Genomic DNA, 72089 nt, shown 5'->3' with positions numbered 1-72089 from the left:
AGACCTAATGGAAGATGATGGCTGCAAGCCTTCAGTCTGGAGAGTAAAGTCATTCCTTGGTATGATATTTTACTATCAACACTTTATACCAAACTGTTCCTCAATCGCAAAACCTTTGTTTGCCCTCACAGCAGGTCAAAAGCGGAGAGGGAGGGTTGGAAAATCCAATCAGAAGCCAGGGGTCTTTAGAAAACTCAAACCTACAGACTGGACTGTTGACTGTGATTCCTCCGTTCTCAGCCTCAAGGAGAAGCTTTTGAAATGCGCGGTCCTCACTCACCCGGACTTCTCCAAACCGCTGATCTTGTCCGTCGACGCTTCTCTCGACGGCCTCGGGGCAGTTTTGTCTCAGCTCTCAGAGGGTGAAGCCAAGGCTCGTCCAATCGCCTTTGCAAGTAAGACTCTCACTGGCTCACAAAAGAGGTATCCCGCTCATCGTTTGGAGTTTTTAGCGCTCAAGTGGCGTGTTTGCGAAAAATTTTGTCATTGGTTAAAGGGTCAGTCTTTTACAGTATGGACTGATAATAATCCATTGACTTACATAATGACCAAGCCAAAACTTGACGCATGCGAACAGCGATGGGTTGCAAAACTATCTCCATACACATTTGACATCAAACACATCCCTGGAACAAAAAACATTGTGGCGGATGCCTTGAGTAGGGACCCCTTCACCAGGTCAGTGAGTCAAAGGTTGATGAGTGAGCCGTACAAGGATCTTTTGGCAGAGGCTGAGGGGACAAAGGAGGAAGGAGTACAGGGTGTTTTTCGGTGCAAGGTTCAATGTCTTCAGATAAATGAGCCAGGCTCTGTGACCATACATGCTCCTGGTTGTAATCGAGCTGGAGGTCAGGGTTCCTCTGCTGTTAAATCCATCTGTGAAGCTCATACTGAGTGGGAAGTGGCTGCAGAGTCTCGAGCGGTACAGTTTCTCAAAGTTCTTCCTCAGATGGTGCCCTCACAACAAGACACACTCCCAGCCTTGTCTCTTGAGGAGCTTCGGCATAGTCAGAAGTTAGACTCAGACATCCAGGACGTCCTACTATTGGTGGAACGGGGAAATCTGCCATCTAGGAGGGAGAGAAACAGATTAGCCTCTAGAGCACGAGCCCTCTGTAAACAGTGGTATCGTCTGAAAGTTCAAGATGGAGTCCTCTATAGAACATTTAAAGAGCCCTCTACTAGACATACAAGGTACCAGTTTGTCTTACCGGCTGCCTTGAAAGTCAAAGCCCTCTCTGGTGTGCATGACCTCGCAGGACATCAGGGGCAGGCCAGGACCCTGCACCTTGCCAGGCAGCGGTTTTTCTGGCCGCAGATGGAAAGAGACATTAAAGACTATGTGAAATGCTGCCAACGATGTATCCTGGCAAAAAGCCCTGAACCAGCTGCTCGGGCTTCCCTGGAGAGCATCTGCACCACTGCACCCATGGAGTTGGTGTGTATCGATTTTTGGAGTGCTGAAGATAACAAACAGAGGTCAGTGGATGTTTTGGTCATAACAGACCATTTTACAAAGCTGGCTCATGCTTTCCCCTGTGTAAACCAGACGGCGAAACAAGTTGCGAAGAAGCTGTGGGACAATGTATTTTGCATATATGGTTTTCCAGAATGGATACATTCAGATCAGGGAGCCAATTTCGAAAGCAAACTCATCTCAGAACTCCTCAGTCTCACAGGGGTAGCAAAGTCACACACAACTGCATACCATCCAATGGGAAACAGGCAGACTGAAAGATTCAATAGGACGCTTGGCAGTATGTTGCGCTCCTTACCCCTGGCAGCTAAACAACACTGGGCACAACAGATACAGACACTGACTTTTGCCTACAATGCTACCGTGCATGAAACGACTGGATACGCCACATTCTACTTGATGTTCGGTCGAGTCCCTAGACTCCCGGTGAACATGGTTTTCAAGCAGGTCTTGAAGGATACCAGTGCGGTTGACCACAACACCTACGCCGGCAAACTGATGACAAGCCTTCATGTAGCTGCTAATATCGCTCAACAACATGCAAGGAAAGAACAGCAACATCAAGCCGATGGCTACAACAAAAAGATTCGAGGCACCTGTCTGAATGTTGGGGACAGAGTTCTGCTCGCCAACAAAGCAGAGAAAGGAAAAAGGAAGTTGGTGGACAAGTGGGAACCCTCAATCTATACAGTTATAAATCGTAATCCCCAAACCCATGTCTACAAAGTTCAAGATGAGAGTGGGAAGACCAAGGTGGTACATCGGAACCTGATTTTGGATGTGAGCTTTTTACCAATCCCTGAACAAACCAGTGCAGAACCAGAGCCAGGCACCTCAGATGAGATCAGTGAGGTTCGGCTCAGTCACTTGATGCCTCGAGTGATCTCGCGGAGGAAAATCCAGAGGACCAGACCTGCCCATGGGTATGCATGTCACCTGATGCTGACTGTGAGTCATCAGGAGAGGACAGGGAGTCAGAAGAGGAGGATGAGACAACGTGTTCCCCAATCAGAGACTCTGATCGGATGTCACTTGGAAGTTCTGAAGCTGACCCTGCAGGCAGTGGAAGCATAGGACAAAGAGAGGAGATCTTACCTCCAATGGTCTCGCCTGGTTCCAGTGTGATTCCCAAGTCCCCTTTAACCAATGAGCAGAATGACCCTTTAACCAGTCTTCCTGACATAAGTGACACACGACCTTGTGACATCATGCCCACAAGAGTGAATGATAGTCAGGCACCTACACAAGATTCAGGGCCCGAGAGACATGTTGTCAGAACACGTACAGGCAGGGTCGTTAAGGCAGTTAATAGACTGATAGAGAATATGGTGCAGAAACCACTACCAAAGGGTATACAGGGATTCAGAAGAAAGTCCCAGTCTTTGATGACTTTGTTTTAAAGTGGAACAATAGAGGCATAGCCTGTTTTTTTTTGTAGTATTTTTCAGTAAAAGTATTCTTTTGGTATGATGTGGGAAATGTTCTCATTGGTTGAATTGTGTACCAAGATTTTATGTTATGTACAAGGCATCATATTGACTAGGAGAGGCAATAGCCTGATCAACTATTGTTCTCTCTGAACTTATTATATAAGTAGCTTTATATGCTGGTTTAAGGACTTAGATTCCAGGGGACATCTTGGTTTGGGTGAATTTTGAACATTGTATCCCTTTCATCATTTTCGATTACTGAATTTCTCTCCATATGTTCGGGATTTTGGAGAAATTAAGGAGGGGTGAATGTAACCGATACAAAAAGGAAACAGCATATTCTGGTATTTTTTATTTATTTCATATTGTTGTTATTAATTTCACCAAAATCCATTACATGATGTGTTTGTTTCTTTTTACTTTAAATATGGATTTTCAGTAATATAATCCAAGTTTTTGTGGATTTAATTTTGTATTTCCTTTATTCTTACAAATCTGAGCTTTTATTTTGAAAGTTTGAGGATATGACGTTGCGTAGCTGCCGTTCCCGCCAGTCTGCGCTGTTCCTCACTGCGAGAGGTATGTTGTTTTGCTATGGGAATAACAAATCATATTTCTTGAGTTTAAATGCAAAATTAACGGAAGAATGTTGGTGTGCAAATGTTCGAGATGTGTTTAAGGAGGTCTTTGTTTAGTGGCGTGTTTTAAATAGCCATTTTGAGCGAGACAAGGAAAGTTTGTTGGCCGAGACTTTTACCTGTATGTGCGTGAATGAATGAGCGAGCGCGAGCGTGCGTGCGTGCGTGCGTGCGTGTGTGTGTGTGTGGGTCCTCCATTTTGTAGCCTATATGCTCAATGTGTTTTATATTTTTTTGTGTGTGTTAGGAGTTATGTGGAGAGGAGATGACCATTGCACTCATATTGTGTCTCATGTCACTGTCATACAGGTATGTGTGTGTTTGGCTGCCATGTTAAAAATGTTTGTTTACTTTACTGTATGATAAATGTAATAGTGAGTAGGCAGTCTGCGCTGTTCCTCACTGCGAGAGGAGTTATGTGGAGAGGAGATGACCATTGCACTCATATTGTGTCTCATGTCACTGTCATACAGGAATAAAGTGAATGTCAGAAGTTGAACCAGCCCCGTGTCCCATGTCATTGAATGAACGCAGAGTACTACACACAAACAGCGTAGTCGGGACACGGCAGGCCCGCCCCGGCTACATATGGACTTTATGTATGTACGTATATATGTATGTACGCATGTGTATATGTATGTATGTATGTACAGTATGCATATATGTACATACTGTTGCGATCTGCTGCTCAGCACTTCACGTTTTTTTTTCCATCTTTGTTTCATTCTCAGTCTGACCCGTTTATTTCCTGTTTTTGTCCATCACTATGGTTACGCATCAGTCCACCTGTTAGTCTCGCCCCGCACACCTGCTACTAATTTTCACCCTCCTATTTAAGCTCACCTTTTCTGTTTACTCATTCTCGGATCCTAGTTTGCCTACGTGCAACCGTGACGACTCATCATTCTCCTGTATGTATTTTCTCGATAGCTCTCACGCTAAGCCACTTTATATTCCAGCTTTCATGCTGAATGTTTTTGTTTACTGTTTTGTGTCCTCGTGCCAAGTTTTAGTTTTCCTTGTGTTTTATCCTAGCTTTCACGCTAGCGTTTTTTGTTTACCTTTTCTCTTTACACCAGTGTTTTTGTTCATAGCCTTTTATTATTAAATAAATACCCTTTAACTTACCTTGTTGTGTTCATCGCTTCGACGCATCCTTGGGAAAACAACGCCATGCCGAAGAAGAGTCATCACAGTAGGATCCGAGCATCAAAATGTTTTCCCGCGTCGAAACCACGGGAGGAACCCTTCGACTTAGGGCTGTGGTTGGAGCTCATGGCTTGGGAGCAGGAAAGACTCGGCTGTGGGCCTGAAGTCTCCTCCGAAGCCGTTCGCGCTGCTTCGAAGAGGCGGGGGGTCCAGTGGAGTGGTCCCCCGCGCGGCGGTAATGTTCCAGCACCACTTATTCCTCCCCATGGACACAGCAAGTTTCACCCCGTCCAGGATTCACCCGTCATTACCGGTAATCCTGCTTGTTTTTTTTCAAATAATTCCTTCAGCCGCCATGACACTTTTTCAGACATTAGTGATGACGACATTTGGGGAACGCCCACGGGTGACGCAACACCGCCCCCTGTCGTTGACATTTTTTCTGAAGATTTTCATATTGTGGACAGTAATTCTCATTCTCAACCTTTTTCGAATACCAATAACATTTATGACAAGATACAGAATTATCAGGATATGTTTTCTTTTTATTCTAATCAGCCTCGTCCACCTGTTTTTTCAACTCCACCTTCTAAGTCCCTTTTCCCGCCCAAGTCCAAGGGTTTTTCTCCTTTTTCAAAAGGACTTTTTGGTAATTCTAGAGGGGAGGAATCTACCCACCGCCTAACCTCCCTCCGCCCACCGTTAGATACCTTTTCAGACCATAAAAAAAGCGTCTGGCATCCGCTTTTGGAAGGAGGCGCTCATGCTGGCAGCTATGCTACGGAGGTAGCACAGCTGCGTTCAACCAAGCCTCTGCCTCCACAGCGTCCTCCTCCACCGGTATTCCGGTTAGCACCTCCATGTAGGCCAACGTTACCAGTGCTCCAAATTGTCAAACCGCGTCCTCCTATGAGGCCTCCTCTACCAGTTTTTTGTCCCACTAAGCCGCAACTTCCTGCGCGTATTCCTCCACCAGTATTTCGATTGGCACCTCCATGTAGGCCACCTTTACCGGTTTTTAAACCTGTAAAAACATTAGTTCCTTGCAGACCTCCTCCACCTGTGTTTCCCCCGGCCAAGTCTCAACAGCCTTGTAGACCTCCACCACCGGTGTTTGGAATTTCTCCCAGTCTGGTTCTCACACCAGCGCATGACTCTGACCTGGTTTTCACGCCAGAATTGGACTCTCGACTGGTTCTCGCACCAGTTTTAGACTCAAACCTGGTTCTCACACCACCCCTTAACTCTAGTCTGGTTCTCGCACCAGAAACAGCTCCAAAGCTGGAGTTAATTCCAGTACCAGCTCCAGAGCTGGAGCCCACTCCAGTACCAGCTCCAGAGATGGAGCCTACTCCAGCACCAGCGTCGACGGCGGGGCTGGAGCCCACACCAGCGTCGACGACGGGGCTGGAGCCTACACCTGTGTCGACAGGGCTGGAGCCCACTCCAGTGCCAGCTCCTCGACAAGTGCCGGTTCCAGCTACTTGACAGGTACCGGTACCAGCTCCACGCCGCCAAGCACCGGTACCAGCTCCACGCCGCCAGGCACTGGTACAAGCTCCACGACGCCATGCACTGCCGACGAAGGGGGCTGGAGCCCACACCGGCGCCGACGACGAGGCTGGAGCTCACACCAGTCACGCCGCCCACGACGACTGCGGTTTCCACGCCGCCCACGACGACTGCGGTTTCCACGCCACCAACGACGCCTTCTTCAGCTGCAGAAACCGCACCTGTCTCCACGGTGACGAGGACGCCGTCTGCTGCGGCTGCAGCAACTGCATCATCCTCGCCTGCTGCACTCGGGCCTGCTTGGGCTGCAGTCCCCGCACCCTCGTCTGCTGCTTCCAAGCCTGCTAGAACTTCGGTGCTGAAGCGTCGGCCACGGATGTCGCCGTGCAAGGGTCGTCCGCCTCGCCGGGCACCTCATTCTACAAGGCGGCCACTAATGTGGCCTTTTCGAGGTCGCCCGCCAAAACTTTTTCGGCAGCGGCGTTCCACCCGCCGTCGCCACATGATGTGTCCTCGGTGGATTCGGGGACACGCAACCTGGCGGCCCTCCACCATGGCCTCCCTCCGCCCTCCCTTCGTCTGTGGACTTTTTTTTTTTCTTGTTGTGGGGAGGGGGTTCTAGTTCTTCTTTGCATTTTTTTTTTGTTTTTGAGACATCTGGTATCTGTCTTTTGTTGGGGGGGAATACTGTTGCGATCTGCTGCTCAGATCTTCACATGTTTGTTTTTTTCCATCTTTGTTTCATTCTCAGTCTGACCCGTTTACTTCCTGTTTTTGTCTATCACTATGATTACGCATCAGTCCACCTGTTAGTCTCGCCCCGCACACCTGCTACTAATTTTCACCCTCCTATTTAAGCTCACCTTTTCTGTTTACTCATTCTCGGATCCTAATTTGCCAACATGCAACCGTGACGACTCATCATTCTCCTGTATGTATTTTCTCGCTAGCTCTCACGTTAAGCCACTTTATATTCCAGCTTTCATGCTGAATGTTTTTGTTTACTCTTTTGTGTCCTCGTACCATGTTTTAGTTTTCCTTGTGTTTTATCCTAGCTTTCACGCTAGCGTCTATTGTTTACCTTTTCTCTTTAGACCAGTGTTTTTGTTCATAGCCTTTTATTATTAAATAAATACCCTTTAACTTACCTTGTTCTGTTCATCGCTTCGACGCATGTTTGGGAAAACAACACCGGCATTACCATGCCGAAGAAGAGTCATCACACATACGTCTATATGTATGTACGTACGTATATATGTGTGTATGTACGCATGTACCTCATTGTAAGAGTAACCAGTTACTCAGCAAAGCAGCTGAGACGGTTTTATTCATTTTGTTATTTTATGCACACAGTATTGTAGAACATTTGAACTCATATGATTGCAGAGCAACTGATATACAAATGTATTTAAAAAAATACCATAAATAATAGAAACTTGGGTAAAAAGACAGAAAAGAGTATTTAGCCTTTAAGTAATACAAGTAAAATAAAATATCTTTCATCCACATTTTATTAACCATCACAACATTTATCTTAACTTGATGGCCCGAATCTTAAATTTCTTCCACTCTATTTTGATGCTAGGCTTCTGGCTAACTAGGTAAGTGTGTGTGTTGTAAATGCACATCATTTTAATTTGTAAATGCCACGAGGACTCGCCTGCTGATATCATCATATAGCGTCAAGTTTAGGAAGTGTCCTCTTCACTTTACCTCAGGTGTTCACATATTACGATGTGGAACACGTTTAATCCACACGTGTTTGTTTTCATCTTTGTTTTTGGTCATATTTGACGTTATTAAAGAACTGTGATTGAATCTACTTTGAACTTGTCCCGCCCATATACTGGACGGAATTAAAATACGATTGGATCGGACAACATTTTTGTCTCTTTTTAATTCGTGAGGGAAGATGACGCCAGGGAATAGCGATAATTTATTAATAATTGTGTCAACTTGTAATGCATACATATTGTAAGTGTATTAAAAATGTACCTTCTCAAGTTCCAAAGAATTGATTTGAGGGGTCAAAACTACAGATGTCCGATATTCCGATATTGTCCAACTCGTAATTACCGATTCTGATATCAACCGGTACCGATATATACAGTTGTGAAATTAACACATTATTATGCCTAATTTTGTTGGGATGCTCCGCTGGATGCATTACACAATGTAACAAGTTTTTCCAAAATAATAAAACAACTTCAACTCAAGTTATGGAAAAAACTGCCAATATTTATTATTGTAGTCACAAAGTACATTATTTTTTTTAACATGCCTCAAAACAGCAGCTTGGAATTTGGGACATGCTCTCACTGAGATAGTCCTGATACCCACTACAACTAGGGGAAGTACTATACTTTGACTTTCACAAAGTGCATTATTTTTCAATTTTTTTTAAACATGGCTCAAAACAACAGTTACAACAACAATGAAGGCACACAGCTTCAGTCCAGAGTATACTAAAGTAATAGAGTAAACAATAACATAGTCGTCCTTTAATAGACTGCCTGGTATACTGTATAACAGGAAATTATAAAATGGGCTCAATCCGCCCTGCTCTAACGTATTTGTATGAGAAACACAAATGTGCTGCAAGCTAGTGGTGAGTGCTTGAATTGGCCTAGCAGTCAGCCAGAGCTTCTGAAATGCGTTGAGACAGGGCACCTCCGTTCACTGCAAGCCACACCTAACTCCACCGTAGCTTTTGCCATATTGCGTGCATTGTCCCTGACCACAACGTGGGCTTTCGCCCTGGGGTGGTTTTTGTTGTATTTTTGCTTTTTCTCGGCGTAGTCTTTATGCGACAACTCTGTGGTACTACTTTTTTTCGGTGTTTGCTTTTCATCCATCTTCCGCTTGTATTCATCGTGCATCTCCTTATAATTCTTGAAGAGGTGGGAGATCAAACTGCTCGTATTAAAGGAAGACGTCTTGGCTCCTCCTCACATAACCACGTTTTTGCAGTCATTGCAAATTGCCAGTTTTTTAGCCGTCAGACACACTTTAAAATAATCCCAAACCATAGACATGGTGTTGTTAGACAGTCACCGAGGGAGCTTGCTTGTTAGCCACGCCTACAGCACCAGCAACAACACATTCTTGTTGTTGTCATGCTACGCTCGCGTCGGTTTGATGAGGTCATAAAAGTCATTAATTTTACTTTTTGAAACCGATACCAATAATTTCCTATCTTACTTTTTAATGCATTTATCTGCCGATATTATCGGCCATCTCTAGTCAAAACATTTATTTGAGGGGGCTCTGCCTAGAGCCGACCTGTTTAGACTGGAAAAAAAGTTCAAAGTGAAACTAAAAATCAGGCAAGATGGAACAAAGACAGTTAACCATAAAGTAATAAACTCCAACTGAAAAAGAAAACAACAGGCGGAATTGAGTCAAAAATCCAAAATGAGGTCTTCTTGGAATGGATGTTGACTTTCTATGAAATGAAACCGCTCAAACATGGTGGCCGTGTGAAACAGGATGCTGTTAAAACACTGCGACTAAGTAGGAAAAATTACTTTTATTTATCATTTTCTGAGAACAAACGTTGTCCTCCCTTTCATGATTACAGCACAAGTCCAATTCCCCGTCCACGTCAAAGGAACAGGGCCAATGTTCCTGTCCTGAGCAAACAGGATACAGACTGCAAAAGATGCTGAGCACTGGCGGCTGTCATCACTTCATAAGATGACCAGGGGTGTCATAAAGGAAAGGTGTGATGATAGCCATAGAATGGGGACATAGGAAAGGGCCTGACTCCTCAGTACAATATGAGCAATAACACAAAACACTAAGACCCAAATTACAAGTGCTAAATAGTTTGGGCAAACTATAAAATTATGTGTACCATTAATGAGTGCGTGATCTACAAACCCCGTTTCCATATGAGTTGGGAAATTGTGTTAGATGTAAATATAAAGGCAATACAATGATTTGCAAATTATTTTCAACCCATATTCAGTTGAATATACTACAAAGACAACGTATTTGATGTTCAAACTGAAAAACATTTTTTGTTTGCAAATAATCATTTACTTTAGAATTTGATGCCAGCAACACGTGACAAAGAAGTTGGGAAAGGTGGCAATAAATACTGATAAAGTTTAGGAATGCTCATCAAACACTTATTTGGTGTGCAGGCTAATTGGGAACAGGTGGGTGCCATAATTGGGTATGAAAACAGCTTCCATGAAATGCTAATTAATTCACAAACAAGGATGGAACAAGGGTCACCACTTTGTAAGCAAATTGTCGAACAGTTTTAGAACAACATTTCTCAACGAGCTATTGCAAGGAATTTAGGGATTTTACCATCTACGGTCCGTAAAATCATCAAAAGGTTCAGAGAATCTGGAGAAATCACTGCACGTAAGCGATGATATTACGGACCTTTGATCCCTCAGGTGGTACTGCATCAAAAACCGACATCAGTGTGGAAAGGATATCACCACATGGGCTCAGGAACACTTCATAAAACCACTGTCATTAACTACAGTTGGTCGCTCCATCTGTAAGTGCAATTTAAAACTCTACTATGCAAAGCAAAACCCATTTATCAACAACACTCGGAAACACCGCCGGCTTCGCTGGGCCCGAGCTCATCTGTGATGGACTGATGCAAAGTGAAAAAGTGTTCTGTGGTCTGATGATTCCATATTTCAAATTAAATTTGGAAACTATAGACGTGGTAACCTCCGGAAAAAAGAGGAAAAAAAACATCCGGATTGTTATAGGCGAAAAGTTCAAAAGCCAGCATCTGTGATGGTATGGGGGTGCATTAGTGCCCAAGGCATGGGTAACTTACACATCTGTGAAGGCACCATTAATGCTGAATGGTCCATACAGGTTTTGGAGCAACATATGTCGTCATCCAAGCAACGTTATCATGGAGGCCCCTGCTTATTTCAGCAAGAGAATGCCAAGCCACGTGTTACAACAGCGCGGCTTTGTAGTAAAAGAGTGCGGGTACTTTCCTGGCCCGCCTGCAATCCAAACCTGTCTCCCATCGAAAATGTGTGGCGCATTATGAAGCGTAAAATACGACTGAAGCTCTACATAAAACAAGAATGGGAAAGACTTCCACTTTCAAAGCTTCAAAAATTAGTTTCCACAGTTCCCAAACGTTTATTGAGTGTTGTTAAAAGAAAAGGTGATGTAACACAGTGGTGAACATGCCCTTTCCCAACTATTTTGGCGCGTGTTGCAGCCATGAAATTCTAAGTTAATTATTATTTGCAAAAGAACATAAAGTTAATGAGTTTGAACATCAAATATCTTGTCTTTGTAGCACATTCAACTGAATATGGGTTGAAAAGAATTTGCAAATCAATGTTTATTTATATAGCCCCAAATCACAAATGTCTCAAAGGACTGCACAAATCATTACGACTTCAACATCCTCGGAAGAACCCACAAATCATTGTATTCCGTTTATATTTACATCTAACACAATTTCCCAACTCATATGGAAACGGGGTTTGTACTAAGACTGTGTTTGCAGTGGATACAAACTGATTTACATCACGTTTTTGTCACTATGGAGACACTCATTTCCCGCTACGTCTTTGCCGTTTTTGTCATGGTGTTGACACGCAACAGGCAAGTATAATATTTACCGCCTTTTCTAGGCTATATTGAAGTGTGATCTCATCAACAGAACCTACTTTTACGCACTCTGGTAGGCACGATTTTGTTGAGGATAATTTTATCTAAGTTATCACAAAAACTTTGTGTTTCAATGACTTCCCAGCGAGAAGCAAAAACATGTTTTTGAATCTACCAAGAAGAAGGCTTGTAAAACTCCACTGTGTAGGATGGACAGCAAAAATTAAGGTGTTCTGTTTTTTTTATATATTGTAATCAACAGAAAGATATTGTCGTGACCCAAGAACTACAAAGCAGGGCCTTGCACCTCTCCAGGCCCTTTTTGGGGGACAGCGTAGCGAAGTTGGTAGAGTGGCTGTGCCAGTAATCTGAGGGTTATTGGTTCAATCCCCACCTTCTACCATCCTAGTCACGTCCGTTGTGTCCTTGGGCAAGACACTTCACCCTTGCTCCTGATAGGTCCTGGTGAGCGCCTTGCATTTCAGCTCCCGCCATCAGTGTGTGAATGTGTGTGTGAATGGGCAAATGTGGAAATACTGTCAAAGCGCTTTGGGCTCCTTAAAAAGGGGTAGAAAAGCACTATACAAGTACAACCCATGTACCATTTTTGAATTTATTTTGTGACCTCTTTTTTTAACTCTTTTACGACCTCATTTTTGAATGGAGCTTTTCTTTTGAACTGTTTTTTAATCAAAGGCGGTGGCTGTTAACGACCCCAACCTTTTGGAAGCAGCTGTTGCCATGTGGTCAGGGAAGGTCCAAATAAAAGAACCTTTTGGCAGAGGGTGATGACACTGTACAAGAGTACAGATGTACACGTTTCTCCTCATTGAGCCAAATTGAATTCTGTCTATGTTTCATTGTTTGCTTCTTGTCCTGTTTAATAGATGTCATCGGTGTTTGAACCCGACACATATATGTTTTATATATATATATATATATATATATATATATATATATATATGTGTGTGTGTGTATATATGTATATATATAAAAAAAGGGAGGCCCACTCCAAGGCAAAGGCACTTGTCCAAAGTAGAGTACGAGAGTTGAAGAACCAGTGGTGGTTGGAGAAGGCCCTGGAAATCCAGAGACTTGCAGACTCGGGAGACACCAGGGGTTTCTTTAACGCCACCAAGGCCGTGTATGGGCCCTGCTATCGAGGCCTAAACCCTCTCCGCTCCAAAGATGGACAAACCTTGCTGAAGGACAATGTTGGTATCAGTTCCAGATGGCAAGAACACTTCAAAGAACTCCTGAACCGAAAGACCACAGTCGAGCTCGAAACCATCAACCAGATCCCTCAGTGTCCCATCATGGAGCAGTTGGGTCAACCCCCAACCGAAAATGAGGTCCTGGATGCCGTGAGGAAACTGAGCAACAACAAGGCCTCTGGACCAGATGGGATTCCAGCAGAAATCCTCAAGCAAGGAGGACCAAAACTCCTGTGTCACATCCATAGCCTGCTGGGCAAAATCTGGGATGAAGAGGAAATACCGGCTGAGCTCAGGGATGCCCTGGTTGTTACCATCTTCAAAAATGGAGACAAGGCCGACTGTGGCAACTACAGGGGTATCTCCCTCCTGTCGACAACGGGCAAAGTGCTGGCTCGTATATTGGCCAACCGGCTACTGCCTCTGTCAGAGAACACCCTACCAGAATCGCAGTGTGGCTTTCGTCCTGCCAGGGGGACTTCCGACATGATTTTTACAGCTCGTCAACTGCAGGAAAAATGTCGGGAGCAACATCTACCTTTGTACATGGCGTTCATTGACCTCACAAAGGCCTTTGACTCCATAAACAGAACTGCCCTCTGGTGTGTTCTCTCCAAGATTGGATGCCCAGACAAGTATATAAAGATCTTGCGACTACTCCATGATGACATGACGGCAACCGTAGTCGGCAATGGTGGATTGGAGACACCTCCTTTCAAAGTAGACACTGGTGTTAAGCAGGGCTGCATCATCGCACCAACCCTGTTCGCCATCTTCATTTCCACCATCCTCCACATCACCAGCCAGAACCTACCTGAGGGAGTCAAGCTCATATACAGGACTGAGGGAGGGCTATTTAACATCAACAGATTCAGGGCAAAAAGCAAGGTGTTCACATCCTCCATCATGGAGCTCCAGTATGCGGATGACAATGCCCTAGTTGCACACTCCGATGCGGACCTCCAGGACATCTTAAACGCCTTTGCCAGAGCCTACAGACTCCTGGGACTTGACATAAACATAAAAAAGACCCAAATCCTATACCAACCAGCTCCTGACACACTCCCACAACCCCCCACAATTCATGTGGGAGACAACATCCTCGATAATGTGGATCAATTCGCCTACCTTGGCAGCCTTCTCTCTACAAGAGCTGTCATTGACGCAGAGATTCATCACCGCATCGGGTGTGCCAGTGCAGCCTTTGCCAGGCTGCGGAAGAGGGTTTTTGTATATATATATGTATATATATATATATATATATATATATATATATATACATATGCATATATATACATATATATATATATATATATATATATATATATATATATATATATATATATATATATATATATATATATATATATATGCCCTTTGAAACACTTGTGATTAAGGGCTATACAAAAATGCACTTTGGTTGGTTGACTTTTTTCATGAAATAGTGAAACGATTCGTTTTAACAACGATTCGATTTAGAGTTTGTGGTTGCCGAAACGATTCAAAAACTCTATTAAATATTTAGTGATTCAGGGAATTGAAATTGATTCAGTAGCTTTTTTTTTGGCAAATAAATCAAGCAGTGAAATACATACTGGATAGTGGAGTTTCCTATTTTGTGGTTATTTCTTGTCAGGGAAGTATGTACTATCATTTATTCAAACAAACAGGGAAACAACAAACAATGAATATTTGAATAAAGTGCAACCAAAAATTTAATTTTCAATTTTAATATTCAAAAACATCTTCAATAAAAGTTCAAACAAACATTTTAACAGTTGATGCTTTTATTTTTCAACATAAAATAATACAGCAATAATATGAAAAGTAAAGTGCAACCAACATCTCTTCAGGTTGGATTAACAGTAGATTTACGTTTACTGTTTTTTAGCTGAAGTGTGTGTTACCAAGTGTTGATTAGAGTGAAGGAATGAGGCAGTCCATGGGGCAGGCAGGTGATCCGGGGCGAGAGAGAGGCGTCAAAGTCCAGGGGCGAGCGAGGAGGAACGAGGGAGGCAGTTGAGTTCCAGGGCAACGGAAGGAAAACACTGCGGAAACACTAGAGAAGACAAGGAACAAATCAAGCCACAGAGAGTTGAGTTGAGTTGAGTTGAGTTTGAGTTTATTTCGAACATGTAAGCATAGAAATGATACATCACAATTTCCACTTTCTCTTTTCAACATGTTCGAAAAGGAGTAGGAAGAAGCAGAGCTTATTAAATCCTACCCCTTTTCTTTTACAACACAGTTGCTAAAACTTTCGTTCTCAATGTATTCACAATATACTGCATAAATATCACAATAAAAATAAATAAATAACTGGTGAAGTAAGTTATATTCCATACGATGAGATAAGTAAGATTATTTTGAGAATGAAAGAATGGATGGATGAATAAATTCAGAATGTTTATCATGATTCTTCTTTTTTGTATTTTGTAAACACTTCAAGTTTGATGAGTTTCTTGATGTGGATCATATTAGTATATTGTTTGATTTGCTTTGCTTAATCCATTCCATAATTTAATTCCACATACTGATATACTGAAGGTCTTAAGTGTTGTACGTGCGTACAAATGTTTTAAATTACATTTTTCTCTAAGATTATATGTGTCCTTTTTTGTTGAGAAGAATTGTTGTTTATTCTTGGGTAGCAGGTTATAGTTTGCTTTGTGTATAATTTTAACTGTTTGCAATTTCACTATTTCATGGAATTTCAGTATCTTTGATTCAATAAATAAAGGATTTGTATGTTCTCTATATCCAATATTATGTATTATTCTAACTGATCTTTTTTGTAACACTGTTAGTGAATGAAGTGTATTTTTGTAATTATGTCCCCATATTTCTACACAGTAACTCAGATATGGTAACACTAGTGAGCAGTAGAGAATATGAAGTGATTTTTGGTCTAGAACATCCATCCATCCATCCATTTTCTACCGCTTATTCCCTTTTGGGGTCGCGGGGGGCGCTGGCGCCTATCTCAGCTACAATCGGGCGAAAGGCGGGGTACACCCTGGACAAGTCGCCACCTCATCGCAGGGCCAACACAGATAGACAGACAACATTCACACTCACATTCACACACTAGGGCCAATTTAGTGTTGCCAATCAACCTATCCCCAGGTGCATGTCTTTGGAGGTGGGAGGAAGTCGGAGTACCCGGAGGGAACCCACGCATTCACGGGGAGAACAAGCAAACTCCACACAGAAATATCCCGAGCCTGGGATTGAACCCAGGACTGCAGGACCTTCGTATTGTGAAGCAGACGCACTAACTCCTCTGCCACCGTGAAGCCGGGTCTAGAACATATTCAGCATTATTCATTATTGACGTGTTTCTTGCTACTTTATGTAGTATATTTTTTATATGAGACTTCCAGTTCAATTTATCATCAATCATTATACCTAGAAATTTGGTTTCATTAAAGTTTTTGAGAGGAAACAAAGATAGAGCATAAAGCTTGTTGCTTACAGTACACTATTTGAGAACTAAGTTCCTGCAAGGATCCCTGGGTCCACTGGTCCTTTAAGCAGCTCGCCCTCATGAACATCAGGTGTGCAGATTGCTGATTGTCTGCAGGCTTCAGGGTAAATCAGCCGAGACCTGCCGCTACTCTCATTTTCCAAAAGTCACAACAAATGCAAACGCCCCAACACAACCACTTAAATGCTAAACACGACAATTAAAAGACGGAAGGGAAGTGACAGCGGACAAGTTTTGGCGACTCACCGAGTTGAGGCAATATAAATCGATATATGTCGATTAATGGTTACACCCCTAATTTGTACGCGTGCAGTCGTCATGTTCCTTCTCAAACCCTCAATAGCACGCACTACTGTGTGTATTTGTTTGTGTTTAAAAAGATTAGACTTCAAAAAGAGTGTAACCTTGTGGGTTCTTGGCTGACGCCAAGTGAGAACTCCTTCCTGGTGGAGCCTACAGTAAGGGCCCGACTCACTAAAGGTGTGTGTGCAAATTGCCAAATAGAGAGCACAGTCCAGTTAGCCAGTCTGTCTTCATGTATTTGAAGAATACATGCAAAATATCAGAACGCCCACAAAACTGAGAGGAGAAGATGCACTCGCAATGTGATTCATCAAGGCTGATGTTATGTTTAGCCCATCTAGAAAGTCTAGAAAGTATGTGTTATGTATGTATATACATACATACATACACACATACATACATAGATACATGTATGTGTGTGTACAGTATGTATGTATGTATGTATGTACGTATGTATGTACATTTCCATCCCGTATGAAGAAAGCAGAAAGAGGAGGTGCTTGAGAAACAACGGTACCAGACCCCCCCGGCCCATGTACTTGAAACATGATATATCTATTAGGGGTGTGGGGAAAAAATGATTCGAATATGAATCGCAATTCTCACGTTGTGCGATTCAGAATCAATTCTCTTTTTTTTTAATCGATTTTTTTAATTTTTTTTAATCAATCCAACAAAACAATACACAGCAATACCATAACAATGCAATCCATTTCCAAAACCAAACCTGACCCAGCAACACTCAGAACTGCAATAAACAGAGCAATTGAAAGGAGACACAAACACGACACAGAACAAACCAAAAGTAGTGAAACAAAAATTAATATTATCAACAACAGTATCAATATTAGTTATAATTTCAGCATAGCAGTGATTAAAACTCCCTCATTGAAATTATCATTAGACATTTATAAAAATTACAAAAAGGAACAATAGTGTCACAGTGGCTTACACTTGCATCGCATCTCAAAAGCTTGACAACACACTGTGTCCAATGTTTTCACAAAGATGAATTAAGTCGTATTTTTGGTTCGTTTAATAGTTGAAACAAATTTACATTATTGCAATCAGTTGATAAAACATTATCCTTTAGAATTATAAAAGCTTTTTTAAACAATCTACTACTCTGCTAGCATGTCAGCAGACTGGGGTAGATCCTGATGAAATCTTATGTATAAAATGAATACAGAATCGTTTTGAATCGGAAAAATATCGTTTTTGAATCGAGAATCGCGTTGAATCGAAAAAATCAAATCGCTACCCCAAGAATCGATATTGAATCGAATCGTGGGACACCCGAAGATTCGTAGCCCTAATATATGTATATATATATATATATATATATATATATATATATATATATATATATATGTATATATATATATATATATATATATATATATATATATATATATATAGTTAAGAAAATAAATATTGGAACACCTTGTTATTTTTGCAAGTTCTCCCACTTGGAAATCATTGAGGGGTCTGAAATTTTCACGGTAGGTGCATGTCCACTGTATGAGAGATAACCTAAAAAGAAAAATCCAGAAATAACAATCTATGATTTTTTAAAACAATTTATTCGTGTGATACAGCTGGAAATATGTATTTGAACACCTGTCTATCAGCTAGAATTCTGATCCTCAAAGATCTGTTTCGTCCGCCTTTAAAAGTCTTTCTCCACTCCACATCCTAAATCAGATGCACCTGAGTGAGGTCGTTAGCTGCATAAAGACAATTAGTAAGACCCAAACATTCAGCATGGCTAAGAGCAAAGAGCTGTCCAAATACACCAGAGACAAAATTGTACAACTCCACAAGGATGGAAAGGGCTACGGAGAATTTGCCAAGCAGCTTGGTGAAAAAAGGTACACTGTTGGAGCAATCATTAGAAAATGGAAGGAACTAAACATGATGGTCAATCTCAATCGGAGTGGAGCCCCATGCAAGATATCACCTCGTGGGGTCTCAATGATGCTAAGAAAGATGAATCCGTTTGAAAAATCTCAATGGGACTTTCCTGGTTAAACTAAGGTTTTGAAAAAGGGGTGGGTGTTGCTTATTTGTTGCTGTCCAACAGTGTCATGTCCCTTTTTTTTCCCCTGTCTGTTCTCCCTTCCAAGTGAGCGAGACTCATCGCCTGATGTTGTGTTTGTTGGAGCAGGACCAGGAAGGAAAACACCACCGCCAGGACTTTATGCTCTCGGCTGCTGTTTTGCAGCCCGGCAACGTGCTTATTAGTGGGACGCTTTTAATTGCAGCTCTCAGTCGTCACGTCAGACTGCTTGGAAACAGATGAGAGCCAGCTCATGTTGAAGGGCTTTCCTTTTTGGGTGGAGTTCTGCTAACAACAACTTTGGCAGCGTGAAATGTTCTGTTAGCGATGACGTTGTCTTCCTGTGATGGATTGAAGGGCGAAATGCTCATCCTGAGCTGTCGCTATAACTTCTGGGTTTCAGGCGATATAATCTATGCCCCATTAGGTGCTGCAAAACTGCTTGTGTTGTACATTATATCGCACACAAGTAAACACTCTGCAGCTCCGCGTGTTTCGCACATGATGTCATGTACAAGTAAACACTGCAGGACTGCTTGCACCGCACATGATATCACACACAAGTAAACACGTTGCAGGACTGCTTGTATCGCACATCATCTCACACATAAGTAAACACTTGTATCGCACATGATATCACACACAAGTAATCACACTGCAGGACTGCTTGTATTAGACATTCTACGTGCAAGTCCATATCATCCAATACTTGTTTTTTGCCGATATTAGACCGATATCCAATATCAATAGTTTGCACAAGTAAAGACGCTGCAGTATCAGACATTTTACATGCAATACTTGTTTTTTGCCGATATCGGACCGATATCCAATATCAGTAGTTTGCAGAAATAAAGACTCTGCAGGACTGCCTGGATCAGATTTTTTACATGCAATACTTGTTTTTTTGCCAACATTGGATCAATATCTAATATCAATAGATATGCACAAGTAAACACTCTGCAGGACTGCTATATCGAACATTTTACATGCAAACAGATATCATCCAGTATTAGTTTTTTGCCCATATCGGCCAGATATTGTTAGCTTTGCACAAGTAAACACGCTACAGGACTGCTTGTATCGGACAATTTACATGCAAACTGATATCATCCAATTTGTTTGTTTTTGCGCAGATATCAGACTGATATCCAATATCAATTGCTCTGCAGGCCTGCTTGTATCGGACAATTTACATGCAAACTGATATCATCCCAAATGTTGTTTTTTTGCCAAAATCGGACCGATAAACCCGATATCAATAGCTTGCACAAGTAAACACTCTACAGCAGTGGTCCCCAACCACCGGGCCGTACCGGGCCGTGGCCCGATTGGTACCGGGCCGCAGAAGAATTTTTTATAAAAAAAAAATAAAAAATAAAAAATAAAATATATATATACATATATATATATATATATATATATTTATTTTTTTATTTTTATTTTTTTATTAAATCAACATAAAAAACACAATATACACTTACAAATAGTGCACCAACCACAAAAACCTCCCCTTTTCATGACAAAAACGTCCCTTTTTCATGACAAAGAAGGAAAAAAAAAAAAAGAAAAAAATAGGACACCTCTTCCCCACCGGGCCGCGGGACAAATTATTAAGCATTGACCGGTCCGCGGATACAAAAAAGTTGGGGACCACTGCTCTACAGGACTGCTTGTATCGGACATTTTACATGCCAACTGATATCATCCAATATGGGCTTTTTTTGCCGATATCGGACAGCTATTAGATATCAATACCTTTGCACAAGAAAACACTGTGCAGGCCTGTTGTACTGGCTCGCATTGCGTCGACTTTTAATGAACAGTAGTGTGCTACTATAATTAGCAAATTTAATGTTAGTAATCTTTTGAATACAACCACAATTTGAGTCTCAGTATCTGTGTGCGTCTATTTTGTGTCATAATATGGGACACTTTTATTAACCTAACGCATTCTTGGATCTTGCTGGAGATGTCTCGACTCGGTTCTTCTGCACCTTCTCCAGTTGATGTTCGAACATCACTAATTTATATTGTATTTGTCTTTTTGTCAAAAGGATACTCTCCAAATTGTATGATCAATGTTGTATGAACGGCATTTTCCGTGTTTACACGAAACATTTTTACGAATATTACATTGAGATAAAATGTTTTTTTTGATCGTCTTCTTCCGCTGGATAGGACATTTCGCCCCAACCCCTCCTCCTTCTTCTCACATTTCCATAAGCATATATAAACTGTGATGGTCCGTATCCCAGATGTTTTTTTTTTAGTTTAAGGCTCTCGAAGTTCTGTATCAGCACCCCTGGGTTTGTGTTCCTTGTTGCCATGGGTGCTGATTATTTTCACCTGCAACCGGGTCGCGCACCTGCTCCAGGGCACCAATCAGAGAGCTATTTATTCCTGCCTCTTGTCACACTCGCTCTGGCTGTTTTGTTTGTTTCATGCAACATTACCATTGTTATCCATGCTTCGTACTGTATTCTTGTTCCCGTGCTATCGGCACGCTTTTTCGGTATTTTTGTATTCCTGACTGTTTTTTGGAAAATAAAACATGTTCCTACCTATTTTCCTGCAACATGTGACCCAACCGTATCAATAAACAACTCAAAGATGTATTTGTCTCTCTCTCTCACTCTCTCTGTCTCTCTCCTTCAATCAATCAATCAATCAATGATTATTTATACAGCCCTAAATCACTAGTGTCTCAAAGGGCTGCACAAACCACAACAGAAACCACAACGACATACTCGTAGAGCCCTCATATGGCACGGAAAACTCACACCTAGTGGGACGTCGGTGACAATGATGTCTATGAGAAACCTTGGAGAGGACCGCATGTCCTCTCCGAATGTCGAGCAGCGTACCACTTGCTTTTAAGCTAATTTCTAATTTTACTTGCGATCTCACATGAAAAATTAACCAAATAATGCCAAACGTGTCATAAGTGATACGTAAGGTTTTGAGCCCTCTAAATCGTCAGTGTAATTATTTTCAACCTAAAAAGCCTGACGATGCACGTATAATCCACAAGGGAGGCATTAATTGATTTATTAGAGGGTTGTCTAGTGATCCTGCAAAATTGCAACGAAGAAGACACAAGAGACTCTGAATTTTTAAAGAAAAAAACTTTACCAATTTTGAAATAAATAAATATTTTTTTTTTACTGAATAATCAGTATGAACAGTGCAATGGGAAATTGCTTAATATTTCCAAAAATATTTCATATTGAAACTGTTGAAAATGTATCAAACTTGAAACAGCAGGTATATAGATAATGTAACTCTAAATTAGTCAATTGGCTATTTATTGAAATACCATGGAGCAACAGACAGTCTTTAGATTTTTCAAATGAACAAATGTGTTTACATTACACCACTGGCGGGCCGTGCCCTTGTGATGTCCTACTTAATCCGACTTCAATTGCTGAATTTCCCCCAGGGATCAATAAAGTACTTTCTATTCTATTCTATTCAATAAATACCTCTCAAAATATCATAATTTATGTCACTACTTGAAAAATACTATACAGAAACACACTTGAGCACTACTGGCCATTGAATCACCTCAATTTGTTACTATTGTACAAAAAGGGGAATTTTTTGGCGCATTTGACAATCAATAAACCCGCATCGAAGGTGGTACTGTCAAAATTAAAATTGTAAAAAACATATTGAATGTGATATATTTTGATGCAGTGTAAGCCAGTTGGTACCGCTCGTAGTTGTTTGGTTCAAGTGGAAGTGGCGGGCAAACCATTTCACCATCACGACAGCTTAAAGGTGAACATTATCACAATTTCAGAAGGGTCAAAACCCAAAAAAATCCGTTCCGAGTGGCTTATTTTATTTTTCGAAGTTTTTTTCAAAATTTTACCCATCATTGAATATCCCGAAAAAAGGCTTTAAAGTGCCTGATTTTCGCTATCCTTGAATCCATCGTCCATATTCCTGTGACGTCATTTAGTGATGCCAACATGGCGGATAGCACAGCAAGATATAGCGACATTAGCTCGGATTCAGACTCGGATTTCAGCGGTTTAAGCGATTCAACAGATTACGCATGTATTGAAACGGATGGTTCGGAGTATGGAGGCAGATAGCGAAAACGAAATTGAAGAAGAAACTGAAGCAATTGAGCGAATAGCTATTGAAGCTATTCGGCGTTCGCCTTCTAACCAACGATTGAGTGTCGCAGGGTAGCCATACATCTCTGTGCCATGTCTGTCGTAGCATCGCCAGTAAAATGTGCAGGAGCAAATTAAATCAGTCGATTGGTAAGTGTTTGTTTGGCATTAAATGTGGGTGGAGTGAAAGGCTGGATGCAAATATAGCTACATATGTACATACAGCTAGCCTAAATAGCATGTTAGCATCGATTAGCTGGCAGTCATGCCGCGACCAAATATGTGTGATTAGCACATAAGTCAATAACATCAACAAAACTCACCTTTGTGATTTTGTTGACTTTATTGTTGGAAATGCATCTGCTTTGAGTGTCGCAGGGTATCCATACATCTCTGTGCCATGTCTGTCGTAGCATCGCGGGTAAAAGGTGCAGACGAGGGACTTTCGGATCTTTTGACACTGGAGCAACTTAAATCCGTCGATTGGTAAGTGTTTGTTTGGCATTAAATGTGTGTGGAGGGAAAGGCTGGATGCAAATATAGCTACAAATGATATAGCTACAAATGGGGCATAACGATGCAATATGTATATACAGCTAGCCTAAATAGCATGTTAGCATCGATTAGCATGCCGTGCTAATCGATGCACACTCCACGTAAGTCAACTTGAATCCGTCCCTGATCGTGTTGTTACACCCTTTGACAACACACTGATGAGGCATGATGTCTCCAAGGTACGGAAAACAATCGAAAAAACAGAAAATAACAGAGCTGATTTGACTCGATGTTTGTAATGTGTTTGGCGGATTGACTACCTAGGTGACGTCAATCAGAGCGAATAATAGAAAGAAGTTTAATTCGCCAAAATTCACCCATTTAGAGTTCGGAAATCGGTTAAAAAAATACATGGTCCTTTTTCCGCAACATCAAGGTATATATTGACGCTTGCATAGGTCTGGTGATAATGTTCCCCTTTCACCGTTTTACGGGGTCGACCAACCTGGTCTCACAAGATCTAGTCTCTCTTTATATATCCTTCTTAAAAAATGCCCTTGGAAATATATATCTGCCATCTAATCAGTGTTTTGCTCTGCTTCTTTGTTGGTTAAAAAAAGTGAGTACCGCTGATTTCTCCGCTGGCCGGGTATGGCTCCGGTCCCACTTTCTTCTTTTGTAAATCACAACTTGTGATTGGATACTAGAGAGTGACAAGGGAGCAACTTTTTAGTTTTAGTTTTCACAACAAATGCCCTTCTCATTTACATTCAAACCTAGATGGGCTACTGTCAACAACTCGTGATCTGATGGCTCTGTTAACTGAATGTCCTTTGTTCGATAACACTGCACAGCCACCGCTATTTCTGCAACAAGTTAACTGAATTCTGATTGGATAAAAGCTCTAACTTAAAAACTTTGAACATTTGAATGAGTTACTGCAACTAAAACAGTAGCATAACAATCATATATATATATATATATATATATATATATATATATATATATATATATATATATATGCATATATATTTATAATTAGATTTTATGATCACGATTTATGTTAGGCCAGCAGGGAAGGCCTTGCTGACGGCACACCACTGCTACACAATAGGGTAAAATGTAAAATATACATATCCAATTTGTGTGATGCGATAATAAATAATAGCTATGATTTTTATTAGAGGACCAAATTAATCCAATTAAATAATAGACTTTTGGACGTTTCCTTAGATGGCAAATAACATTAAAAATGCTTTGAAAATGACAAAAGAATGTGGATTTTTGGGCAGCTGGGGGAAAATGATAACAAAAGATAATGCAATAAATCGCATTATGTTTTGGTTTGTCATTAAATAACATTATATTATGTGTGTCAATAATAATACAAAATGAAAATCATATATGGACAAAGTTTTGACTTTATTTGGAACATGCAGGCATACAATATGCTACATCACAATTTCCATTTTTTTCCTTAATATGTTCGAAAAGGAGTAGAAAGAAGCACAGCTTATTTAATCCTACCCCCTTTTCTTTACATAGCAATTGCTAACACTTTGGTATGCTTCTTCTCAATTCATTCACAATATGAAGTAGCTTGGAAGTAGTAACAGGTTGAATTGAAAAACTGCATTATGGAATTTCGGGAAATGCGGGAATTTTTCAAGTTCCAATAACAACTTAGTTTTTTGTCGTGATTAAGAGGAATGTTTTGATGGTGGAACGGTTGAAATGGGTTGAAAAGTGTCAAAGTAGTCATCAGAAAAAAGGTCGAAATAGGGCTTTAGAAAACCAGGAATTCTGGAAAATCCTGACATTTTTTGGAACTTGAAAAAAAGATATTTCAAATTTCCAGGATGGCGGATTGTGTTGAAGTTGGAATGGTTTGAATGGGTTGAAAAATTTGGAAATGGTGGATGTTTGAATGGGTAAAAATGTCCCGTAAAACCCTGAATTCTGTGAAATCTGGGAATTTTTGGAATTTGTCAAGTGTTTGCAATTGATAACACTTTTGTTCACGTCCCGTTCTCAATTCATTTACAATATATTCCATAAGTAATAACATTTTAATAAATAGAGAAGTTGTATTTCATATGGTGAGATAAATTAGATTAGATTAGATTAGATAGTACTTTATTTATTCCGTCAGGAGAGTTCCTTCAGGAAAATTAAAATTTTCAGCACAATCCCATTCAAGATCAGACAAACATTAAAGGGAGACAGAACAGGATCGCTGACGGGTCTGCCGGCTACCAGCGCCCCTTACAAAAAAAGATGAGATACAGGTAAACAAGGGGGTGGGGGGTGGGGGGGGGGAATAGAAGATTAAAATAAAATAAAAAAATCGGTCTTAGCCTGGGCCCTGGAGGGGGGGTGCAGACTGAGGCCAAGGGAAAAAAACAACAACTCATAGCCATAGTACACATCCCTCTTACATGTGTGTAAGAGGGAAACATCAAACATCAAAGAACACATAGGACATTAAAGACATTAAAGCAGCAGATACAACCAGACACTTCTACATACAGCTATGAATAAAAAGTAAAAGAAACATATCCACTGTGGTGGCCTCTGCGGTGTTCCACGCCATTGTCCGCTGGGGTGAAGGGAGGATGGCCAGAGGCAGGAGCAGACCCAACAAAGCAACCAGGACAGCCGACTCCACTCCCGGCCAGTGTCCAGTCCGCATGGATGAGCGATGATACGTCCAAGGAGACTGAGGTGTCCGACACCTGCTCACCCAGCCAAGACACCGCGAAGCCTCTCCGTCACAGCGCTCAGTGCCAGCTCCGCAGCCCTGTCCCCTCATCCGCATCTCCTCCAGTCCCTCCAAAGCGACTCCGGTGTGGCAGAGACCCAGCAGCTGGTCTCCATGGCCAAAAGGCTCCCGGGAGGCAGATCCAGAAGTCCACAGAGGTCACGAAAGTGACACCCCTTGTCACACAGTCCCAAAAGGCAAAAAAATATAATAACACATGAAAACAAGAGGGAAACACAAAAGGATGATACAAGAGCACAAAGCTCCTGCCTACAGCAGCCCCTACAGCTGCTGTAGGCAATTCTTGAAGGAATTCCGTGTGAATGCTCCAATGCTAAAGTTGAACTGAAATCCTGGAATTTTCTTAGAATTGTGTAAGTAGAGCACACAATTCTTATAAACAGTCCGAATATGTAGAAGTTTGAACAGTTTGAATTGGATGAAAAATATGGGAATTGTGGAACTTTGAAAAATGTTACATTGATTTCAATGGGAATTTCCCCAAAATTTGGGAATTTGGGGAAAAGCAGGAATTAAAAAAAAAAATGTAAAAAAGACTTGAATGGTCTGAATGAGTTGAAATGGTTGGTGTTGGAATTTTTAAAATCGATCGAGAAATGTTGGTAGTAGTAACAGGTTGAATTGAGAATTGGTATGAAATTTCGGGAAATACGGGAATTTTTCCAGTTCAAAAAAACAATTTGTTTTTTGTCGCGATTAGGAGGAATGTTTTGGCGGTGGAACGGTTGAAATGCGTTGAAAAATGTGGAAGTAGTCGCTAGAAAAAACGGTGGAAATAGGGTTTTAGAAAACCAGGAATTCTGGAAAATCCTAGAATTTTTTTGAGCCTGGAAAAGAGGTAGTTTAAATTTCATGGATGGTGGAATGTGTTGATGGTCGAATGGTTTGTTTGAATCTGTTGAAAATGTGGAATGGTGAAAGTTTGAAAAATGGCCAATTCATTTTGAATGGGGAAAAATGTCTCGGAAAACCTGGAATTGTGGGAAATCTGGGAATTTTTGGTATTCGTCAAGTGTTAGCAGTTGCTATCACTTCCCGTTCTCAATTCATTCACGATAAGTAATAACATCAACAAATTAATAGAGAAGTCGAATTTCATATGATTCTGATGCGTCATCTATGTTGCTGCTCCTCGATCTTAGCGCTGCTTTCGATACCGTCGATTATAATATTTTATTAGAACGTATCAAAACACGAATTGGTATGTCAGACTTAGCCCTGTCTTGGTTTAATTCTTATCTTACTGATAGGATGCAGTGCGTCTCCCATAACAATGTGACCTCGGACTACGTTAAGGTAACGTGTGGAGTTCCCCAGGGTTCGGTCCTTGGCCCTGCACTCTTCAGCATCTACATGTTGCCGCTAGGTGACATCATACGCAAATACGGTATTAGCTTTCACTGTTATGCTGATGACCCTCAACTCTACATGCCCCTAAAGCTGACCAACACGCCGGGTTGTAGTCAGCTGGAGGCGTGTCTTAATGAAATTAAACAATGGATGTCCACTAACTTTTTGCAACTCAACGCCAAAAAAACGGAAATGCTGATAATCGGTCCTGCTAGACACCGACCTCTATTTAATGATACAACTCTAACATTTGACAACCAAACAATTAAACAAGGCGACACGGTAAAGAATCTGGGTATTATCTTTGACCCAACTCTCTCCTTTGAGTCACACATTAAAAGCGTTACTAAAACGGCCTTCTTTCATCTCCGTAATATCGCTAAAATTCGCTCCATTCTGTCCACTAAAGACGCTGAGATCATTATCCATGCGTTTGTTACGTCTCGCATCGACTACTGTAACGTATTATTTTCGGGTCTCCCCATGTCTAGCATTAAAAGATTACAGTTGGTACAAAATGCGGCTGCTAGACTTTTGACAAGAACAAGAAAGTTTGATCACATTACGCCTGTACTGGCTCACCTGCACTGGCTTCCTGTGCACTTAAGATGTGACTTTAAGGTTTTACTACTTACGTATAAAATACTACACGGTCTAGCTCCATCCTATCTTGCCGATTGTATTGTACCATATGTCCCGGCAAGAAATCTGCGTTCAAAGGACTCCGGCTTATTAGTGATTCCCAAAGCCCAAAAAAAGTCTGCGGGCTATAGAGCGTTTTCATTTCGGGCTCCAGTACTCTGGAATGCCCTCCCGGTAAAAGTTTGAGATGCCACCTCAGTAGAAGCATTTAAGTCTCACCTTAAAACTCATTTGTATACTCTAGCCTTTAAATAGACTCCCTTTTTAGACCAGTTGATCCGCCGTTTCTTTTCTTTTTCTTCTATGTCCCACTCTCCCTTGTGGAGGGGGTCCGGTCCGATCGGGTGGCCATGTACTGCTCGCCTGTGTATCGGCTGGGGACATCTCTGCGCTGCTGATCGGCCTCCGCTTGGGATGTTTTCCTGCTGGCTCTGCTGTGAACGGGACTCTCGCTGCTGTGTTGGATCCGCTTTGGACTGGACTCTTGCGACTGTGTTGGATCCATTATGGATTGAACTTTCACAGTATCATGTTAGACCCGCTCGACATCCATTGCTTTCCTCCTCTCCAAGGTTCTCATAGTCATCATTGTCACCGACGTCCCACTGGGTGTGAGTTTTCCTTGCCCTTATGTGGGCCTACCGAGGATGTCGTAGTGGTTTGTGCAGCCCTTTGAGACACTAGTGATTTAGGGCTATATAAGTAAACATTGATTGATTGATTGATTGATATGTTGAGAGAAATCCAACTATAGATGAGGCAATTCCTGCAGGAATTGCGTGTGAATGCTCCAATGCTGAAGTTCAACTGAAATCCTGGAATTTTCTTAGAATTGTTTAAGTAGAGCACACAATTCTTATAAACAGACTGAATAGTTTGAAGTTGGAACAGTTTGAATCAGATGAAAAATGTGGGATTTTTGGAACTTTGGAGAATGTCCCATTGATTTCAATGGGAATTTCCCCAAAATTTAGGGAATTTCGGAAAAAGCGGGAATTAAAAAAAAAAAATTGGTAAAAAAATATATACTTGAATGGTCTGAATGGTTGGTGTTGGAATTTTTCAAATCGGTCACAAAGTAACAGGTTGAATTGAGAAATGGTATGGAATTTCGGGATATAAGGGAAGTTTTCCAGTTCAAAAAACAACTTTATTTTTTGTCGTGATTAAGAGGAATGTTTTGACGATGGAATGGTTTAAATGCGTTGAGTAATGTGGAAGTAGTCGCTAGAAAAAAGGGTGGAAATAGGCCTTTAGAAAACAAGGAATTCTGGAAAATCCTTTTTTTTTAACTTGGAAAAAAGATAGTTCAAATTTTCAGGATGTCTTGAAGGTGGTATGGTTTGAAATTCGTTGAAAAATGTGAAAGTAGATGTTAGAAAAAAAAGGGGGAAATAGGGATTTAGAAAAACAGGAATAATGTAAAATCCTGGAAATTTTTTGAACTTGGAAAAAAGCTAGTTCAAATTTCCAGGATGGTTTGAATCGGTTGAAAAATGTGGAAATGGTGGAAGTTTGAAAAAAATGGCCAATTAATTTTGAATGGGGAAACAATGTCCTGGAAAAGCTGGAATTCTGGGAAATCTGGGAATTTTTGTAATTTGACAAGGTTGCCCGCAAATTCCCAAATAGGCTAAAGAGTTTGAAATTGGAACTGCTTGAATCGGGTGGAAAATTTGGAAATAGTGGAAGTTTTAAAAATGGCCAATTCATTTTCAAATGGGGAAAAATGTCCCGGAAAACCAGGAATTCTGGAAAATCTGTAAATTTTTGGAATTTGTCAAGGGAAAGCCCGCAAATTCCTGAATAGGCTAAAGAGTTTGAAGTTGAAACTTTTTTAATCGGGTGAAAACATTTGGAATTGGTGGAAGTTTGAAAAAGTAACAATTTTGAATGTGAAACATTTTTTCCCGGAAAACCTTGAATTCTGGGAAATCCGGGAAATTTTTTAATTTGTCAAGTTAAAGCCCGCACATTTCCGAAAGGGCTGAAGAGTTGGAAGTTAGAGCGGTTTGAATCGGGTGAAAAATGAGCAAGGTAAAGCGCACCAAAATCTGAAGAAGAAGTTTAATAAATAGATGAATTTTGGTGTAGAAAACTTAAAATGTATCATTCAGAATGTTTATCATAGTTCTTCTTCTTTGTACTTTGTAGAAGTTTCTTCAACTGGGTCATATATATATATATTTTTTTACTTAATCCACTCCATAATTTAATTCCCCATACACCAAAGGTTTTAAGTGTTTTACATGCATACAAATGTTTTATATTACATGTTTCTATAAGGTTATATTTGTCTTATTTTAGCGGTTTGCAAATTCACTATCTTGTGAAATTTCAGTATTTTTGATTCAATAAATAAAGGTTTTCTCTATTAAAAGGACAAATAAAAGCTTCAGTTTCAAATAATTGGAATTTTCTGTAGATTATTTTGTGGCTCAGGCTTGAGGTTTTCTTTGGCCAGTTTATTTGAATTGGAAAAAATTCCAAAGTAACACGTTGCACACGGACTACTCTTAAGTATACTGAAGTAAAGCAGCAGGGTCACATAGCGCATGAGTGACAAGTACTCTGCTGCATTCCTTCCCCATGAAAGTGGTCCTTTATCAGTCCCAGGCGTGCAAAGGGGCCACACAAGAACGTGCGAAGGAGAAGAATGCACTTGATTGTTTTTTTTTATCAACCGCCGCCACCCCCGCAGTCTTCCAAGTGAGCCGTGTTTGTAACACCCCCGCTCCCAGTTACGTCTTTATTCCAGTTTTCAACATAAAACAATACATTAGGCAGCATTGAAAATACAATCGATTAAATAACAATGGAAATGTGACAACAAAAACGACATTTTGACTCAGCAGACTCAACTGCCAGTGGACGCCAGAGTTCAATAAATTCCCTTTTTATTCTTCTTTTGCAGACGGAGGAACTGCTGCGGCATGTTGTTGGCACGTCCTTCCTGGCTCCCAGATGCTCCTCGGCAGATAGGCACTCTTCCAGCCCTCCCTGGGAGGTAAATAAGACAACCTTCTCATGCCAAGGTGGCACAAACAATCTGGAAAATTCCTTGGCTGCTTTGACGCACGCCAACTGACGGTACCTTGGTGAGGCGGACCTTCTACACATTTTGGAAGCTCAGTAACTCGGGCTTCAGGTCTTCTCGAGTGTCGTATGACCTGCACGGGTGTTGAAAAGTGTTGTCACTCAAAAATGGTTTACATGAAGGACTTTCACATACTCTGCCTTACATGTTGAAAGGGCCATACTGGAACAAAAGTACTAAAAACAAATCAATCTGGAGCCGCAAAAAATTAAAAGTTATATAAGTGGTATAATGAAGACAACACATGATGTAAGTGTCTATATTAGCACTATTAGTGAAGTGAATTATTGTTATATAGCGCTTTTCTCTGGTGACTCAAAGCACTTTTACACAGTGAAACCCAATATCTAAGTGTGGAGGGGCGTGGGCGTGGTCGCGCGTCCCCTGCGGGCGGGGTGTGTGCAGGGCCGGCCATGAAGCAGCCAACAGGTGAGTGGATAATCTCAGCTGGAACGAGTTATCTAATCACATGTTCCCTTTAATTAGCAGGGCCGGAGACCATGAGGGGGCTCCTTCTTCGTGAGGACAGAGGAGACTGAGAGTCTGAAAAGCAGAGAGAGTGAACACTGTAGAAAAATAAACCCGATTGCCGAGAGCAGAAAAAGAGGGACTTTGGAAACGAATGTGAATGTGAATGTAAAATAAAAACTGTTCTGGTAAAGACGCGGGTATCAAGTGTTGTGGTCCCAGTGATCCGCTAGGAATCCGGAGGGGAAGAGGAAGACCTCCACAGTGGCGCCCAACACAGGACCAAGAAAATGTCGACCACAACACCCCTGGAGGCGCTCGGACGAGTGCTGGCGGAGGTATCGGCAGCGAGCCAGCAGCAGACCCAACTACTGCAGGCCCTAATGGACAGAGTAGACTCAGGTACGGGGGCGTCGAGCTCGATGCAACGCATGGTGGAGGGGGAGGACCCTCAAGCGTACCTTGAGGTGTTCGAGGCCACAGCAACAGCGTGCAGGTGGCCGGAGGAGGAGTGGGGAATGAAACTGCTCCCACTCCTGGCGGGGGAGGCGCAGCGGGCGGCCCTGAGTCTCCCAGCGGCCACCCGGATGCAGTACCCGAACCTGCGCCGCGCCATACTGGATCGGGTTGGCAGCAATCCAGAAGACCACCGGCGGAGGTTCCGCGCTCTGCGGTTGGGCCCAAATGACCGCCCATTCGTGCTGGCGCAGCAACTGAGGGACGCGGCCACCCGGTGGCTACAACCAAATGGGCAAGACAGTCAAATGTTCGAGTTGATTGTCCTCGAACAATTTATTGATGCCATCCCGACCAGGACCGCCGCATGGGTGAGGTACCACCGCCCCCAGGACGTGATGATGGCGGTAAACTTGGCGGAGGACCACCTGGCTGTCCAGAAGGAGGCGACGGCAAAAGCGGCCAGCACCCCGTCGACGAGTCACACCGCCGGAAGGAACGTCCCTGGAGCAGCGCACCTGCACGGCCGAGCCACCCGGAACCAAGGAGCAGGTATCCCACTCAGAAGAACAATGCCAAAGCACACAGACCCGCACCCATTCACGCACCCACAGACACACAACAAGGGGGGGGTCCACGGGGTCGTCTCATTTTCTCTGCTTGTGCATTGCAGGGTACCGGCGCTGGATATGGAGGGCTTCCCTCGCAGATGGCGCCTCGAACCCCAGGGCCGGTGTGCTGGGAGTGCGGCCAACCTGGGCATGTACGCCGGGAGAGCTCCATGATGGAGGTGGGGCAGGTGTTACAGGTTGTCGGGCCTCCAGCACCCGCCCCCGATTCAGGGGAGACATACTGTGTCCCGGTAAGGGTACAAGGGAGTGTATACCGGGCAATGGTGGATTCGGGCTGCAAACAGTCCATGATCCACCAAAACTTGGTTCGATCCGGGGTGTTGAGGCACGCAACACGGGGTAAAATTAGGTGTATTCATGGGGATGTGCACGAGTACCCGATTGTGCCAGTGGAAATTCAATATAAAGGCCAAAAGCATAGTGTCAAGGTTGCCGCCAGCGCGCACCTCACGCACCCCATAATTTTAGGAACGAATTGGCCAGGGTTTAACCAGCTAGTAGCGCAATGCGTGGGGATGCGTTTACGGGCTGTAGGAGAGGGGAGCATCCGCGTGGCTCTCAGTGGCGACGCAGTTTCATCGGGGACGGCCGAGCGGGAACTGGGGGGGGATGTGCAGGAGGCCCTCCCGGCCCTCCGATGGCAACCTACGCAGGATTTTCCCCTCGAGCAGTCCCGCGATGAAACCTTGCGCGCGGCCTGGGACCAGGTGGATTTCATCGACGGTCAGCTGGTGCGCCAGGGGAAAGCGCGGGTGTTCCCCCATTTTTCAATTATTCGCGATAGGTTATACCGAGTGACCCATGACACTCAGACCGGGGAGGAACACACCCAATTGTTGGTGCCAAAAGGACGCCGGGAAATGATTTTCCAGGTGGCCCATCTTAACCCGCTATCTGGCCACATGGGGTATGATAAAACACTTAATCGGGTCACGGTCCGATTCTATTGGCCAGGCTTCCGGGCAGACGTGCGCCGGTGGTGCGCGGCCTGTCCGGACTGCCAGCTGGTGAACCCGGCGGTCATCCCGAAGGCCCCCTTGCGCCCATTACCACTCATAGAGGTCCCGTTCGAAAGAATTGGGATGGACCTCATCGGACCATTTTCTCCGAGCACACGGGGATACCGCTTTGTGTTAGTCCTGGTGGATTACGCAACGCGGTATCCCGAAGCAGTGCCGTTGCGCTCCATCTCAGCCAAGAGTGTGGCGCAAGCACTCTTCACGGTCATTTCCCGGGTCGGGATCCCGAAAGAGATCCTGACCGACCAGGGCACGTCCTTCATGTCACGCACGATAAAAGAACTATACGGGTTACTGGGAATCACGGCCATCCGCACCAGCGTTTATCATCCCCAAACGGATGGGCTGGTGGAGCGTTTGAATAAAACGCTAAAAACCATGATCCGTAAGTTCATGCACGAGGACAAGCACAATTGGGATAAGTGGTTGGAGCCCCTAATGTTTGCGATGCGGGAGGCACCCCAGACCTCCCTAGGTTTTACACCTTTCGAGCTACTATATGGCCGGTGGCCTCGCGGAGTGCTGGACGTCATTAAGGAAAGCTGGGAGGAAAGTCCAAGCTCCAGCAAAAACGAAATTAAATACGTCATGGACATGCGGGCAAAAATCCACCAGGTGGCGCACTTATCACGTATAAATTTGCTCCATGCCCAAGAGTGTCAACAGCGCACGTACAACAAAGGGGCCCAACTGCGCAAATTTGCACCGGGAGAAAAGGTGCTTGTATTGCTCCCAACCTCAAGCTCCAAATTACTTGCAAAGTGGCAAGGACCCCTTTAAGGTCACACGGCAAGTAGGTGATGTTGATTATGAAGTTTGGCACTCCGACCGACGCGGAGACACGCAGATTTATCATCTGAACTTGCTGAAGGCATGGAGGGAGGCCGAGCCTGTCTCCATGGTGACGGTAGTGAGAGAGGAGGAGGAGCTGGGCCCTGAGATCCCGCACTCTGGCCCGCCCCCTCATCTTCTCTGTGACAAACAGCTCACGGGGGCGCAGAAGGAAGATGTTGCCAAGTTGCAGCGGAGCTTCTCTGACGTGTTCTCCACGCGGCCCGGACGAACGAATCTCATACAACATCACATTGAGACCAGCCCGGGGATTACGGTGCGATCTCGGCCATATCGGCTGCCCGAACACAAACGCAAAGTAGTTTGGGAAGAATTAAAAAACATGCTTGAGATGGGGGTGATAGAAGAATCCCACAGTGCCTGGCGTAGCCCCTTCGTCTTAGTAGGACTATACGGTTCTGTGTGGATTACCGCAAGGTAAATGCGGTATCACGTTTTGACGCGTACCCAATGCCCCGGGTCGACGAGCTCCTGGATCGGCTAGGCGCTGCTCGGTTTTTTTCGACACTGGATTTGCCCAAGGGCTACTGGCAGATTCCCTTGTCGCCAGAGTCCCGAGGAAAAACGGCCTTTTCCACTCCGGACGGGTTGTACCAATTTGTGACACTTCCGTTCGGCTTGTTCGGTGCGCCTGCCACGTTCCAGCGCCTCATGGACCGGGTGCTGCGACCCCATGCGGCGTACGCGGCTGCATACTTGGATGATGTCATCATTCACAGTGGGAGCTGGGAACAGCACATGCGGCAGGTGGGGGAAGTGCTCGAGTCCCTGAGGCGTGCGCAATTGGGCGGAGGGAAGTACAGTACCTGGGGTACCACTTGGGGGAGGAAGGCTGCAGCCACAAGTCGACAAGACGGCGGCGATCGCGGCCTGTCCACCCCCCAAGACGAAAAAAGAGGTGAGGCGGTTTTTGGGACTGGCGGGCTACTACCGCCGGTTCATTCCCCGGTTCGCGGACCTGACCAGCCCACAGACCGACCTCACCCGAAAGGGTGCCCCGGAGCTGGTCCAGTGGACGGAGCAGTGCCAGCGGGGGTTCGAGGAGGTAAAAACAGCACTCTGCGAGGAACCGGTACTGCACATGCCAAACTTTAATATTCCCTTCTGTCTGCAGGCGGACGCGTCGAGCCGGGGACTGGGGGCTGTGCTGACATAGCAGGTGGGGGGCATCGACCGCCCCGTGCTGTACATCAGCCGGAAGTTGTCAGACCGGGAGGCGAGGTACAGCACCGTAGAGAGGGAGTGTCTCGCCATCCGGTGGTCGATCGGGGCCCTCCGCTATTACCTGCTGGGGCGGGCCTTCAGTCTTTGCTCGGACCACAAACCTCTGCAGTGGCTCCACCGAATGAAGGACGCCAATCCTCGGATCACCCGGTGGTACATCGCACTGCAGCCCTACAACTTCCGGGTGGTCCACAGGCCGGGCGCGCGGATGGCCGTGGCCGACTTCCTCTCTCGCCCCGCTGTGGGGGGTGGGGGGGAGTTGGCGCGGCCGGACGGGTGTCCGGCCTGAGTCTGGCGGTGGAGGCCTGTGGAGGGGCGTGGTCGCGCGTCCCCTGCGGGCGGGGTGTGTGCAGGGCCGGCCATAATCACCTGTTCCCTTTATTAGCAGGGCCGGAGACCATGAGGGGGGCCCTTCTTCGTGAGGACAGAGGAGACTGAGAGGCTGAAAAGCAGAGCGAGTGAACACTGTAGAAAAATAAACCCGATTGCCGAGAGCAGAAAAAGAGGGACTTTGGAAACGAATGTGAATGTGAATGTAAAATAAAAACTGTTCTGGTAAAGACGCGGGTATCAAGTGTTGTGGTCCCAGTGATCCGCTAGGAATCAGGAGGGGAAGTGGAAGACCTCCACACTAAGTTACATTTAAACCAGTGTGGGTGGCACCGGGAGCAGGTGGGTAAAGTGTCTTGCCCAAGGACACAACGGCAGTGACTAGGATGGCAGATGCGGGGATCGAACCGGGAACCCTCAAGTTGCTGGCACGGCCACTGAACCAACCGAGCTATACCGCCGGTTGGTAGAGCCTACTATCAAAATATATAAAGTCTTATGTAAGTGTTATAATGAAGGCAATAGATGAAGTAAGTGTCTATTTGAGCTATATTAGCCTACTATCAAAATTACTTTAAAAGTCTTAGAAAAGTGTTATAATGAAGACAACACATGATTTAAGTGTTCACGGTGGGAGAGGGGTTAGTGCGTCTGCCTCACAATACGAAGTTCCTGCAGTCCTGGGTTCAAATCCAGGCTCGGGAACTTTCTGTGTGGAGTTTGCATGTTCTCCCCGTGAATGCGTGGGTTCCCTCCGGGTACTCCGGCTTCCTCCCACCTCCAAAGACATGCACCTGGGGATAGGTTGATTGGCAACACTAAATTTGGCCCTAGTGTTTGAATGTGAGTGTAAATATTGTCTGTCTATCTGTGTTGGCCCTGTGATGAGGTGGCGACTTGTCCAGGGTGTACCCCGCCTTCCGCCCGATTGTAGCTGAGATAGGCGCCAGCACCCCCCGCGACCCCAAAAGGGAATAAGCGGTAGAAAATGGATGGATGGATATGAGCTGTATTAGCCTAGTATCAAAATTACTTTAAAATCCTTATATTAGTGTTAAAATGATGTAAGTGGCTATATAGGCAAATCTAGCCGACTATCAAAATGACTTTAAAAGTCTTATACAAGTGTTATAATGAAGGCAACACATGATGTAAGTTTCTATATGATCAAAATAACTTTAAAAGTTTTATGTAAGTGTTATAATGAAGGCAACAGATGATGCGAGTGTCTATACGAGCTATATTAGCCTACTATCAATATGACTTTAAAAGTCTTATACAAGTGTTATAATGAAGGCAACACATGATGTCAGTTTCTATATGATCAAAATAACTTAAAAAGTATTATGTAAGTATTATATTGAAGGCAACACATGATGTAAGTGTCTATACGAGCTATATTAGCCTACCATCAAAGTGACTTTAAAGTCTTATATAATTAAGTGTTATAATGAAGGCAACACAGGATGTGTTTATAAAATAATAGTCTGTTATAATTAAGAAAACACATGATGTCAGTGTCTATTTGAGCTATATTAGCCTACGATGTAAGTGGTATAATGAAGAAAACATGTGATGTAAGTGTCTATTTTAGCTATATTAGCCTACAATAAAAATGACTTTAAAAGTCTTCTGTAAGTGTTATGATGAAGACAACACATGATCTAAGTGTCTATATTAGCTATATTAGCATACTATCAAAATTACTTTAAAAATTTTATATAAGTGTTACAAACCCCGTTTCCATATGAGTTGGGAAATTGTGTTAGATGTAAATATAAACGGAATACAATGATTTGCAAATCATTTTCAACCCATATTCAATTGAATGCACTACAAAGACAACATATTTGATGTTCAAACTCATAAACTTTATCTATTTTTTGCAAATAATAATTAACTTAGAATTTCATGGCTGCAACACATGCCAAAGTAGTTGGGAAAGGGCATGTTCACCACTGTGTTACATCACCTTTTCTTTTAACAACACTCAAACGTTTGGGAACTGAGGAAACTAATTGTTGAACCTTTGAAAGTGGAATTATTTTCCATTCTTGTTTTATGTAGAGCTTCAGTCGTTCAACAGTCCGCGTGTCCGCCGTCGTGTTTTACGCTTCATAATGCGCCACACATTTTCGACGGTAGACAGGTCTGGACTGCAGGCGGGCCAGGAAAGTATCCGCACTCGGTTTTTACGAAGCCACGCTGTTGTTACACGTGCTGAATGTGACTTGGCATTGTTTTGCTGAAATAAGCAGGGGCGTCCATGAAAAAGACGGCGCTTAGATGGCAGCATATGGTGTTCCAAAACCTGTATGTACCTTTCAGCATTAATGGTGCCTTCACAGATGTGTAAATTACCCATGCCTTGGGCACTAATGCACCCCCATACCATCACAGATGCTGGCTTTTGAACTTTGCGTCGATAACAGTCTGGATGGTTCGCTTCCCCTTTGGTCCGGATGACACAATGCCGAATATTTCCAAAAACAATTTGAAATGTGGACTCGTCAGACCACAGAACACTTTTCCACTTTGCATCAGTCCATCTTAGATGATCTTGGGCCCAGAGAAGCCGGCGGCGTTTCTGGATGTTGTTGATAAATGGCTTTTGCTTTGCATAGTAGAGCTTTAACTTGCACTTACAGATTGTACTTACAGCGACAAACTGTATTTAGTGACAGTGGTTTTCTGAAGTGTTCCTGAGCCCATATGGTGATATCCTTTAGAGAATTATGTCGGTTTTTGATACAGTGCCATCTGAGGGATGGAGGGTCACGGTAATTCAATGTTGGATTCTGGCCATGCCGCTTGGATGGAGTGATTTATCCAGATTCACTGAAACTTTTGATGATATTTTGGACCGTAGATGTTGAAATCCCTAAATTTCTTGCAATTGCACTTTGAGAAACGTTGTTGTTAAACTGTTTGACTGTTTGCTCACACAGTTGTGGACAAAGTGGTGTACCTCACCCCATCCTTTCTTGTTAAAGACTGAGCATTTTTTGGTAAGTTGTTTTTATACCCAATCATGGCACCCACCTGTTCCCAATTAGCCTGCACACCTGTGGGATGTTCCAAATAAGTGTTTGATGAGCATTCCTCAACTTTATCCGTAGTTATTGCCACTTTTCCCAACTTATTTGTCACGTGTTGCTGGCATCAATTTCTAAAGTTAATGATTATTTGCAAAAAAAAATGTTTATCAGTTTGAACATCAAATATGTTGTCTTTGTAGCACATTCAACTGAATATGGGTTGAAAATGATTTGCAAATCATTGTATTCCGTTTATATTTACATCTAACACACTTGTCCAACTCATATGGAAACGGGGTTTGTATTTTAGCCTAGTATCAAAATGAATTTAAAAGTCTTATGTAAGACAACACATGATATAAGTGTCTATTTTAGCTATATTAGCCTACTATCAAAATAACTATGCGTCCTGGGCTGACGCAAATCTTTGTTGACAGAAATGTTGAAATGTAATATTTATTCTACACATTTTTACAACATTGGAAAACATTAGTAAAACGTCTCCGAGGGTGAGATAACTCCTGGAAGTGACTGTCTTAGAATGACCAAAGTAATAGATGTGTGTCCAAGTTAAAAGAAACGGCAGGCTATCTTCATTACAATCTTTGCTTGCTGAGTAACGTTTGCTGTGGTCTGGAACAACATGGCGCACTAACAACTATCAGAAATCCAGCCAATATTACATACGGATAAGGTATCATGAAATATGCAAATATTAATTAGATACACAAAGGACATAAGTAAAGGAAATTATTATTCCATCCTTTCATTGTATACCTCTTGTCCCTTTTGGGGTTAATTGAGCTCAAATTTACCTACAAAGCTTCAAATAATAATGAAATATGTACATATAGATAGCCTAAATAGCATGTTAGCATGGATTACACTAACCCAAATATGTCTGATTAGCACTCCACACAAGTCTATAACATCAACAAAGCTCACCTTTATGCATTCAAGCACAGTATAAAAGGTTTGGTGGACAAAATGAGACAAAGAAGGAGTGGCAGAATTTGGTGTTACGCCCCTGGTCAACACTACCACCCCTGTTGGACACTTTTAAAACGACTTGCAACTGAAGTCAGGCTACTTGACTCTCTCACGTCACTTATTGCCCTGCTGCTCGGGTCTATCCATGGAAACTGACAGCCATTGTCTCTGACCAAACAAAAACGTGTCATGAACAGTCCAAAGATGAAAACGGCGCAAAATTGATATCACATAGTTCAGTACACGCTAAAATGTTTTTGTGTGCGGCAAAAAAAAAACATCCTAATAAGTCAAAATATGACAACTCACCCTTTCTTCTTGAGAAGGAACCTATGCAGACATATTGCTACGATGCATCCACCTGCAGGGAAGGAAAAGTTGATTTAAAACATCTTTTCATTCAACATTCGACATGCGGTAGAGCAGGAAGGTCACCTAGCGAAACGCAAACGACGCTGACCACAACAGGAAGATAATCTGTAGGAGGGACATACTGTGTGATAGATATGCAAAATATGAACAATTATCCAACAGTCATGTGATCACAACTCACCAGTGTCCTTGGTGGCGTTTGCAGCAATATCGCTTTTTTCTGCAAACATAACAAAAGAAAGAAAGAAAAATATATTTTTTTTATTTATTACAGCATAGGATAAGATTGACTTTATTTATCCCACAATTATTTGGTTGGATACAAAACGTTCACAAAAAAATTGCATAAAAACAAGAGGGAAACATTATAGACATACATATGTCTATATATATATATATATATATATATATATATATATATATATGTATATGTATATATATATATATATATATATATATATATATATATATACATATATATATATGTATATCTATATATATATATATAGATATATAGGTGTGGGAAAAATCATTACAGATATACATACATATATATATATACATATATATATATATATATATATATATATATATATATATATATATATATATATATATACTATATATATATTTATATATATATATGTATATATGTATATACATATACATATATATACATATACACGACATTCTCCCATATGCTCTCTGGCAAACTTCAGACGGGCCTGGACATGCACTGGCTTAAACAGGGGGACACGTCTGGCACTCCAGGATTTGATTCCATGTCGGCGTAGTGTGTTACTGATGGCAACCTTTGTTACTTTGGTCCCAGCTCTCTGCAGGTCATTCACCAGGTCCCCCAGTGTGGTTCTGAGATTTTTGTTCACCATTCTAATGATCATTTTGACCCCACGAGCTAACATCTTGCGTGGAGCCCCAGATCGTGGGAGATTATCAGTGGTCTTCCATGTCTTCCATTTTCTGATAATTGCTCCCACAGTTGATTTTTTCACACCAAGCTGCTTGCCTATTGTAGATTCACTCTTCCCAGTCTGGTGCAGGTCTACAATTATTTTCCTGGTGTTTTTCGACAGTTCTTTGGTCTTGGCCATAGTGGAGTTTGGAGTCTGACTGTTTGAGGCTGTGCACAGGTGTCTTTTATACAGATAACGAGTTCAAACAGGTTCCATTAATACAGGTAATGAGTGGAGGACAGAAGAGCTTCTTAAAGAAGAAGTTACAGGACTGTGAGAGCCAGAGATCTTCCTTGTTTGAAGTGACCAAATACTTATGTTCCACTATAATTTACAAATAAAATATTTAAAATTCTTACAATGTGAATTCCTGGATTTTTTTTCACATTCTGTCTCTCACAGTTGAAGTGTGCCTATGATGAAAATTACAGACCTCTGTCATCTTTTTAAGTGGGAGAACTTGCACAATCGGTGGCTGACTAAATACTTTTTTGTCCCACTGTGTATATATATACATACATATACACATATATATATATATATATATATATATACATATATATACATATATATATATTAGGTAAGGGCATTTCCTAATGTAAAAGCGCTTTGAGTCAATAGAGGAAAAGTGCTATATAAATATAGTTTTGTTAAGAAAATTATTTGTTAATAATTGTATGTGTTCTAAAAAGCTGGTTTCAACTAAATCTATGCAATAGTTAGTTTTTTATTGCATGTAAAAATACCAAGTGTGTGTGTGTGTGTGTGTGTGTGTGTGTGTGTGTGTGTGTGTGTGTGTGTGTGTGTGTGTGTGTGTGTGTGTGTGTGTGTGTGTGTGTGTGTGTGTGTGTGTATACCTTGGGATGTGTTGGTGGCTGCTGCTGTGGTGATAGTTTTATCTCTTAGAGCAGGTGTTGTGGCCGAAGGACTCGGTGAGGTGGACGCCTCTGCAAAAACGTGGGAGAACAATCTTTGACAGCAGCTAAGGCGCAAGTTGGAGCGTGTTCTCTCGAAAGTCTGTTTCCTTTGTATCTACAGTAGATCAGAGGTCTTTCGACAGGGCGTTGGTACCCCTAAGGCAGGGATATTCAACATATGTAATATGTGTAGTATAACCAGTGAAGTTGTCACGTTGTGTAAATGGTAAATAAAAACAGAATACAATGATTTGCAAATCCTTTTCAACTTATATTCAATTGAATGGACTTCAAAGACAAGATATTTAATGTTTCCACTGGAAAAGGTAATTATTTTTTGCAAATATTAGCTCATTTGGATTTTGATGCTTGCAACATGTTTTAAAAAAGCTGGCACAAGTGGCAAAAAAGACTGAGAACGTTGAGGAATGCTCATGAAACACTTTTTTGGAACATCCCACAGGTGAACAGGCTAATTGGGAACAGGTGGATTCCGTGATTGGGTAAAAAAGCAGCTTCCATGAAATGCTCAGTCATTCACAAAGAGGGACGGGACAAGGGTCCCTACTTTGTTAACAAATGCCTGAGAAAATTGTTTAAGAACATTTCTCAACCAGCTATTGCAAGGAATTTAGGGATTTCACCATTTACAGTCCGTAATTTATCAAAAGGTTCAGAGAATTTGGAGAAAGCACTGCACGTAAGCAGCAAGGCTTTAAAACCAACATGTAAAGGATATCACCACATGTGCCCAGGAACACTTCAGAAAACCACTGTCAGTAACTACAGTTCGTCGCTACATCTGTAAGTGCAAGTTAAAACGCTACAATAAAAAGCTCAGTCATTCACAAACAAGGATGGGGCGAGGGTCACCACTTTGTGAACAAATGCCTGAGCAAATTGTCCACAGTTTAAGAATATACTTTTCATTAGGGACGGTCCGTAATGTCATCAAAAGTTTCAGAGAATCTGGAGAAATCACTGCAAGGCCGAAAACCAACATTGAATGCCTGTGACCTTCGATCCCTCACGAGGTGCTGCATCAAAAAGCGATGTCAGTGTGTAAATTATATTACATTTCAGAAAACCATAGTTAGTAACTAAAGTTGGTCGCTACATCTGTAAGTGCAAGTTAAAACATTACTATGCAAAGCAAAGGCCATTTATCAACAACACCCAGAAACGCTGGGCACGAGCTCATCTAAGATCGACTGATGCAAAGTGGAAACGTGTTCTGTGGTCTGGCGAGTCCACATTTAAAAATGTTTTTGGAAACTGTGGACATCATGTCCTCAGAGGAAAATAACCATCCGGACTGTTATAGAAGCAAAGTGTAAAAGCCAGCATGTGTGATGGTCTGGGGGTGTATTAGTGCCCAAGGCATGGGTAACTTACACATCTGTGAAGGTACCATTAATGCTGACAGGTACATACAGGTTTTGGAGCAACATATGTTGCCATCCAAGCAACGTCTTTTTCATGGACGCCCGTGCTTATTATTTCAGCGAGACAATGCCAAGCCACGTGGCTTCATAGTAAAAGAGTGCGGGCACTAAACTGGCCTGATTGTGCAGGGAGGGCAATTGTATCTGCATGTGCACCCAACAAAAGGCTCGCAAACAAACAACGTTCGCTGAAAAGAACTATTCAAAAGACCAGATTTGTTTTCAAATGGCCCATCGCTGGACTTTTTACCAGGAGAGACTCAAGGAAGGCTTTGTTGAATCCCTCCTGGTAAAAAGTCCTCTCTAAGTTCTATAAGTGTGTATAAGTATCCAATCAGAGTGTACACCAAGTAGAACTTAGAATAGTTTTTGGTCCAGACCAGTGTGAAGGTACATCAAATGGTGACAAACGGACATCACCTGATCAGTCCAGGCTTACCTTTGCATTGAGGAGGCGGATCTTGGTATTTGCCGCCCTTGCCGCACACGAGGCTGCGCTCCCCAGTGCGGGCACTAAACTGGCCTGATTGTGCAGAGAGGGCAATTGTATCTGCATGTGCACCCAAAAAAAGGCTCGCAAACAAACAACGTTCGCTGAAAAGAACTGTTCAAAAGACCAGATTCGTTTTCAAATGGCCCATCGCTGGACTTTTTACCAGGAGAGACTCAAGGAAGGCTTTGTTGAATCCCTCCTGGTAAAAAGTCCTCTCTAAGTTGTATAAGTGTGTATAAGTATCCAATCAGAGTGTACACCAAGTAGAACATAGAATAGTTTTTGGTCCAGACCAGTGTGAAGGTACATCAAATGGTGACAAACGGACATCACCTGATCAGTCCAGGCTTACCTTTGCATTGAGGAGGCGGAGCTTGGTATTTGCCGCCCTTGCCGCACACGAGGCTGCGCTCCCCAGTGAGTATGTAGCCGCCATCACACTCAAACTGCAGCGTCTCGCCGTACTTTGGCAGGTCCTGAGAGTCCCACAAGACTTTGCCATTGGTCACCTCTGCAGGTTTTGGGCAGGTAATAGCTGAGAGGAGACGATCCAACATCACACTTTCAAAAAAGCTCATCCCAGGGTTGTTATTTTTTATACACAGCAAGAGTCCTACTTATTTTGAGCAATATTCAAATTACACAAACATGCCAAGAGTGTGCGCGGTGGAAAGACCAAGGCCTCTTTTTTTTGTTTTTTTAACATATTTCAGGCGAATATTTTCTCTTTGTTTCTCTATGTTAGAGTTATGTATAAGTTATCACACAACTCTTATGCTTAAAGGCCGTTGCTATAGTTATTATCAATTGTGCTTAAGTTGTACTTTTCTATCTATGCAACTGTACGACTTGCAATCTAGGATTGCGAGCCGTCTCGTATCAGTGTTTGTGTCCAGACCCGACCTGCTGACTGCCAAGGGCGAACATCAAGTACCTTGACGCAGACAAAACAGACAGGGTGATATCACGATTGTCAGCACATTTCCATTTCTGAATAATCATAGATTGTGTCTAACTGGGGCTGCTAAAATGACCCCCCCCCCCCCCCCCTTCCTTCAGAAGCAGCCTCAGTGACGTAACCAGGGACTTCCCGAATAAAATAGTGGAGCACGTAGGCTGTGCCTTAGAGCAGTGGGTCTCAACCTTTTTTCAGTGAAGTACCCCCTGTGAACATGTTTTTAATTCAAGTACCCCCTAATCAGAGCAAAGCATTTTTGGTTAAAAAAAAAAGAGATAAAGAAGTAAAATACAGTTTCTGTTTTATTAAATTGTGCAAAATATTGCTCATTTGTAGTGGTCTTTCTTGAACTATTTGGAAAAAATATATAAAAATAACTAAAAACTTGTTGAAAAATAAACAAGTGATTCAATTATAAAGACAGATTTCTACACATAGAAGTAATCATCAACTTAAAGCGCCCTTTTTGGGGATTTTAATAGAGATCCATCTGGATTCATGAACTTAATTCTAAACATTTCTTCACAAAAAAAGAAATCTTTAACATCAATATTTATGGAAGATGTCCACAAAAAATCTATCCGTCAACACTGAATATTGCACTGTTGCATTTTTTTTCACAGTTTAGTACATTCATATTTTGTTGAAGTATTATTCAATAAATATATTTATAAAGGGTTTTTGAATTGTTGCTATTTTTACAATATTTAAAAAAAAACTCACGTACACCTTGGCATACCTTCAAGTACCCCCAGGGGTACGCGAGAACCACTGTCTTAAGAGCATAGGTTGGAACTGTAACTGAGTGTACAGCCCAATACGTCTCTCCTCATTGAGCAAAATTTAACTCTGTCTCTGCCTGATTCCTTGCTTCTTGGCTGTTTAATAGATGTCATCAGTGTTTGAACCTGACACGCTATTGTTGTTTTGGGTTGCAAGAATCCTGTTGATTTTGGGTGACAATGCAGGCCAGTGTGGCCAAAAAATTAAGTCAGGAAAGGTTCTTATGTAAGAAAATGTATGTCTAAATATAAAATGTATAGTGAATTGTGATTGTTTTGGGCATTGCAATAACACTATTGATTTTAAAGAATATTTGACATGTCACTCTACCAAAATCACAAGTTATTTTATTACAAGATTATTTAAGCTAAAGCAGGAAACAATGATTTTAAGTGACATCTGAGAGGATGGAGATGGTGAGTTGATTTTGATGTGATATTTATTTTTTATTTTTATCATTGGCATGTCACTCTGCTAACATCACAAGTTATTTATTTCAGCTAAAGCAGGAAACAATGATTTTGGCTGACGTCTGAGAGGATGGTGGTGGTGAGTTTCTATTGATGTGATTTGAAAATATATTTTACTGACATTCTGCAAACATCACTGATTATGTATTTATTTGCAAGAAGCACTGATTTTGGGTGACATCTGAGAGGATGGTGGCCATAACTTACTTTTGTTTGGATACATTTTTTGTTGTTTCTGGCATAGCAATAACAAAACTGATTTTAAATTAAATTTTACATTTCACTTTACTATTTATTTTAATTATTTTTTGTTTGTTATTGGAGTAGCAATAACAATATTGATTTTAAAGGACATTTGACGAACACCACTATTTATTTTAGCTAAAGCAAGAAACAATGATTTTGGGTGGTCTGGGAGGATGGTGGCGGCAAGTTACTATTGATAAAAAAATAGTAGTTGTTTTTTTTTGGCATAGCAATAACAATACTGCAATACTGATTTTAACGGACATCTTGACATGTCAACCTACAAACATCACTATTTATTTTAGCTAAAGCAAAAAACAATGATTTTGGGTGATGTCTGAGAGGATGGTGGCGGTAAGTTAATATTGATTTGATTGTTGTTGTTTTTTGGCGTAGTAGTACCGATACTGATTTTAAAGTATATTTGACATGTCACTCTACAAACATCCCAGGCACAGCACCACTGCTGCCCACTACTCCCCTCACTTCCCAGGGTGTGAACAAGGGGATGGGTCAAATGCAGAGGACAAATTTCACCACGAGTGTGTGTGAGACAATCATTGGTACATTAACTAACTTTAACATTAAAAAAATATTTATTTCAGCTAATCCACAAAATAACAATTTTGGGTCACATCTGAGAGGATGGTGGCGGTAAGTTACTATTGGTTTTAATTGTTTTTGGCATTGCAATAACAATACGGATTTTAAAGCACATTTGACTCGTCACTCTGCAAACATCACTATTTTAGCTAAAGCAAGAAAAAATGATTTAGGGTGACGTCTGAGAGGATGGTGGCGGTAAGTTATTATTGATTGGAATTTGTTTTGTTTTTCGTGTAGCAATAACAATACTGATGTTATAGTATATTTGACATGTCACTCTGTATACATTAAAAATGATTTATTTCGGCTAACCCACGAAATAACAATTTTGGGTGACATCTGAAAGGATGGTGGCGGTAAGTTACTATTTGTTTTAATTATTTGTTTGTTTATGGCATAGCCATAACAATCCTGATTTTAAAGCACATTTGACACGTCACTCTGCAAACATCACTATTTATTTTAGCTAAAGCAAGAAACAATGATTTAGGGTGACGTCTGAGAGGATGGGGCGATTAGTTAGCATTCATTGGAATTGTTTTTTGTTTTGTTTTGTTTTTTGGTGTACCATTAACAATACTGATGTTAAAGTAAATTTGACATGTCATTCTGTAAACATTAAAAATTATTTATTTTGGCTAATCGACGAAATAACAATTTTGGGTGACATCTGAAAGGATGGTGGTGGTAAGTTACCATTTGTTTTAATTATTTGATTGTTTTGTGGCACAGCAATAACTCATTCTGTAAATATTAAAAATTATTTATTTTTGGCTAATCGACGAAATAACAATTTTGGGTGACATCTGAAAGGATGGTGGTGGTAAGTTACCATTTGTTTTAATTATTTGATTGTTTTGTGGCATAGCAATAACAATACTGATTTTAAAGCACATTTGACACGTCACTCTGCAAAAATCACTATTTATTTTAGCTAAAGCAAAAAACAATGATTTAGGGTGACGTCTGAGAGGATGGTGGCGGTAAGTTAATATTGATTGGATTTTTTTATCTTTTTATTATTTTTGGTGTAGCAGTAAAAATACTGATGTTAAGAGTATATTTGACATGTCACTTTGTAAACATTAAAAACTATTTATTTCGGCTAATCCCTGAAATAAAAATTTTGGGTGACATCTGAGAGGATGGTGGCGGTAAGTTTCTATTTGTTTTAATTATTTGTGGTTTGTTTTTAGAATAGCAAACACAAAATTGATTTTAAAGGACATTTGACAGATACCACTATTTTATTTGAGCTAAAGCAAGAAACATAGATTTTGGGTGACGTCTGAGAGGATGGTGGCAGTAAGTTAATATTGATTCGATTCGCAATTATTTTTTGGCCGTAGCTTTAACAATCATGATTTTAAAGGACATGTCACTCTGCAAACATCACTAATTATTTTAGCTAAAACAAGAAAAAAATATGTTGAATGACGTCTGAGAGGACGGACGCGATAAGTTACTATTGATTTAAAAAAAAAAGTGTTTATTCGAGGCGATAAGTAACTATTGATTTAAATATTTTTAAATGTGTTTGTCATTAAAATAACCCTAATGATTTTAAAGGATATTTAAGATTTCACTCTACAAACATGACTAATTCTTTAGTTTAGCTAAAGCAAAAAGTAAAGATTTTGGGTGACGTCTGTTAGGATGATGGCGGTAAGTTACTGTTGATAAAAAAAAAATAGTTTTTGTTTATTTTTGGCATAGCAATAACACTACTGATTTTATAAGCATATTTGACATGCCACTCTGCAAACATCCCTATTTATTTTAGCTAAAGCAAGAAACAAAAGATTTTGGGTGACATCTGAGAGGATGGTGGCAGTAAGTTAATATTCATTGAAATGTTATTTTTTGGTATAGCAATAACAATACTGATTTCTAAAGTATATTTGACATGTCACTCTACAAACATTGAAAATGATTTATTTCAGCTAATCCACAAAATAACAATTTTGGGTGACATCTGAGAGGATGGTGGCGGTAAATTACTTTCGGTTTTAATTGTTTTTGGCATGGCAATAACAATACTGATTTTAAAGCACATTTGACATGTCACTCTGCAAACATCACTATTTTAGCTAAAGCAAGAAACAATGATTTAGGGTGACGTCTGAAAGTATGGTGGCGGTAAGTTAATATTGATTGGAATTTGTTTATTTTTTTGGTGTAGCAATAACAATACTGATTTTAAAGTGTATTTGAGATGTCACTCTACAAACATTAAAAAATATGTATTTCGGCTAATCCACAAAATCACAATTTTGGGTGACATCTGAGAGGATGGTGGCGGTAAATTACTATTTGTTTTAATTATTATTTGTTTGTTTATGGAATAGCAATAACAACATTGATTTTGAAGGACATTTGACAAACACCACTATTTATTTTAGCTAAAGCAAGAAACAATGATTTTGGGTGACGTCTGGGAGGATGGTGCCAGTAAGTTACTATTGAAATATATATATATAATATATATATATATATAAATATATATATATATATATATATATATATATATTCTTTTTTTTTTTTTTTTTTTATATATTTTTTTTTGGGGGGGGGGGGGCGTAGTAATAACAATATTGATTTTAAAGTATATTTAACATGTCACTGCAAACATTAAAAATTATTTATTTTGACTAATCCTCAAAATAACTATTTTTGGTGACATCGAAGTTACTATTGTTTTGTTTGAGTTTGGCATTGCAGTAAGAATACTGATTTTAAAGCACATTTGACATGTCACTCTGCAAACATCACTAATTATTTTAGCGAAAGCAAAAAAACAATGATTTTGAGTGACGTCTTAGAAGATGGTGACGAAAGGTTATTGATTGGAAGTACATAAAAGTATTTATTTACTTAGACAGCTGGCTATACCCTTCCAGCCTGCAGCGATGCACTCCTTGTAGCTTGATCCTCTGATGCGATAACTGTGGAAACAGAAAAAAAGTTACATGTCTTCCTGTCTACCATTTCTGTTTACGTTATATTCTACCACTTTTTTATTTATGTTTTATTCTACTACTTGAGTTTACATGTTATTTTACAATTTGTATATATATTATATTCTACCACTTGTATTTATGTTATATTCTACTACTTGTGTTTACATGATTTTGAGTTACAGCATGGGACAAAACATGCTTTTGAATTATTGCTGCAGTCTTCTGCTTTGAGAAACATTTGGAGGAACATTCCAGAGGTTTGAGATGTTGCAATGTTGAAGGAGGACAGCTGGAGTATGAACAAGATGAATTGCATGGAATTATGACGAGTATTAACTTGCTAATACGTCAAAAATATTGTATTTATTGCATTTTTCCACTCACCCTTCGTCACACGTGACCTTGATGACGTCGCCGAGGAGCGTGCCGCTGCTGATGTTGAAGGTCATGTTGGGTGTAGGCTTGGGAGGCCCGCAGTCCTTCTCTGAGGGCGGGCAAACAAGTGTGACGTGATGTCATGGCAACAGTTACCGTAGTGAAGGAGAGGAGCGTCACTTTTGCAAGTGAGAGTCAGCTGCGTCCAGTTGCCGTTGTGGCAGGTGATGGAGCCGGAGCCGCTCTCCTGCACGTAGCCGGTGCCGCACTCCATGATGGCGCTGGAACCTTCCTGGAATGTGTTGACCAGAACCGACTCGAGACTCAGGACTTTGTGATTTCCTTGGAACGGTCTGGGACAGTTGGCTGCAGGACAAACACGATAGCATTAGTCTTCATTTTTATTATTTTTATGCGTGATGGCAGTGTAAGTAAGTCATTATAACATTTTTTTTTTTTTTAAACGTTTTTGATGATGTAATTCCTATTAATATTGATACTTTTGTTTACATCATTCATTTTTGTTTGACTTCTTGGATTTTTTTGTGTCATGTTCGTGTCTTCTCAATTGCTCTGTTGGTTGCTATTCAAAATGTTGCTGGTCTGGGACTGGTTTGGATTTGTGATATTATGGGCCTGCAAGCAACTCATATTATTATGTATTGTTATTGTATTATGTGTGTTAATTTTTTTATTTTTCTGTATTGTTATTGTATTAGTATGTGTTATTATTGTATTATTATGTATTATTGTTGTATTGGAATGTGTTAATATTGTGTTCTTATTATGTATTATGTATTTAAATTGTATTTTTCAGTGTTATTATTGTATTATAATGTTGTATTATTGTTGTATTATATGTTATAATTGTAGTATTATGTATTATTAATATTGTGTTATGTATTATGTGTCATTGTATTATTCAGTGTTATATTGCATTGTATTACAGGTATTCTGCATTATTATTTTATTATTTTGTGTTATTATTGTATTATGTATTAATATTGTATTATTCAGTATTATTAGTGTATTGTGTAATATGTGTGATTTTATTATAAGGTGTTATTATTGTATTTTTTTGTATTATTATTTTAGTTATATGTATTATTTATTATGGATTATTATTGTAGTATTATGTGCTTTTGTATTATAGAGTATTTTATTATTATTGTATCATTTTGTATTATTATTATTGTATTGTTTTGTATAATTATTATATTTATTCTGTAGTATTATTGTATTATGTATTATTGTATTATTCTGTATTATTATTGTATTACTCTCTGTTATTATTGTATTATTCTCTGTTATTATTGTATTCTGTATTATTATTGTATTACTATGTATTATTACTTATTATTGTAGTCTGTATTATTATTGTATTACTATGTATTATTACTTATTATTGTATTCTGAATTATTGTATTATTCTTGTATTATTATGTATTATTAATGTATTATTACGAATTATGTCTTTTTATGTGCTGTATGTATTGTGTTGTTATTGTATTATAGATTATTGTAAGATTATTGTATTATTATTATTGTATTATTATTATAATATTCTAATTTAATTATATATTATAATTGTATTATAGGGCTTCACGGTGGTACAGGGGTTAGTGCGTCTGCCTCACAATACGAAGGTCCTGCAGTCCTGGGTTCAAATCCAGGCTCGGGATCTTTCTGTGTGGAGTTTGCATGTTCTCCCCGTGAATGCGTGGGTTCCCTCCGGGTACTCTGGCTTCCTCCCACTTCCAAAGACATGCACCTGGGGATAGGTTGATTGGCAACACTAAATTGGCCCTAGTGTGTGAATGTGAGTCTGAATGTTGTCTGTCCATCTGTGTTGGCCCTGCGATGAGGTGGCGACTTGTCCAGGGTGTACCCCGCCTTCCGCCCGATTGTAGCTGAGATAGGCGCCAGCGCCCCCCGCGACCCCAAAAGGGAATAAGCGTTAGGAAATGGATGGATGGATTGTATTATATATTATATTTGTATTATTATGTATTATTATTATATTTATAATTTGGTATTATTGTATTATGTATTATTCTGTATTATTATTATCTGTTATTGTATTCTGTATTATTATGTATTATTTTTGTATTATTCTGTATTATCAATATTATCTGTTATTGTATTCTGTATTATTACTGTATATTCTGTATTATTATTATTGTATTATTCTGTATTATTATTTTATTATTCTGTATTATTATTATCTGTTATTGAATACTGTATTATTACTGTATTATTATGTATTATTAATGTATTATTATGTATTATTATTGTATAATTATGTATTATTATTATGTCTTATTTTGTTGAGCGTAATCCATCCATCCATTATCTGCCGCTTGGTCCGTATTAATAATAATAATAAACAGAAAAGAAAAAAAAGTAAAAAAAAAAAAAAAAAATCAGTCAAGATAATAAATATAAAAGTGCTGTTCAGAGTTTGTTTACCAAAGAGTTTACTCGAAATTCCACCTACACACATTTAGTACATGTCAATACTGTATGTTGTTGTTGTATAAATGTTTTATAATGATGAATAACAAAAATGCTTACATTTTTTGTCTTTTTTTAATTTTTGTTTTAAATTGATTTGTTTTATTAAAATAATATTTTAGTGAATGTATGCTGAATCTCCTAAAAAAGGTAAAATAAACAACACATTACTTTTTTTGAAGGATTTTACAATATATTTTTTTAAACTCACAAAAACAACTAATTTAATTTAACCAATTAAATTCATTTTAAAAGAAATGTTGTGTTAAATGTTTTCAAGAGTTTAATTGTGGTGGTGTTTTCTTTCCATATTTTTAAAAAAGTTTTTTTATCAACCCCTCCCAAAAAATGTTTTTTTTGCAACAAAAATCGAAAAATTTGGCGTTAAATCTTTGAAAGAGTCTTCCTTTTCATTAATTTATGTGAATGTATGTTAACGCTCTTTAAAAGTGATATAACAATACATTCTTAAAAAGGGAAATGTGTTTCAAACTGAAATCACAAGAACATTTAAACCAATTAAAAAACTAGTATTAACTCTTTTAAAACACATAATTAATGTCTGTGTGTGTGTGTGTGTGTGTCTGTGTGTGTGTGCGTGCGTGCGTGCGTGCGTGCGTGCGTCCAATTTATGTATTTTTTTTATTTTTTATATGAGAAGTAATTTAATTTTGCGGTAAATATTTTATCAAGTGTATACAAACGTAAATTGCTTGTTTTTTTATTTACATTTTCATAAAAAAGCACAGTTAAGAGTTAACTCTCTTAATGAATCTAAAAACATTTTTAATTATTAGAATGTTTGAGAGAAAATTTTACTGAAATATTTTATGGATTTATTTATAATAAACAGTGAAATAAAACAAGAAAAAACAAAAAGAAGAGTCAATTAAAAGATACATATTTTTTTGGGAGTGAACATGAATGTGAAGAACCAAACCTTGAATGAATGATGCTCACCTTTGTTCTCACCTTCTGACCTCCACACAAAGACCACAAAGAAGACAAAAATGCAAGTGATCTTGCGCTGTGTGCTTGTAGTCGCTAGTACTGGCAGTAGTCCTGGTAGTAATGGTAGTAGTAGCTCCTCCATGTCAGCCGGGCTGCAGAGAATAAAGTCTTCCTCCAACTAGCAGCTGATAAAACAGAGATGCCTTTTGCTCACTCAACTCCTCCTCCTGTAGCAACTTGAAAAAAATAAACAGTCATCAAGTTGGCGTCAATGAAAAAGGAAATGAGAAGATGCTGCCTTCAAAATAAAACCCAAAGCTATAAGTCTCTAACACAGAATCCTACATGATTTAGGTGTTTACAGATATATGTATGAGGTGTCAAAAACATATTACATTACAGCTTTTTAATACTAAAAACACCCAAAATGCTGAGGAATCTTGGAATCATTTGGATGACTTCTAAATAAGGAATAAGCAAATAGGTCAACAAATAGTTAAAGAAATATTTCACATGACTTTAGATTAAACTCATCAGACAAAAGTGAAAAGTGAAATAAAGTGAATTTCCTAGAAGATTGAACAACTTACTGGGATTCAGATGGTTTCCTTGATCAGCAGTGAAGTATTGGACTCCCTCCGATGGAAGAAACCACACCAATGTCCGATAAAGCTGACATTTCTCACTTAAATACTTGATACTTTGTATCAAAGTCTTGTCTTCCCAGAGCTGAGGTGAGAACGTCCTGTGATTGCATAATTCTTTGTGTTGCAATGTTGGGTTTCAATCACAAACATGGGAGCCATTTGTCGCTGAAAGTTTGCCTGTCATCACAGATATGATGACATTCGATGACATGTAGACACGTTCTTGGATGTTCTGTCAGGAATGTAGACAAATGTTATTGAAACAGGTACAATAGGCCCACCCCTGATTTTGAGAGTCAAAAAAAATTTGCTTTAACTCTTCGTATTTTTTTTATAAATGTTCAATTCAGACATTGTTGCTATGATTTACTGACAGATTACCAGAAGTTAGCATAACAACAATGACCACACTGAGTAGAAATGAAGTTGAAAGCACTTTTATAACACAATAAGTTACTGTAACTAAAGGAGTAACATAACAATCATATATATATATATATATATATATATAAATAAATATATATATATATATATATATATACATATACAGTATGTACTATGTATATGTATACAAGCATAAATATATATGCGTGTATCTGTGTGTGTATATACACACACATATACACTCATACACACATATAAACCCCCCCAGACACACATTATACATATATATATACAGTATATACATCCATTTTCTACCGCTTATTCCCTTTGGGGTCACGGGGTGCGCTGGTGCCTATCTCAGCTACAACCGGGCGGAAGGCGGGGTACACCCTGGACTAGTCGCAGGGCCAACACAGATAGACAGACAATATTCACACATTAGGGCCAATTGAGTCTTGCCAATTAACCTATCCCCAGGTGCATGTCTTTGGAGGTGGGAAGAAGCCGGAGTACCTGGAGGGATCCCACGCATTCACTGGGAGGACATGCAAACTCCACACAGAAAGATACCGAGCCCGGGATTGAACCCTGACTACTCAGGACCTTCGTATTGTGAGGCAGACGCACTAACCCCTCTTCCACCGTGAATCCCTATACAGTAATATATATATATATATATATATATATATATATATATATATATATATATATATATATATATATATATGTATATATATGCATATATATATATATATATATATATATATATATATATATATATATATATATATATATATATATATATATATATATATGTACAGTTGTGATCAAATTTATTCAACCCCCACACAATTTTGGTGTTTTAGCAAGTTGGACATTTATTCCGTATTTTGTTTATAGTCATATCAAATAAAGATGTGTCAAATAGACAAATGCAACTTAAATTGTAACACTGTATTTTACAAATTACCAAAAAAGGACATTTTTCTTAATATCTCATTGACAACATGATATATATGTATATATATATATATATATATATATATATATATATATATATATATATATATATATATATATACCCCCACTCTAAAAAGGAGTTGTGGTTACTTCATGCACACAGTACCGTTTAAAAAAATAACATCCATCCATCCATTTCTACCGCTTTTTCCCTTTTGGGGTCGCGGGTAACAATAAATACAAATTAAATTTGTCAGTCATGTAAATGAAAGACAAATGTTTTTTAGTGATGACGATGTTTGCCAGCGCTCGCATGAGTCACATTTTACTTTGAAGGACAAAAACAGGAAGTTATTTTTTACACAGCAGTTGCCTTGACCCTTTAGTCTGCCGGCTTCCTCAAAGCCTCTTAGACAATGGACGTAGATAAAGCTCGTTAATGTTTAACTTCACTTACTGCATCGTGCATTGCATGCATTGGGGTGTTGATACAAACGTATGTTGTACGTGAGTTTAGTCATTATTTAATGTCGTGGTCGCCCACAAAATGGGTGTGTCCTCGAGAGGACGCGTGGAAAAAAATGAGGGTATTCCCTCTGAATCACAGCGAGGGAAAGCCCTTGTTTACTTTTTGTTTTCCATCTATTCAGGAATGAAGAAGAGCCACAAAATGAGTCAGTGTTATGGGAGGAGGCCGGCATGTCTTGTTGTTATGGCGGATGGTGTCGGAGCAACTTGGTGTTATTGTCGTGACACATTCCACTGCAGTCACAACAAAGGGCGAGATCTGGCTCCTTGCTAGACAAACTTTAGGGTAAATTCCAAAAACTTCAGCTTGATGACGTACGGAAGATCCCCACCCAAAACACGCATGCGCGGTCTCCCATGACAACAGAAGGTTACCGCACGCTTGTGCGACTTTAAAAGGAAACACCCAGAAGATAAGGATTCCTACCTCTTCTTCTGCACCCGAAATAGAGCAGACGAACATTCCGCATTGAAACTTTTTTTTCCCACTGCATTCCAAGGATGTGACGCGCGACTCAGAGGTTTACATTTATGAATTTAACCCATCAAAGGTTCTCCTCCCTTGTACATGCGCTGGCTCAAAGGTTGAGAGTCAGTCAAAATGTGATCATTCATTTCCTGTTTGTGTTGTTCGCCGTCACGCGACGTCCTATATGATGTCAAACAACACCCAGTGAGACAGTGACATCTTGTGGTGAGTTTTAAGAACTACATAAACATGACAAGACATAAAGGAGGTTTGGAGCAAACTCTGGAGTATGTGACGTCTAAGATAAGGGAAATTCAGGGTTTTCAGTTACACAACTAAAATATCTATAATTATTACAACTAAAATCTGAGCTACACTGCCATTAAATTCCCCACTTTAATGTACAATTTAAATGTGGGACAAAGATAACCAAAGTAAACACAATATACCGTTTTTAAATGATGATTTGAAAGCTACATTTCAGAGGTGAAAAAGTAATTAGCACCATTCTTAAATCATGAATTAACTGTGGTTAATTATGTTTTTCCACCCATCTCTCCACCCAGACGTTCATCCCCCCAGACACTTCGTCCAGCTCTTCCCGGGGGATCCTGAGGCGTTCCCAAGCCAGCTGGAAGACCCAGCGTGTCGTGGGTCTTCCCCGTGGCCTCCTACCGGTCGGACATGCCTAAATATCTCCTACCTAGGAGGCGTTCGGGGGGCATTCTGACCAGATGCCCTAACCACATCATCTGGCTCCTCTCAATTAATTTTTGTAAGTTAAAGTACCAATGATTGTCACAAATACACTGTGTGGCGAAATTATTCCCTGCATTTGACCCATCCCCTTTGATCACCCCCTGGGAGATGAGTGGACAGGGAGCAGTAGCGGTGGCCGGGCCAGGGAATCATTTTTGGCGATTTAAACCCCAATTCCAACCCTTGATGCTGAGTGCCCAGCAGGGAGGTAATGGGTCCCATTTTTATAGGTTTGAACTCACAACTTACCGATCCCGGGGCGGACACTCTAACCACTAGGCCACTTATGTTTTTTGTTTTTTTTACATAAAATACGATCGGGCCCAGCGTTTCTGGATGTTGTTGATAAATGGCTTTCGCTTTGCATAGTAGTTTTTAACTTGCACTTACAGATGTAGCGACTAACTGTAGTTACTGACAGTGGTTTTCTGAAGTGTTCCTGAGCCCATGTGATGATATCCTTTACACATTGATGTCACTTTTTGATGCAATGCCGGGATTGAAGGTCACCGGGTTAGCTGCTCACGTGGAGTGATTTCTCCAGATTCTCTGAACCTTTTGATATTACAGATCGTAGATGGTGAAATCCCTAAATTCCTTGCAATCGCTTGTTGAGAAATTTTGTTGTTAAACAATTTGCTCACGCATTTGTTGACAAAGTGGAGACCCTCGCCTCATCCTTGTTTGTGAATGAGCATTTTATGGAAGCTGCTTGTATACCCAATCATGGCACCCACCTGTTCCCAACTAGCCTGTTCACCTGTGGGATGTTCCAAATAAGTCTTTGATGAGCATTCCTCAATTTTCTCAGTCTTTTTTGTTCCTTGTACCAGCATTTATTAAACACGTTGCAGGCATCAAATTCCAAATGAGTTAAGTTAGCAAAAAATTAAGTTTACCAGTTTGAACGTTAAAAATCGTGTCTTTGCAGGCTATTCAATAGAATATAAGTTGAAATGGATTTACAAATCATTGTATTCTCTTATTTATTTACCTTTTACACAACGTGACAACTTCAGTGCTTTTAGGGTTTTCTAGAAATCTGAGCTCAATGTCACCGACCACACCTGAACCTGATTATCTCAAGATGTGTTCAACCAAGAAATCACTTACATGGAACCTCCATCCATCCATCCATCCATCTTCTTCCGCTTATCCGAGGTCGGGTCGCGGGGGCAGCAGCCTAAGTAGGAAAGCCCAGACTTCCCTCTCCCCAGCCACTTAGTCCAGCTCGGGGGATTCCGAGGCGTTCTCAGGCCAGCCGGGAGAGATAGTGTTCCCACCTTCAAGTCTGAGTCTATGGTTCTCGCCCGGAAAAGGATGGAGTGCCATCTCTGGGTTGGGGAGGAGACCCTGCCTTAAGTGGAGGAGTTCAAGTACGTAGGAATCTTGTTCGTGAGTGAGGGAAGAGTGGATCGTGAGATCGACGGGCAGATCGGTGCGGTGTCTTCAGTAATGCGGACACTGTATCGATCCGTTCTGGAGAAGAAGGAGCTGATCCGGAAGGCAAAGCTCTCAATTTACCAGTCGATCTACGTTCCCATCTTCACCTATGGTCACGAGCTTTGGGTTATGACTGAAAGGACAAGATCAAGGGTACAAGCGGCCGAAATGAGTTTGCTCCGCCGGGTGGCGGCTCTCTCAGAGATAGGGTGAGAAGCTCTGCCAACCGGTAGGAGCTCAAAGTAAAGCAGCTGCTCCTCCACATCGAGAGGAGCCAGATGAGGTGGTTTGGGCATCTGGTCAGGATGCCACCCGAACGCCTCCCTAGGGAGGTGTTTAGGGCACGTCCAACCGGTAGGAGGCCACAGGGAAGACCCAGGACATGTTGGGTAGACCACATAAAACCTGTTAGACAAAATAAAGTCGGCCAAAAGATGTCGAAAAGCCGCGACAAAATGCCACAATTCTAAGAAACTCAAGAACAGATGAGAAATACAGTCATTGCCACCATTTCTGAAGCTTTGGGATGCCAGAGAACCACGGTGAGGTAGATATTCACAAATGAAGAAAACAGTGGTAAACCGTCCTACACTGCAAAAAGTCAGTGTTCAAAAACAAGAAAAAAAAATACAAAAGTTGGGGGCATTTTATTTGAACTAAGAAAAATTAAAAAGCAATGGAACTAAGCGATGGAAAAAGAAAATTTGGCCTGTCAAAACTTTCCAAAACAAGTAAAATTATATAACCTCAATGAACCCAAATATACCTTAAAATAAGTATTTTCTCACTAATAACAAGTGCACTTTTCTTGGTAGAAAAAGCAAATATGAGACCTTTTTCCTCAATATGTTGAAAAATATTCTTAAATTAAGTAGGGCTCGGCATTACATTTCTTGCATTTTCCCATCAATAACATGACATCCTCGCGCCAAGTGCGTGCTCTTTCAGTCAATTAGTCCGCACATATATATATATATATATATATATATATATATATATATATATATATATATATACACATGTATGTATATATATATATATATACACATTATATATATATATATATATATATATATATATACACACATTATATATATATATGTATATATATATATACACGTATTATATATATATATATATATATATTATATATATATATATATATATATATATATATATATATATATATATATATACATATATATATATATGCAGACTAATTGACTGAAAGAGCACGCACTTGGCGTGAGGATGTCATGTTATTGATGGGAAAATGCAAGAAATGTACCGGGTACTCCGGCACCTGGGGATAGGTTGATTGGCAACACTAAATTGGCCCTAGTGTGTGAATGTGCGTGTGAATGTTGTCTGTCTATCTGTTTTGGCCTTGCGATGAGATGGCGACTTGTCCAGGGTGTACCCCGCCTTCCGCCCGATTGTAGCTGAGATAGGCGCCAGCGCCCTCACCACCCCAAAAGGGAATAAGCGGTAGAAAATGGATGGATGTATATATATATATATATATTATATATACATATATATATATATATATATATATTTATATATATATATATATATATATATATATATATATATATATATACATGCATACATATATATATACATATATATGTTTATAAATATATATATAAATATGTACATATACAAACCCTGTTTCCATATGAATTGGAAATTCTGTTAGATGTAAATATAAACGGAATACAATGATTTGCAAATCATTTTCATACCGTATTCAGTTGAATTTTCTACAAAGACAGCATATTTGATGTTCAAACTGATAAACCTTTTTTTTGTTGCAAATAATCATTAACTTTAGAATTTGATGCCAGCAACACGTGACAAAGAAGTTAGGAAAGGTGGCAATACATTCTGATAAGTTGAGGAATGCTCATCAAACACTTATTTGGAACATCCCACAGGTGTGCAGGCTAATTGGGAACATGTGGATGCCTTGATTGGGTATAAAAACAGCTTCCCAAAAAATGCTCAGTCTTTCACAAGAAAGGATGGGGCGAGGTACACCCTTTGTCCACAACTGCGTGAGCAAATAATCAAACAGTTTAAGAACAACGTTTCTCAAGTGCAATTGCAAGAAGTTCAGGGATTTCAACATCTACGGTCCATAATATCAACAAAAGGTTCAGAGAATCTGGAGAAATCACTCCACGTAAGCGGCATTGGGTGGAAACCAACATTGAATGACCGTGACCTTCGATCCCTCAGACGGCACTGTATCAAAAACCCACATTAATCTCTAAAGGTTATCACCAGATAGGCTCACAAATACTTAAGAAAACCACTGTCACTAAATACAGTTTGTCGCTACATCTGTAAGTGAAAATTAAAGCTCTACTATGCAAAGCGAAAGCCATCTATCAACAACATCCAGAAACGCCGCTGGGCTTCTCTGGGCTCGAGATCATCTAAGTTGGACTAATGCAAAGTGGAAAAGTGTTCTGTGGTCTGACAAGTCCACATTCCAAATTTTTGGGGGAAATACTCGACATCGTGTCATCCTGACCAAAGGGGAAGCGAACCATCCAGACTGTTATCGACGCAAAGTTCAAAAGCCAGCATCTGTGATGGTATGGGGGTGCATTAGTGCCCAAGGCAATGGGTAACTTACACATCTGTGAAGGCACCATTAATGCTGAAAGGTACATAGAGGTTTTGGAACAACATATGCTGCCATCTAAGTGCCGTCTTTTTCATGGACGCCCCTCCTTATTTCAGCAAGACAATGTCAAGCCACATTCAGCACGTGTTACAACAGTGTGGCTTCGTAAAAAGAAAGAGTGCAGGTATGTAGTGGAATTTCTGACCTTTTGTACCATATTTTGTGTCTGTCGAAGTCCGGAAAGAGAGCGAGGTCGAAAAGCATTAAGAAGGACACGAAAGTAAAAGAATATCCGCCCGTTTCTTTTTTTCCTTTTGGAACCATTGAAGGATCATTATGTAGGTGAAAGTTGAATTTGTGGTCGGTCCTGACCTTTCTACAAAATGTTTTAATTGTTTATTATGACTAAGGGATTCAAGGATGTTGCAGAACAAACACGTCCAACCATCCACGCCTCTGGAGGACGTTGTCTGTTTTCACGGGCAAGTCAATCCAACTTTGTACTTTTTTGATTATGGGTAAATAAAACTTTTGTACTAAATCCACTTTGTTTGCTGTTTAAGCTTCGGACCCTCCACCACATAAGATTGGCGTTGTCGGCAGGATGGTCTAGAACGCTGCAAGTCGACATCCGCTCCCGGTCTCTCACTCAGGCGACAGAAGTTTGCAGGCGCATCTAAGTGTAAGCAATTTTGCTTAAAGTGTAAAGCTGTCTGTCTGGAGATGATCGGGATTGGTAAGACTAATTGCTGAACCTGTTTTTGATTAAAAAAAAAGGCTAGGTCTAGCAGGTTCTCCAAAAACAACCTGGAATGGAGTATATTATGGTTGGATTGGGTTGTTTTATATGTGATTATATTGTCTGTGTGGTTGTCTGAAAACTTGTGATTTGTTGTTTTAACAATAAGGGGAATTGTTAATAGAATTGTGGTGGTTCAGGAGTGTATTGCACAAACGAATCGAGACAAATACATTTTTTAACCTCTCCCCACTCTGGCAAACGGCAAAGAGGGGTCTTCTTCTGCAAGTAAGCCAGTTTAGCACAGTTGGGTAGAGCTAAAAGTAAAGGCATTGTTAACTAGCTGGCGGAACATTTGACTATATAAAAAATTGTTACTTTTGTGAAGGTGCGACACATCTGTCTTTGTGGAGCAGCAGCGGTAAAAAAGCCTAATTTTTAGTGACCTTTTCAGTGACTCCAATAGAAGGGAGACTGAGATGATGTTTGTCACAACGTTCTGATTAGTGGGCTGCAGTTAGACGGATGGAGATCGGCTCCATACAGTAGAGCTTTGGTGAAACTTGGTGAAACTGTTTGGTAGTGACCATACACGTGACTGTAGAGTCGGCGGGTGATATCCAGTGACTCTACGGAGCTTTAGGCTGTGTGCATTGTGTTGGTCAGGGAGGTAATGTAGAGTTTGCTCTGCAAGGCGGGATCATTCCCGCATAATGAGCAAAATAGCTGCATTTAGAAGAGACGGCCGTTCCACAAAAAGCACGCGTGCATAATTGTTTATATTTGTCCGGACATGGGGTGGGTTGCATTTTGTTAATGCGTGTGTATATTGGTGAATGTTGAGAAGTGTGTTGGATGTGGAGTGATTCCGTTTTTGTTGGTACATTTATATATATGCGTATTTTAATAACAATTGTGTATGCACCTACGGGTCTGATCTGTTGTATTTCCCTCGCTTGAAAGGTGTGTGTGTAACTCCTAATTCCAGTAAAATAAAAGGTATATCAATAAATAAACATTTAAATATCAAATAAATAAAATTGGGTAGTTTTGAATAAATATTCATATAGAAAATATATTAAATAAAGTTAAATAAGTAAATCCAATAAACTTGAATTTAAATTTGATAAAGGTAAATTGATTATTTAAATATATTGAAATTTTAATTTATTTAAGAATAATTCTGATAAAATAAATGTACATTTCTATTCTAAGACATTTTTAACTTTTATCTGTGTAACTGGTATTAATCATAAATTGTCAACGTTTATAATCACAGCTGTGTGAATCATGGAGTCTGTGTCACAGGTTTGGTCATGAACATACTTACAACATAATACATTAGACAATTTCATATCATTTCACATTACATCATGTCCAAAAAGGAGTAGGAAGAAGCAAAGCTTATTACCCCTTTCCCACGTCAGAGCGTTTACAAATATATACATTCATTTACTGACCTTTTTTTATAGTATTATAGTAGAATAACATCCGTGAATGAGTAATACAACAGTTTTGTAATATGTAATTAATTAATTCAGTCATTATTAACATACTGAGATGAAGAATATCTTATTTTCAATAGGGTTGAAAGTGTTTCTCATAGTCCTTCTTCTGTGTACTTGTAGCCACTATTCATTTGAACGGCCTCTTAAAGTGGATTATATCAGTACAATGTTTAACATCTTTACTTAATCCATTCCATAATTTAAATCTACATACTGATGATATGCTAAAGGGTTTGGGTGTTGTATGTGCATACAAATGTTTTAAATTAGATTTTCCTCTATGGTTATATTTCTCCTCTTTAGTTGAAAAGAATTGTTGTACATTCTTTGGTAGCAGGTTATAATTAGCTTTGTACATCATTTTAGCTGTTTACAATTCTACCAAATCACCGAACTTTAATATTTTTGACTCAATAAATAAAGGGTTTGTATGTTCTCTATATCCAACATTATGTATTATTCTAATTGATCTTTTTGTAACACAGTTGACGAATTTAGCGCACATTTGTAGTGGTTTCCCCATATTTCTGCATGGTGGCTCAGATGTGTTGACACGAGCGAGCAGTAGAGAATATAAAGTGATTTTTGGCCCAGGACGTAGTTTGCTTATTCATTGTTGAAATGTTTCTTGCCACTTTGTTGTTGTATATTTTGTATATTAGATTTCCACTTCATTTTGTCATCTAGTAATACCCCCAAAAGTCTGGTTTCTTTTGTCCTTTCAATGTCTACTCCGTCTATTTGTATTCGTGTCTGATGCTCTTTTCTACTGTCACCAAATAGCATTATTTTAGTTTTACTGATATTAAAAGATAGTGTGTTTTTGTCAAAAAAAACATTTTTTGGTTTGTTCATTTCTTCTGTTATTGTTTGTATAATCTTTTATGTGTTCTCTCCTGAACAGAGAGCGGTTGTGTCATCTGCAAATAGAACTGACTTCGGGTCCTTTGTAATTTTACAAATGTCGTTTGTATAAAGATTAAACAGTCTTGGTCCCAGTGTTGATCCCTGGGGTACACCACAAGATATACTGTATCTAGCCGTGTTGACATATCTCCCCCCATCTTCACATATTGCTTCCTTTTGGTTAAATAGCTTCTTACCCAGTTCAAGACCAAACCGCTGATGCCATATCGTTCTAGTTTTTGTATAAAATATCATGATTAATTGTGTCAAATGATTTGTTAAATTCAAGAACACTGCGACCGCACATTCTTTACCGTCTATTGCATTGGTAATTTCCTCTCTTATTTTGATTAATGCTATTGATGTTGAGATATTTGCTCTGAATCCAAATTGGTTCTCCACGAGCGTCCGACTTTTGTTGATGAATTTATCTAAAAGGCTATTGAATAGTTTTTCCATGATTTTGGAGAATTGTGGAAGTAATGAAACTCACCCATTATCTGCATTTGGAATTCTTTGCTCCAGATTTTTCCCGATATTAACAAAGTAATCATTAAAACGTTCAACTATTTGGTTCATCTTGTCCTTTTTTGCATTTCCATCTAGAAAGTACTGGGGGTAATTTTTATTAGCACCATATTTATGGCTGGCTCACATCGTGGTCACTCCGTGATCACGTACGACCACCAGACACTTCTGGATGTGGACATATCGGGCCGTTTTGGACTGATAGACGCGTGCTTGCTAGACCTGCTAACTAGCACGGGAATACTTCGGCGGCTACATCCAGCGGCATGTGAAGCAGGGGAGTATAGTAGCAGCGGGGGCTGTCTACGGAGCAGACGCCAGCGGTGTGATCGGAAACGCGGATGCCGAGCGGGGCTAAAAACAAAGCAGAAGGCTAATCCCCACAGAACACAACTTCCCTCCATCCTGAAGACGGATTTAAATGGAAGATGCGAGACTACTGGTCTGGGTAAGGAGTCAGTTGAATTAGAACAAGTTTTTTCTGCTTTGATTGTTTCAGAGTTGGACATGTGTTCTACTGAGGTGGCAAACTATGATGCGTTCAGTTTATCAAAGCAACAAACAAACAATCGGAAAATTCCCGTCGTATCAATTCCTAGATATGGTTGTAATTATACTAAATGCACTGGGCATAATAAACACAACATTATTAATATTTCTAATTCGGATAATTTGATCAAAAATTCCCTAAAACAGCCCACTACCTATAATATAGGTTTTTTTAAACATAAGATCATTGTCTCCCAAAACGTTGTTAGTTAATGATATCATTAGAGACAACAATCTTAACGTCATCGGTCTCAGCGAAACCTGGCTTAAACCAAACAACTTTTTTGCGCTAAATGAGGCATGTCCTCCTCACTTTACACATGCGCATATTGCCCGTCCCCTTAAAAGCGGTGGGGGGGTCGCACTAATATACAACGAAAACTTTAACCTTAGTCCTAACATAAATAAGAAATATAAAACGTTTGAGGTGCTTACTATGAGGTCTGTCACACCACTGCCTCTACACCTGGCTGTTATCTAACGCCCCCCAGGGCCCTATTCGGACTTTATTAATGAATTCTCAGAGTTCGTTGCTGATCTAGTGACGCACGCCGATAATATAATCATAATGGGGGACTTTAATATCCATATGAATACCCCATCGGACCCACCGTGCGTTGCGCTCCAGACTATAATTGATAGCTGTGGTCTTACACACATAATAAATGAACCCACGCATCGCAACAGTAATTCGATAGACCTAGTGCTTGTCAGGGGTATCACCGTTTCCAAAGTTACGATACTCCCGTATACTAAAGTATTGTCCGATCATTACCTTATAAAATTCGAAATTCAGACGGATGTTCGTCAAACTAATAATAACAATAACTGCTATAGCAGCCGCAACATTAATATGGCCACAACCACAACTCTTGCTGACCTACTGCCCTCGGTAATGGCACCATTCCCAAAGTATGTGGGCTCTATTGATAACCTCATTAACAACTTTAACGACGCCCTGCGCGAAACCATTGATAACATAGCACCGCTAAAGTTAAAAAAGGCTCCAAAAAAGCGTACCCCGTGGTTTACAGAAGAAACTAGAGCTCAGAAATTATTATGTAGAAAGCTGGAACGCAAATGGCGCACGACTAAACTTGAGGTGCACCATCAAGCATGGAGTGATAGTTTAATAACTTATAAACACATGCTTACCTTAGCTAAAGCTAAATATTACTCAAATCTCACCCACCGTAATAAAAACTATCCTAAATTTTTGTTTAGTACGGTAGCATCGCTAACCCAACAAGGGACCCCTTCCAGTAGCTCCACCCACTCAGTTGATGACTTTATGCAATTCTTTAGTAAGAAAAATTGAAGTCATTAGAAAGGAGATTAAAGACAATGCGTCCCAGCTACAACTGGGTTCTATTAACACTGATACGATTGTATATACGGCGGATACTGCCCTCCAAAATAGTTTCTCTTGTTTTGAGGAAATACCATTAGAGGAATTGTTACAACGTGTAAATGTAATAAAACAAACAACATGTTTACTTGACCCTCTTCCTGGGAAACTGATCAAGGAGCTCTTTGTATTATTAGGTCCATCGGTGCTAAATATTATAAACTTATCACTTTCCTCGGGCACTGTTCCCCTAGCATTCAAAAAAGCGGTTATTCATCCTCTTCTTAAAAGACCTAACCTCGATCCTGACCTCATGGTAAACTACCATGAGGTTTCTGCTGGGGCTTCTGCTGTAGGCGCACTCCGCGACGCCTTCGTGTTTGTCTGGCGGCATGACGGGACCTTTCCCGCTTGGAAATGTTGAGACAGTCCTGAACCCAGTGACCAGGTTGGTCACAGGCGAAACAGTTTCCACCCCGGACAGGCCTTGAAGCACCGCATTGTCCACCACCCGAGTCCATCTGTTTGGTCTCACAGAAGGGACCTTCCTGGTGTTGCCTGACGGTACGGCCACCAATCTGCGACATCACCACCAGGGCACCTCCATGCGCATGAGCTCAAACCACAGCTCGAAGCACCAAAAATGGCTGGCGCCTGCTGAGTACCCCAACTCCTGCTGCAACTGTTCTATCAGTGAAAACCCTGGCTGACTGAGCTGTTTCCGTGGGAACCACCACCCGACCCGCCATATGTTATGATAATCAGTTAGACGACTCATACCAGGAGGCCTTTGACTCCTTTGTATATATATATATATATATATATATATATATATATATATATATATATATATATATATATACATATATATATATATATATATATATATATATATATATATATGTTGGAGCCCAGGGTGTGGCTGCTCATGTTGACATATCTTTGCATCAACTAACTTGGTATAAGATGGACACAAATGCTGTTCCACATTGTTCCCTTGCTCTCTGTCCCGCCTACGAAACCAAAGACCTACGTACAATGATGAAACATGGCGTAGCTGCCGCTGATTGAACCGACACCCAAATAACACATTTTCAATTGTTTCGATTGTCTGTTAAAAACATAGCTATTGGCTGCAATTTTGGACACTCCCGCTGTAGGCTACGAGGAGCTAGCAGCTACACAACATCCATCATCCATCCATCCATCATCTTCCGCTTATCCGAGGTTGGGTCGCGGGGGCAGCAGCCTAAGCAGGGAAGCCCAGACTTCCCTCTCTCCAGCCACTTTGTCTAGCTCTTCCCGGGGGATCCCGAGGCGTTCCCAGGCCAGCCGGGAGACATAGTCTTCCCAACGTGTCCTGGGTCTTCCCCGTGGCCTCCTACCACCTGGACGTGCCCTAAACACCTCCCTAGGGAGGCGTTCGGGTGGCATCCTGACCAGATGCCCGAACCACCTCATCTGGCTCCTCTCGATGTGGAGGAGCAGCGGCTTTACGTTGAGCTCCTCCCGGATGGCAGAGCTTCTCAACCTATCTCTAAGGGAGAGCCCCGCCACCCGGCGGAGGAAACTCATTTCGGCCGCTTGTACCCGTGATCTTATCCTTTCGGTCATGACCCAAAGCTCATGACCATAGGTGAGGATGGGAACGTAGATCGACCGGTAAATTGAGAGCTTTGCCTTCCGGCTCAGCTCCTTCTTCACCACAACAGATCGGTACAACGTCCGCATTACTGAAGACGCCGCACCGATCCGCCTGTCGATCTCACGATCCACTCTTCCCTCACTCGTGAACAAGACTCCTAGGTACTTGAACTCCTCCACTTGGGGCAGGGTCTCCTCCCTAACCCGGAGATGGCACTCCACCCTTTTCCGGGCGAGAACCATGGACTCGGACTTGGAGGTGCTGATTCTCATTCCGGTCGCTTCACACTCGGCTGCGAACCGATCCAGTGAGAGCTGAAGATCCCGGCCAGATGAAGCCATCAGGACTACATCATCTGCAAAAAGCAGAGACCTAATCCCGTGGCCACCAAACTGGATCCCCTCAACCTCAGCCTAGAAATTCTGTCCATAAAAGTTATGAACAGAATCGGTGACAAAGGGCAGCCTTGGCGGAGTCCAACCCTCACTGGAAACGTGTCTGACTTACTGCCAGCAATGTGGACCAAGCTCTGACACTGATCATACAGGGAGCGGACTGCCACAATAAGACAGTCCGGTACCCCATACTCTCTGAGCACTCCCCACAGGACTTCCCAAGGGACACGGTCGAATGCCTTCTCCAAGTCCACAAAGCACATGTAGACTGGTTGGGCAAACTCCCATGCACCCTCAAGAACCCTGCCGAGAGTATAGAGCTGGTCTACAGTTCCACGACCAGGACGAAAACCACACTGTTCCTCCTAAATCCGAGGTTCGACTATCCGGCGAAGCCGCCTCTCCAGTACACCTGAATAAACCTTACCGGGACAGTTAGTTAAAATGAGCTAAAATAACCCATTTAAGCATATCAAATAATTAGAGTTGCTTATTACATACACAAAGTCGCTTAGAGACAGAAGTCTGATAGAAAGTATTCAGTAACAAACGTGTCCGCATCATTCAACTTTCTACAACAGGAACTATACTGAACAAATCCAGCAGTTACTGTTTTGATTGATTGATTGATTGATTGATTGATACTTTTATTAGTAGATTGCACAGTACAGTACATATTCCGTACAATTGACCACTAAATGGTAACACCCGAATAAGTTTTTCAACTTGTTTAAGTCGGGGTCCACGTTAATCAATTCATGGTACAAATATATACTATCAACATAATACAGTCATCACACAAGTTAATCATCATAGTATGTACATTGAATTATTTACATTATTTACAATCCGGGGGGTGGGTGGGGAGCTTTGGTTGATATCAGAACTTCAGTCATCAACAATTGCATCAACAGAGAAATGTGTCAGACTCTAATCTGGGGTACCTTTGTCTATCGGAGACATGGATAAAACCTGCAACACCTTTTGTTCTAATCAATGTCCCGGCGTACAAGATTAGAGAAAAAAAAAAAAATAGCTCAATTGACAAAGGGGGGGAGGAGTTATGACTGTAAGGGAAAACATTAAAAGTGAACAAATAACCCCCCCAGTAGATCATCTTGAGTGTGTTGGAATTAAAATCACATTTTCCTCAGAAATGTATTTCAAGGTAATTGTAGTATACCGACCACCCACAGCTAAAGACATTTTTTTCAATTCATTTTTAGACATCCTCAAACAGCACAGTATGAAAGAATTGTACGTTATGGGGGACGTTAATCTGGACTGTTTAAATAAATCGCGTAGAAAGAAACTTAAGGAAATTATAATGGCTTCTACATGACACAAATGATAAGCAGCCCTACTAAAATTAAATTGGATACAACAATCCAAAGATATCATCTGTAAACACACTAAAACAAAACCCATTAAGAAAAGTGCAAAAATAAAAATACCTTGGATTAATGAAACAATTTAGATTCAAATGAAACAACGGCACTAAATACGGATCGTATGATTTTTAAAAGTTTGAGGAACAAAGTTACAATGCTTATGCGGAAGTCTGGGGCTGACTTTCACTTAGAATTAATCGAAGCTGCAAAAGGGAACATTAGACAGTTATGGAAAACCATTGACAAACTCACTGGAAGAGAACAAACGAGAAAAAACACTATGACATTAAATGTCAATGGCGGTATTGTCACAGACAGTCTGGACATAAGTAATCGTTTTAATGAACATTTCATCTAGTCTGTACAAACCCTGAATAAAAAGTCCCTCAAAATCAGTGCAAAGAATGGCCATTTATACAGGATGGACTAAGTTTAGAATTAACAAATGAAACAAAGGTAAACAAAATCCTCCCTGCATTATCAAACTCACGATCTCGAGATATGTACGGTCGGGACACTTTCTTCCTAAAAACGTGTATAAAGATAGTCTTACTGCTCCTATAACAACATTGATGAATAATTCAATAACACAAAACACTTTCCCTACCACGTTGAAAGCTCTTACTATCATCCCATCCATAAAGCAGGAAATAAACAAGACATCAACAAGTACAGACCAATTAGCCTACTCCCTGTTATATCAAAAGGAATAGAAACATTTAAGTTAAAAAGTGGCTTTGGAGCAATCAAAACTGCTCACATGTTCACTCAGGTGGGCATTATGTTTGGCATATCAACTTAATGTGT

General features: G+C 40.5%; 1 protein-coding gene across 4 annotated transcripts; it reads right to left on the bottom strand.

Annotated features, from left to right (window-relative positions):
• Positions 1-31010: 31010 nt before the first annotated feature.
• Positions 31011-57571, bottom strand: im:7151449 (complement receptor type 2). 4 transcript variants are annotated; one of them, XR_009804047.1, is made up of 13 exons: positions 57392-57568; positions 55036-55324; positions 54455-54681; positions 51161-51346; positions 50990-51089; positions 50520-50590; positions 44935-45117; positions 42585-42674; positions 40935-40973; positions 40817-40874; positions 40691-40742; positions 31370-31445; positions 31011-31275 (listed from the first exon to the last, which is right to left on the bottom strand). XR_009804047.1 is itself a non-coding variant. In XM_061885917.1 (13 exons), the coding sequence occupies exons 3-12, from the start codon at positions 54585-54587 to the stop codon at positions 31388-31390; spliced, it is 942 nt and encodes a 313-aa protein (XP_061741901.1). In that variant the 5' UTR covers positions 54588-54681; positions 55036-55324; positions 57392-57571; the 3' UTR covers positions 31011-31275; positions 31370-31387. The 4 variants fall into 4 exon arrangements, 3 of the variants coding, with proteins under 3 accessions (XP_061741901.1, XP_061741895.1, XP_061741911.1); XM_061885917.1 differs by having other exon boundaries at positions 40817-40858; positions 54467-54681; positions 57392-57571; XM_061885911.1 differs by having other exon boundaries at positions 40817-40858; positions 57392-57566.
• Positions 57572-72089: the final 14518 nt, after the last annotated feature.

This window comes from Nerophis ophidion, linkage group LG02 (assembly GCF_033978795.1).
Source record: "Nerophis ophidion isolate RoL-2023_Sa linkage group LG02, RoL_Noph_v1.0, whole genome shotgun sequence".
In the NCBI taxonomy this organism is placed as follows: domain Eukaryota; kingdom Metazoa; phylum Chordata; class Actinopteri; order Syngnathiformes; family Syngnathidae; genus Nerophis; species Nerophis ophidion.
Note: the sequence above shows the minus strand (reverse complement) of the source record. Positions and strands in the feature narration are given on the sequence as shown.

Coding starts and splice junctions, on each gene's coding strand:
- im:7151449 (XM_061885911.1), bottom strand. CDS start 54,587: ATGGAGGAGCTACTACTACCATTACTACCAGGACTACTGCCAGTACTA. Junction 51,347..54,454: donor GTCAGAAGGTGAGAACAAAG/GTGAGCATCATT, acceptor TTTGTCCTGCAG/CCAACTGTCCCAGACCGTTC. Junction 45,118..50,519: donor GGGTATAGCCAGCTGTCTAA/GTAAATAAATAC, acceptor GTCTCCTCTCAG/CTATTACCTGCCCAAAACCT.